Source organism: Macrotis lagotis, chromosome 1, assembly GCF_037893015.1.
Source record: "Macrotis lagotis isolate mMagLag1 chromosome 1, bilby.v1.9.chrom.fasta, whole genome shotgun sequence".
NCBI lineage: Eukaryota > Metazoa > Chordata > Mammalia > Peramelemorphia > Peramelidae > Macrotis > Macrotis lagotis.
Window position 1 is genome coordinate 273,402,360 of NC_133658.1, and position 62,257 is coordinate 273,464,616.

The 62,257-nt window shown below is 39.3% G+C and overlaps 1 protein-coding gene and 1 pseudogene across 2 annotated transcripts; one reads left to right on the forward strand and one right to left on the reverse strand.

The window, feature by feature from the left end:
* Positions 1-14,519: 14,519 nt before the first annotated feature.
* Positions 14,520-15,376, reverse strand: LOC141516232 (diphthine methyl ester synthase pseudogene; annotated as a pseudogene).
* Positions 15,377-26,115: 10,739 nt separating this feature from the next.
* LOC141505005 (DEP domain-containing mTOR-interacting protein-like) lies at positions 26,116-56,250 on the forward strand. Of its 2 annotated transcripts, XM_074210462.1 has the most exons (9): positions 26,117-26,296; positions 37,854-38,032; positions 43,106-43,229; positions 46,689-46,867; positions 47,669-47,851; positions 48,330-48,470; positions 49,504-49,574; positions 52,130-52,234; positions 53,581-56,250. In XM_074210462.1, the coding sequence occupies exons 1-9, from the start codon at positions 26,211-26,213 to the stop codon at positions 53,704-53,706; spliced, it is 1,194 nt and encodes a 397-aa protein (XP_074066563.1). In that variant the 5' UTR covers positions 26,117-26,210; the 3' UTR covers positions 53,707-56,250. The 2 variants fall into 2 exon arrangements, with proteins under 2 accessions (XP_074066564.1, XP_074066563.1); XM_074210463.1 differs by lacking the exon at positions 52,130-52,234 and having other exon boundaries at positions 26,116-26,296.
* The last annotated feature ends 6,007 nt before the right edge of the window (positions 56,251-62,257 follow it).

Sequence of the window (62,257 nt, forward strand, 5' to 3'; positions counted from 1 at the left end):
AGGTAGAGCTGGATAAAAAGATTTGGTAATCATCAGCATATAAATGATAATTGTATCTATAGGAACTGATTTATTTTCACTAAAAAAAATAATATAGAGGAAGAAAAGGGCCCAAGATAGGAAGCCCTTTGGGACACTCTGTGTGTGTGTGTGTGTGTGTGTGTGTGTGTGTGTGAGACCTGGATCAAGGTCCAGTAAAGAAGACTGAACAGTGGTTAGGTGAGTGGGAAGAGAACAAGGATAGCATCATAAAAACGGGAAAGTTTTGTCAAAGACTGAAGAGGTCAAAAGGATGAGGACTAAGAAAAAGTCCCTTACAAGAGAACAATGTTCACATCAACAACACATTGTGAGGTGAACAACCTTGATGGAAGCAGCTCCTCTCAGCAGTCCAGAGAGCTAGGACAACTGTATTAAACTGGCTATGGGCTATATTATCCCCATCCAGAGGAGGAAAAATAAAACAAAATAAAAACAAACACACAAAACCCCAACACTTCAGAATCTGATGAACACTTTATAAAAATTATTTCTTGTATCTCTTTCCCTTAATCCTAATTCTTCATACTGAAAATGACCAATCTGTAAGCATGTGTATCAAAATTTGTATGTACAATGCTAATGTAACTACCACTGAGGGAAGGGGGGTGGGAAGGGAGGGTGGAAGGAAATTTTGTAATTTAAAAATATATATGTGCATATCAATGAAAATAAATGAATTTAATAAAAAAAATTTTCAATAGAGGGATGATTGTTAGTGGCAGATGGCATAATGCATAAGTGCCTGCAGTCAGGACCTGAATTCAAATTTGACCACAGATGCTTGACACTAACTGCATGACCCTGCGCAAGTCACTTAAACTCACTTGTCTTTCCTTACCATGCCTTGCTGAAAGAGAGAGAGTAGCTTTGGAAAGAGCAGTTTCATTTGAATGAACAGTTTGAACACCAAACTGTCTATCAAGTTGAGAGGAAAGGAATTCCTGCTATCCCTGCCAGAATCAGATACTTCTGTATATTTCCATGTGATTTTTATGTATAAGTTAGACAGGATATGTAGTATGAGTTCCTTTATACGTGTGAGAAAGCAGAGTCAGAGAAGTTTAACCACTCACCCAGGGTTGCATCATTTGTAAATGGGATTGAGAATTTTTACCAGTGTTTTTTCCTACAATACCAATATTCTTTTTGTGCATTCTGTTCTATAAGAGCAGAAATGGATCCTGTAGAGAACATGTTTCCATCCCATTAGATATCTCTGGAGATGAAAAATATTACTGAAACCCTATTCTAATCCATTCATTGTAGTATAAAGGGGACCGTAGGGTCATGAAAACTATACCAGTGGAATGTGACCTATAATAAGTCCTATCAAACTAGAAAGACTTCAAATAGGGGCCCAGCTCTGTTTCCTGAGGAGCAACCTAAGTTTGGAGTGGCTATTACAAGATTAGGTTACTAGGGTAATGGGTTTTTTTTTTAATTTTATTTTTTTATTTAATATTTATTCTCATTTTGTACAAATAATGTTTTTTTTAACATTAGTAAAATATTTTTGTTTAAGAGTAAATGAAATACCCCTCCCCCATAAATATAGACTTGCTTGAGTGATAAAGGGGAGAGAAAAAATTAAAATTAAAAAAATAATAATGGTAATAATTGTAGGTATGGCCAGGTGGCACAATGGATGGAGCACCAACCCTGGAGCCACAAGTACCTGAGCCCACATCTGGCCCCATACACCCAACAATCACCCAGCCATGTGACATGCAAGCCACCCAAACCCCATTGCCCTGCAAAAACCAAAAAAAAAAGAAAGACACAAAATAAAATAAAATAGTAACAATAGTAGAGGCAGCTGGGTGGTGGAGCATTGGCCCTTGAGGCAGGAGCACATAGGTCCAAATCTGGCCTCAGACACCCAATGATCACCCTGCTGTGTGGCCCCAGGCAGGCCACCCAGCCCTATTTGCCCTGCACCCCCCAAAATAATAATACAAAATGTGCTTGAGTCTTTATTCCAACACCAACAACTCTGTCACAGGTGGATCACATTCTTTCTGGTAAGTCCATGGCAAAAGTTACTTCCATATTTTTCCACTGTTGCCATTGCTGATTGCAACTCCCTCATTTGTTATTTCTCCACTACCATGTACTATATTTTCTCTCTCCTTTCACTCTGACTCTGCTGTAGGGTAGCTAAGTGGCACAGCAGACAGATCCCTGGCCCTGGGGCCAAGAGGCCCCAAGCCCCCACACCACCCTTTAGGCCCAGCATCCACCTGGCCCTATGGTCCTGGACAAGCCTTCCAATCCCAGCCCCTTGCAAGAAGTTAAAAAGAAAATGTGTTCTATCTGACCACTCTCCCCCCATGGTCCATCCTCTCCTTCATTCACATCCCCACCCCTTTCCCCTGTCCCCCACCTCCTTCTTACTCCAGATGTCTATGCCCCATTGAGTATATGTGCTGTTTCCTCTCCTAACCACCTCTGATGAGAACGAAGTTGCCCTCATTCCCCCTTGCTTTCCCCCACTTCCATATCATTGCAATAGCTCATTGTAATAAAGAAAAATCTTATATGAAATATCTTGGCCTATTCCCCCTCTCCTTTTTCTTTCTTCCATTACATTTCCCTTTTTTCTATTGACTCCATTTTTACACCATATTTTATCTTCAAATTCAGCTTTCTCCTGTGCTTCAACTATAAAAGCTCCCCCTACCTGCTCTATTAACTGAGAAGGTTCATATGAGTATTATTCGTGTCATTTTCCTATGCAGGAATACATGCAGTTCATCATCATTAAGTCCCTCATATTTTCCCCTTCTCCAATCTCTATGCTTCACCCAAGTCCTGTATCTGAAGATCAAACCTTCTGTTCAGCTCTGGCCATTCCAACAGGAACATTTGAAATTCCCCTGGTTCATTGAAAGTCCATCTTTTTCCCTGGAAGAGGACATTCAGCCTTGCTGGGTAGTTAATCCTGGCTGCATTCTAAGCTCTTTTGCCTTCTGGTATATTGTATTCCAAGCCCTACGAGCTTCCAATGTAGTTGCTGCTAAGTCCTGTGTGACCCTGACTGCAGCTCCACGGTATTTGAACTGTGTCCTTCTGGCTGCTTGTAATATTTTCTCTTTGATTTGAGAGTTCTGGAACTTGGCTATAATATTCCTAGGAATTGGTTTCTTGGGATCTCTTTCTCGGGGGATAGGTGGATTCTCTCCATTTCTATATTGCTCTCTGCTTCTAGGATATCAGGGCAATTTTCCTGTAGTAATTCTTTGAAAATGATATCAAGGCTCTTTTCCTGATCATGACTTTCGGGTATTCCAGTAATTTTTAAATTATCTTTCCTAAGTCTGTTTTCTATATCAGTTGTTTTTTCAATGAGATATTTCACATTTTCTTCTAATTTTTATTTTTTTGGTTTTGAAGTATTGATTCCTGATTTCTGGTAAATTCATCAATCTCCCTGAATTCTGTTCTTTGTCTGAAGGATTTGTTCTCCTCAGAGAGTTTTCTTATCTCTTTTTCCATCTGGCCAATTTTTCTTTTTAAGGCATTCTTCTCCTCAATAACTTTTTTGAACTGTTTTACCCATTTGACCTAAGCTGGTTTTTAACATGCTATTTTCTTCAGCATTTTTTTGGATTTCCTTGACTAAGCTGCTGACTTCATTTTCATGTTTTTCCTGCATCTCTCTCATTTCTTTTCCCAGTTTTTCTTCTAACTCCCTATTTGATTTTCAAAGTCTTTTTTGAGCTCTGTCATAGCCTGAGCCAAGTTTCTGTTTTTCTTGGAGTCTTAGATGCAGGAGCTTGTGCTTCCTCATCTTCAGACTGAGTATTTTGATCCTTCTTGGGCTCATATGCAAAATATTTCTCAATGATGTTCCTCTTATTTCTCTGCTTGCTCATTTTCCCAGCCTAAGTCTGTTTTTAGGGTGCTTCCTGAGCTTTTGGGACACTCCTACAAGGGTCTCAGTGTGTGAGGCTCTGTCCTCCCTCCTGGTCTGTGAATGACCATATGCACCCCCCTCTGCCACAGGGCTGAGGTGGAGGGGGCCTGCTGTTCTGTGGGGGGCCTAGACTGTGATCAGGATCGGAATCTGTTCAGAGCTCCAGTCCTGTTCCAGGGGCAGAGGACAGAGCTAGGCATTCTCTCTTCACTCCCCTCTCTAGGTTCAATGGGCTCATGCCCTGGGGGTTCCTGCTTACCGGCTCCACCTGCTTCAGTCCCTGGATCTGGGCTGTGTGCCCTGAGGGCTGGGCTCCACTTTGTCCCTGGTGCTCCCCGGGGGCATAGCTCAGGAAACTCCCCCATGCTGTGAGCTCCCAGCACCCTGGGGCCGCATCCGGGAGGCTGAAGTTCTTTCACTCTGGCAGGCCACCCCTCTGATGGGCTGCCCCTCCAACCCCGGGGAGCAGAGCCTTTCTGCTCTTTTCCAGGTTACCTTGAGTAGGAGAACTGCCTCACTGGGTTCCTCTGTGGGTTCTGTGTCTCGAAAATTTAGTTAGAGTCCTTAGCTTATGAGTTTTATGAGAGAGCGCCTAAGACACAATCCTTTCTTGTTGTCATCTTGGCAACCCGGTAATGGTTTTAAAAAAAAAAATTATTTAAGACGACAGAATTAAGTGACTTGCCCAAAGTCACATAGCTAGGCAATTATTAAGTGTCTGAGGCCACAACTGAACTCAGGTCCTCCTGACTCCAGGGCTAGTGCTCTATCCATTATACCACCTAGCTGCCCTGGTAATGATTTTTGTTTGTTTTTGGCCTTCAGACTACTCATAGGGATTATTATCAAGTTTTCATTGATGTACAGAGTACCCACATGTTAAAATCACATACTTGAAGTATATAAGAACACTCAATCCTAGAGAGGATATGACTTGGCCACTCACTCACATATCTGACTTTCAAAAAATTGAATTATTTTGTGTGGCAGGTAAAGATGAAATGACTGAGGAAACAAAGATTTGAGCTTCTGAGTATATTGGTTTATTAAGTAATACATCCAAATGCTTAAAAATAAGGTCCAGGACTCTCAGCTTGGCACTGGACTCTGAATATAAGAGGAGACAGGTTTTTATGCATTAAAAACAAATAATAATCTGATTTCTAATTGAAGGAAAGCTTAGGGGCGTTCCAAGTTAAGCGGGGAAAATGAACAGATATAATTATCTAAAATCAGAAAAAAGAGATGTCCCACTCCATACCAAGTGTGTATTCAATCAAAAGAACATGGAGAAAATGACTGAAAACTGAGATCAGTTTTTAGATAAGACATGAGATACTTAAGATGTATAATTATAAGAAAACTCTTTGCATTCGTCTTCAGATCTGACTAGGTTTCTGATCAGCATACCCTAGATCCTTACTTTAGAGTCCCTAAGCAATAATTAGAGGTAGTCCCATTTCTCAACCAAAAGAGGCTAAGCTCAAATAATTCAATGAAACTCTCACAATTCCCATATTTGAAAAAAAGTTTTCTCACAAGACAGAAATTGGACTAGACCCATAATTAATAGAAAGAGAACTGAGCTAACTCCAGAAATGAGTCACAAGATGGAGTCAGTGTGATTCATTCAGTCTCATTACCACTTATTCTAGTTCCCTCAGATAAACCCTTAGATTTTTAGTTCCTATTTAAAGGAGTCTAATGGTAGCTTACCCCTTTAGCTTCAACGAATATGAGTCTATTAACTTGCAGAGCATTGTGGTAGGCAGTGAGGGAGATACAAAGATGAAGTCAGACATATTCCTAGTCCTCATTATCCAGTTAAGGGACATATCCCACATACACAACTATAATTCAAACTATGTAATGAACACCAGAAGGAGGGTCTTTATTCACTGAAGGAACCAGGGAAACTTCATGGGAAAATGGCATTTGAACTGAGCTTTAAAAGAATGTGAAGAATTTCCATAAGCAGAGAATGAGAGGGAGGTGTTCCAGATATAGAGATCAACAAAGGGAAATAAAATATGATAGTGGGTAAGCACAATATGGATAGGGTTGAGAAGGTGAATGAAATTAGTTCTGTTTGGAGTTTTTGCTGTGAAGAGGCATAAATAGTAGGTCAGGTTATCTGGAAAGTTAAGGTAATCCAAATGGTGAACCTTGAATGCCCAACAAAGAGGTCTGAACTTTGTTTGAAAGACAATAGGCTTGGGGCAGCTAGGTGGCACTGTGGATAGAGCACTGGCCGTGGAGTCAGGAGTCCCTGAGTTCAAATCCGGCCTCAGACACTTAATAATTACTTAGCTGTGTGGCCTTGGGCTAGCCACTTAACCCTATTGCCTTGCAAAAAAAAAAAAAAAAAAACCCAAAAAAGAAAGACAATAGGCAGCTATTGGTTTTCCCATATAGATTATTTGACTGATCTTTTTGATGAATTATGGACCTTCTTGGTACCCTGTAATGTTCTGTATATTGTTGTAACCAGAACAATTGTTTTACAAGCAGGAACACCTAGAGAGTCTCACCATGATGCAGACTTTTCTGCCAAAGGTCATTTGGATATTTTTAATATTATTTGCAACATTTAATTCAGCCCTTAAAAATTTGCTAGATTTATTAAATTTCAAGTCCCACCTGTGATTGCTTTGGCAACCACCAGACCAATACATTCCCCTGAATGGGGAAATTCATCTTCCCTCAGACCTGTGTAAGAGATCCTCCTTGACAGGCAGTTATATCCGGTTGTATTTATCAAAGAATCTTAACATGTAAATGAAAGTTAACTAGATTGTAATGAATCTTTTAAGGTCTTTTTTTTGTTTTGCATCAAATATGTTTTTTTTTGTTGGTAAACAGCAAACAGTGAAATATGGCATTCTCTGTACCTTTTTGTGGTTACCCAAGAGGAAATTCTAATAATCCATACAGGAAAAAAATGCGTGAAATATGCTTACTGTTCATACTATTGAATTTCTTACGTCCATCCAGTAGAGGCCCTATTCATGGACATTAAACTGAGCATAGACTTTAAAAGGAGAAAGAAAGTGGGCTGGATTGCTTTTGGGAAATTTTGTAGTGTTTTTTAATGATTTTCTAGCTACTCTAAAACAAATTCATCTCCCAGTGATGCTGTATAATTGTTCACCTTGAAACTTCACAGTCTCTGAGGAATTAACATTTCAGAGAACCAAGAAGCAACAGAGAGGTGCATGGCTGGCTTAAAACAGACTATAGAATATTTCCATTGACAACCTGCACTCAGCAAAGGGCATAAATCAGGAAATGTATAACCAGAAAAGGAATTGGACCAGTCATATAGTAGGAGCGAGAGATAACAGATAAATAATTTGAAATGCTGCTCTGATACCTACAAAATTTGAAAGGACCTAGAGAATTTCTGGGAGGTTCTGGGATGTTGCTCAGTTCTGTGAAGAAGATATGATGAAACATGAACAAGAATTGTATTTAAATAAGATATAGGGGTGGCTAGGTGGCGTAGTGGATAAAGCACTGCCTTTGGAGTCAGGAGTACCTGGGTTCAAATCCGGTCTCAGACACTTAATAATTACCTAGTTTTGTGGCCTTGGACAAGCCACTTAACCCCATTTGCCTTGCAAAAAAATGTAAAAAAAGAAAAGAAAAAAAGAAAAAAAAAGAAATAAGATATGGGGGCAGTTAAGTGGTATAGTGGATAGAGCACTACCCCTGGAATCAAGAGTATCTGAGTTCATATCTGACCTCAGAACTTGATATGTCTTAGCTGTATGACCTTGGGGAAGTCATTTAACCCCATTGCCTCACCAAAAAAAAAGAGAGAAATGAAATAAGGTATGAATGAATTTCATTCTGTTTTTGTTTTGTTTTTGTTTTTTTTTGTTTTTTAGCTACAATAAATTTTCAGTGTTCACTTTAACTCTTCCCTCTCTGTTACCTCGTTCAATCAGTTGTCGAGTCTTGTCAATTGTTTCTAAAACTCTCAAAATCATCTTCTTCTTCACTCAGACTACCCTAGTGAAGGGCCCTCATCAGCCTTCTAAAAGGTCATTCTACTCCGATCTCCCCCCCCCCTCCAATTTATCATTCACAATGTTGCCAAATGAATCTTTTGCAAAGTTCTGATCATGACAAAGTTCTCATCTAGCCTCAGACACTTATTCCCTATGAGACCATGGGTAGGTCATTTAATCTCTTTTTCTGCCTCAATTTCTTCAATGTAAAATGGAGTAATAATACCAGGCTTATACGGTTGTCAAGAAGATCAAAGAGATTTTCAGTAACATCATTTAATAGTTACATGACCACATTGATTAGAATATTTCATCTCTTGATACAGAATGAAGTCCGGGGCGGCTAGGTGGCATAGTGGATAAAGCGCCTGCCTTGGAGTCAGGAGTACCTGGGTTCAAATATGGTCTGAGACACTTAATTACCTAGCTGTGTGGACTTGGGCAAGCTACTTAACCCCCATTGTCTTGCAAAAACCAAAAAGAGAGAGAGAGAGAGAGAGAGAGAGAGAGAGAGAGAGAGAGAGAGAGAGAGAGAAATAGGCAGTAAAAGAAAGAAGAAAATGTTAAAAGAGAAGAGAACCAATACAGTGTGATATCATGGAAGTCTTAGATTCTCTTATGAATTAAAAAATGTCTTAAAGTTAAAATAATCCAATCTCCTCCACTTATAAAGAAACTGATGTTTGTCCTTTGTTCTTCAAGAAGACCATACCATCAGTAAGGTGATGCCATGACAAGCACATGAATTGGAATTGAGTGAGGGGTGCTGTGCAATGTCACCAGCCTCACTTTCTCCTCTAGTGACCAGATATGAATTGGGATGACTGGAGAAGGCCTTGGATGTAAGGCGAGCAGGGTTAAGTGACTTACCAAAGGCTATAAAGATAAGTGACATGGAGGCAGCTAGGTAGGGGGACAGCTAGGTGGTGCAGTGGATAGAGCACCAACCCTGGAGTCAGGACTTGAGTTTAAATGCAACCTCACTTAATAATTATCTAGCTGTGTGACCTTGGGCAAGTCACTTAACCGTATTGCTTTGTAAAAAAGAAAAACCCTAAAAGGTAATTGGTTGAGTCTGCATAGTAATAGAATCAGGATTTAGATTCAGATCTATTTATTGCAAATTCTATTCTTTAGGGGAGAAGAATGTATCCAAAAGAGGACCTAGCCATGATTGTCAAAAGTGAAAGGTACATCATAATTTAAAGGAAATTATGAAAGACAATTCCAATTATGTGGGGAAAAAATTTGCACAAAGAAAAGCAGTTCATGGGGCGGCTAGGTGGTGCAGTGGATAAAGCCGTGGCCCTGGAGTCAGGAGTACCTGGGTTCAAATCCAGTGTCAGACACTTGATAATTACCTAGCTGGGTGGCCTTAGGCAAGCTACTTAACCTCATTTGCCTTGCAAAAACCTAAAAAAAAAAAAAAAAAGCAGTTCATACTGAACAATAAGAAAATATATGTTTGGGGAAATCTTTTTATTAAGCATAAAGAAAAATTAGCCATTTCAGGTGAAAGTTTAACATCTTAAATCTAAAAGAAGTTGACACAAATTTATAATAAGAACCCTACTCCAACAGGATTTTTTTGATCAAAGGTTATGAAAAATGTTTTCCAATGGAGAAACACAAACTATCTACAGCTAGTTGAAAAATCATCAGAAACAGAGAAATTAAAGCATCTTTTAGGTGTGCCACCTTAAATATCTGTAAAGTGGTAAAATATGAAAAGAATGTTAATAATGAAGGGAAACATGCTAATTTACTGCCAATAGAGCTGTGGATTGATTTGTTTTTAAAATGAATTTTGGAAACAATGTAGAATAATACAAAAAAAGTTGCAATAATACACTTTGATCCTGCAAATTCATACTTAGTTTTAACCCTAAAGAGATTCATGAAAGAAAAGACCTGTTAAAAAAAAAATTGCACCATGGTACTTAGTAGGGGGAAAAAAGGAAACTGTTCATCGAATTGGGATGAAAAGATAAATTGTGTCATATAAGGGGATATCAGTTTTGTAAAGAATGATAAATATAAAGGAAAAAAATTAGGGGGAAAGTAAAATCTCGCAGAGAGGGAAAAAGCTGGAACAAAAGAACAATATAAACAAAGGCAACAACATATCCTGAGGCAATGTAAATGACCTCAAACCAAAGTAGAACTTAAGTAAAATATAAGGGAGTATATCTACCTTGTTAAAGTTAATGCCTACAGTCTTCATTTCTTTTAAAAATTGGTTTCAATAGGATATATTTTTTGTTTCTCCTCTCTGTTAGTGATTGATTTTTTTATGGTCCTGCTTATGTTGTTTCTTTGATTCTTATTTCTGTGTCTGAACCCTTGTATGTATCAGTGGAAGTTAAAATGTAACCATGAAAAAAAAATCGGATGCAGAATATAGAGGATACAGGAATTCAATTCAGGCTAAGAAAAAGTAAGTTCTGGTAACTCTGGTTCCAATTAGAGCTGGTGTGAGAATTTATCTATCAATCAATATTTATTTACTGCCTTTTATGGATCAGTCTCTAAGCTAAGCTCTGAGGATGTAAATAAGAAAAAGAAGCTAGACCCTGGGCAGGGTCTAAAAGGAAGAAGAAACAATAAAAGAAACTACAAAGAATAGAGGTGGGGTGGGCTTGGGAAAGAGAAGGGAAAGCACTACACTTTTTAGAACTACTAATGAAGTTTGAGGACCACACCTGAAGTGATTTTTCTGTTTGAGGAGATTACTGGAGGCTTGATTTTAAAGTTCAGAGGAGGAGCAGTTAGGTGGAAAATAAAGCGACTTCAAACCTTTCCAAGACATTTTAGTTATTAAAGGGAAAGAGATATGGGAAGTGATAGCTTGAAGAAGCTAATGGATTGTAGAGTTTAGGAGTTGTTTGGTTTGCTTTCCCTGGACTTGGAAGATCTATGAATGTTTGAAAGCAGATGGCAAGGAACCAGTAAAAAGGAAGAGAGGGGATGACTGGTGGAGTAAGGTCTTGAATGGAGTCAAGAACACAGGTAAAGTTTCTAGTCTCATTGAGGAATAAGAACACTTCTTCTGAAGATATTGAAAAGTTCTGAGTTATGGAAAAGGGGTTAAATGCATATCCCATTAGATTTTTTAAAAATATTATTTTTGTAAACTTGACAAACCTAATTAAAGAACATTTTAATGTACAAAGAATAAAAAATTACATTTGAAACTATAACTCATTATTTACAGTATGTTTTTAAATATAAAATTTAACTTGATATAACACAACAGCAAAAAAACCACCTTATTGTCTTTCTGAACTTCCTTCTTTTTTTTTAAATATTACTCACTATTTACCATCTCTTTGCTCACTCCCAAATAGAAATCATCCTTTATAACAAATAAATACAGTCAAACCAATTTCACTACTGACTGTGTCCCATTCTCTGCCCAGAGTTGGGAAGCTTTATCATCAGTATGAAGGCAAGATTAATCATTGATTTAATTCTCTCAAAGTTGTTTTCCTTTACAAAATTGTAGCCATTGTATAAACTATATTAGTGCTGTATTTCAGTTCATGCAAGTTCTCCCAAATTTCTTTGAATCTAACTATTTCATAATATCTTGTCTTATAATAATATTCTTTTAGACTCATGAATAATAGTTCATTGAGCCCTTTTCTAGTAGATGGTTGTTATAAATGGCTCATGAATACTTAGTCCAGAGTGATTAAAATGGTTTTTTATTAAGACATCTTAATAAAAAGATACATGTCTCTCAAGGGGACAGGGGCCCCCAAAAGCCAAAAGGTTAGATGTTATATGCACTTTGAAAGACTTTGTCCCTGCTCCTTCATGTTGATCACTGACTAGAATCACAAATGTAATTGATACATTCACCCCCCCCATACATTTTCCCCACCCTGCTCATTATACTAATGAGCAAGAACAGATACCTCCTTGAGCAGTTGCAAAGGACAATAGCACAGACTCCCATTCAATCCCTGCAAAGTTATTTCACCTTTTCCCTTTATCTTAACTCTCTCCTTCCTGTAAACAAGTTGACATCTCTTGAGTTTCCACAAAGACCAGACACCCTGGTTTTTGTAATGTTTTGTAATCCTCATATATTCTGTGAGACTAGCAATACTCTTTCTCACCCTTGTGAAAGCAAAACACTTGATTCTTTACCACAATTCCTCTTTTTTCTTTTTATCAATCTTGCTTTTTATACCTTCCTAATAATTCCTCCTTCAAATCATAATCCTTATTATTGACATGGCTACTGACTTTTTCTATCAAGATCTTCCTCATTATCAGGCATGGACCCAACTTTCTGATGTCCCTCCTTATTTCTTTACTGCTTGCTATTATCATCTATCTTTAGGCAGCAACTTAATAGATTCAATTTACCTCAAACTCCTCCTTCTCCAATCAACAGATTGTCTAATACAACTCTATGTTGAATAACCCTTTCTCTTGTTTGCTTGGCTTAGCCAGTCAGCAAGTCCAGGGCCCTAGCTGTCTAATTGTTAATTATTTCCACTATACCTTAGAATCTAATCAGGATATAAATTGGGGTTCCATAGCCCTAACTCCCATCGTGTGTCCAGGTAGCAGGACCATAAATCTAAATAACAACTCCATGATCAACTCTTGGCAGATGGGTGTATACAATTTTCTTTACCTTAATACATCCGGACAAGGGATCCAGGTACCATCATTACATCTCACATGAATCTCAATTCATCTAACTCTGTAAATTGCACAGTCCAGAATATGTGTACCCTGCTTCTGGATGTAAGTCCACAGACATTTGCCACTCTCCAGGAAAATATTCTATCCATACTGGTAAAAAGACTAGTCACCCTGAACTGACTGAGTCATATGCCACTGGTGTTTCTCTCCTCTGGACCAGAATCCTGTGCCGTGGTGCACCTCTGACCTAGTAACTGAGAATCTAGGTCAGACCCAGGGGGACTGGCACCCAAAACCAGTTCTCAATTGCTGTGGACCACCATAAGTCCAAGAGTTAACCATACCAAAAGACTGGGCAATGACTTCTGTCAGCTAGGTTTTCCTCCTACCATTACTAATACCTTATTCTCTAAATCAGAGATAGGACACTCCTTGGATAGGATACACAGACTCATATAGGATATAATCATGCCACCCAATAATCTCTCTCCTTTTCTCTCAATGGAGAACATCTTCACCCTGCCTCTTCTCCACCTTTTCATAAGAGGGGCAAAGGTAGGGTTGACAAACTTAGAGAATCAAGGGGAAGTTACAGGTATCGAAAGGAACAGATCCAGGGTGGCCAGGTGGTGCAGTGGATAGCACACTGACCCTGGAGTCAAGAGTACCTGAGTTCAAATCTAGCCTCAGACACTTAATAGTTGTCTAGCTGTGTGACCTTGGGTAAGTCACTTAACCCCACTGCCTGGCAAAAAACAAAAACAAAAAAAAGGGACTGATCCCCTGATTAAAGAATGTACACAAAGGCAAGAGATGGTGGGGATGAATTGATCTATTGTCTCTCCTTCTCCCGGAGTCATCCAATCTCCTTCTGTATCACCTGAATTGGTTCCCAAAAGTCCACTCCAGCTCGGGTGACTTGTTGAGGCCTTATATTCTGGTAAAGAAACTGTTTAACATTTTTCTTAGATCAAAACATACATTTTCACCACAAGACTGGAGCTTATTACAATTTACATTTTTTTTACATAAATGATACAATTTAATGAGTTACATTGAATGATGACTCTTTAAGACTATGATCAAGTCTTAGGTTTTTTAAAAAGTCCTTTCTTTGTAGTTAAAGTCCTTTGTCAGCATGGACAAGAAATATGGTATCCATTTACAATCCAATGGCAACTACATATGGCTGATCCAACATTTCCAGTGCAGTATGTAACCTACATAATGTGGCCAGCCTTGTGCCACACAATTAGGATGTCAGTTTAAATGAGATGAGCCAATTCAGATGAGTGTCACTTGAAGGAGTGTGCTTTTAGGTGGGTGGAACCTGCTGGTGGTTTGTTCTTTTCAAATCTTTTTATGAGCATTATTACCATTAAGTTCAAGCAGAATAATTCATCCTATACTTGCACAGTGACAAGCAAATTATGGTGAATGAAGTGTTACCAATTGGTTTAGTTTTCTTCTAAAAGCTGCCTTTTCCCCTTCAAAAATGGAAGCCGAGTTTAATTCAGGATGATTCACATTGCAACTGTCCCTCTAAATTTTACCCTAAAATTATAGTCAAAGCAGTTGTTAACCCAATTTCTTAAATGAAGGAAAAGTTATTAAAACCACCTTGCCTATGTCTGTGTTACTACTTTCCTGCTTTGTCTGCAGCCTCCTGCAAGCAAAGTTATCTTGGGAAGTGGTCAAGGTGATAGCACCTGTTCTTGACATCAAGAGGACTGACATGGCCTCTAATGAAGGAGGTTTTGTTACATAAATTTATCTTCCTTTTTTATTCACAAAATGAATCCAAGTGTTTGTCCATTTTGTTTTGTATTTGGAAGTTGTACATCTTTGTATATACATCTGACAATGAAATAAAAGTAGAAATGGTGGCTATGGGCAGGACCTATCAACACTCAGGGTTTCAGTCATCTTCTGGCACAGGAAACAATTTCAGCATCTCTACCTCCAAAGGATGCAACTTTCTTGTTATAATTAATGAATGCAAAGGGCTGCCCAAGTCCATGGTACACATTTGCTATAAAGTGCCAGCAGCAATTTTCTGCTGCTCAGATCCTACTCTGGCCAGGCCCACACAGATTGTCTCCTCAGTGATGGCTGGTTCCTCTCCGCACGCTCTTTGGTTTTGAACAATCTCCAGAAGTTGCTGGGCTGCCTGGTTCACAGTCATGAATCGTGGAGGCTCATAGATCTTCCTTCCCTTTATTAGATTTTCCAAAGACCGTTCCCTTATTTGGAGATCCAGTAAGCACAGGGTGTGCAAGCCATTTTGTCTGTCTTCACTCTGTCAAAGAAGCTTTCTGGCTTCCAAGTCCTTGTCCAGAAAACAATGGAAGCTACTTCTCCAAAATTATACAACTGCAAACCACAGCAGCCCACAGCACTCAAGATGGAAGCATTATGAACAATTCGGTATGGGATCCCCATCTTTACTGCTCTTAGAATTAAGATCACTGTGTGTCGTAGCCCCAAATGGATCGCCAACAATAAGGAAGGCAATATCATTGGCATCAGCATCCTTTAAAATTTGTTCTACTTCTTGTTCCACTACCTGTCTGTCAGCAGTAATCAATGGTCTTCCACAAAACTGCTCCAGCCTCTCCTTCTCCACCGTCAGCATGGAGGTGTACGGCTCCAGGTACATGCGGCTGCACTTCTTGACAATCTCCAGGCCTTTGACGGTGATGTCCTCAGCATCGCCCAGGCCCAGGCCCACCAGGTAGGGCATGTTCCGCGCCGGAGGGGGGAGGAGGAGGAGGAGGAGGAGGAGGAGGAGGAGGAGGAGAGGAGCCCCGTGGCTGCTTCTCCGAGGCCGTCCCAACAGGCCCGCCGTGAGCGGGGGAGGGGCGGGCTGCCGGGCTGGGGTCCCTTCCGACCACCCTCGGGCCGCACTGGCCCAGACGTGCCCCCTGGTTACCCGCCACAGGCTCCTCTGCCAGGACCGGGCCTCGTGCCCCGGCACCGCTCCCGACTCTACAATTTACATTTTGCCTTACTCACTGTCATGGTTCACTTCAACCAGAACTTCCATAACTGTCTCATTACATGAGTAAATAAACTTCCATAACTCACTACATGAGTAAACTCCACTAATATTCATCATATTAACATAAGCTTGTGACATATACATTTTTTAAATTTTTATTTCTTTAAGGCAATGCGATTAAGTGACTTGCCCAAGGTCACACACCTAGGCAATTATTAAATGTCTGAGGTTGGATTTGAATTCAGGTCCTCCTGACTCCAGGGCCGGTGCTCTATCCACTTTGCCACCTAGCTGCCCCTGTAATATACATTTAACAATTATCTTAATACAAAGAATACCCAGTATATGGTTTAAAAATAAAAACAGTCTTAACCTTTTGCTCTCATTACAATGACTCAAATATCCTTAATCAAAATGAATTTTTTTTCAAAATATTCCCAAATATACCATAGATTTTCCTTTTTTTTCCTGTTGTACTTATCTGACTCATAGTCCTTTCTTTAAATTAGACCTTGAAACTATAATTATCCTAAAAATTTCCCATTCTTCTTCTTCTTCTTTCCTAAATATCCTCTGTAACATAAAAATTAAGGAATCTTAACTCCTGTCTAAACATGTAGCTGACAGCAGGTGTCAAAGTAACACACCTAATATAAATTAAATATAATATGTAAATTAAATACAATTGACCTAAAACTTCTAACCATAAAGATCCAGGACATCAAAGAAAAATTCCTTTATAGATATAATCATTGAATGTCAGTGTCCAGGCAGAGGTCATGTGGATAGTCAAATGTCTTAGGCCAGATTTATGCAACCAGGTGAGACATTATCCAAATGTCACTTTGGGGAAGTCAAGTCAAAAGGGTCCAACTTCAGGCCTGCACCGAAAAGCCACCCCTTTGATGGTATATCCCTGTCACCTGAAATCAGTCCATTGGCTTCCTTGGCTCCAAGAACAACACATTGACCCAGTAACACTTCCTTTTTGCTGACCATCCTGGTATATGACATAAAAAAGAGAAAATTGATTAAAAGTCTTGTGATCTGAAATATTTGTTTTACCTAATTAGAATTTCAAGTGAGTCCAATTCACTAAATTCCAATTATAAGCTTAATGGGGTCCCAATTAATGAATCTCCTACCTAAAGCTCTGAGTGTCCTTCCTGGGTCCTTGCTAAAACCCTATATGCCTCATCTCCTACCTCTTACTCCAGGCTTCTGATCTCCAAACCCACTCCCTCCATCTGAAATCATATATCTATTTTATCTCTATATAAAGATGTTATATCAAATTCTCCTTGACTAGAGACCCCTCCTAGCCAGTTGTCTTACACAACAAATAAACACTTCCTTTGGTGAGGACATTGCCTATCATCTCCTAAATTCTCACATAATAATCAGCTAAATATTGTCCAGAAAAATATCAAATTAGCTTTCTTGTGTTTATCTTTTTATATTACAGATGCTTTTACTTCAAAGCAAACAACCACAGTTTTGAAATATATATATGTATGTATTCAAAAATATTCCCAATTCACATATATAGCTAGAAACTTCTATACATAAACTTGTTTAGTTACTACCCATCCTTAACATACAAATTATTACTTTCAGAATTCTTTAAAACCATTAGAGCATCTTAGGTGACTTTAAATTTCCAATATGTGTTATTAATTCCAATATAAAAAAACAGCAATACGAATATCACACAAATTACTAGATTGTACAAAACAATCCTTCTATTATTACATTATGCATGAACCCACAGATCTATTCCAAAAGGGATCATAATTTTTTATCTTTCCTTTATTACCCCTTCAAGGTAATCACATTAATTCCAAGCTTTAACATTGTAGTATTCAAATAGCTTATATGTTCATAAGAGATAACTGAATATTGTAAATATAATCTCTTTGCAGTTACAGAAGAATATCACATAACTGACAAATACATCTTACTCATCATTAAGTTACCTTACAGTGGGATCACACAATTACTATTGGTTCAGTCATCTATCAAAGCCCACCACATCAACTGTCCATATTCTTGACTTCTTTAAAATTATGTATACATTATTAATTTACATTAAACATAAGATTCTTATTTAAACATCATTCCCCTTAGAACAAGAGCAAAATGAATATCCTGCTATCTTTATACATTTGTCTTCCAGACCTAGACCTCTTTACCCAGATCCTTCAAGAGTCCAATCCCATGCATATGATACATTTAAAACCCAACTGCAATTCTTATTTATGCTATAAATGCTAGGCACTGTTAAAACATTTTCTTATCTTCAGATAACGGATGTTAAGTAGATTTTACTTTTAGTTACACACACACACACACACACACACACACACACACACACACACACATTCCCTTCAATAAACATGTGATAAGACAACATATTACAAACTTTCTTCCTTTACCAACAAAAGGCCTTATGAGGTTGTTGACAATGTATTATCAATTTCAATTTAACATCAAACAAATCAGATTACAAAATTTAGTACAGTATATCTCTTTCCCAAAAGAAATCAGTAAATATCTCTGATAACATAATTATGTATTTTCCTAATAACACAATACCACTGTTGTTTAACTCAAAAGTGTTTCAAGAGAGTTTAAAATCCCAAACCACTTTAACAATCTGAGTTATTTAATTCCTCCCATTATGTTCAAATTTATCAAAATGTAACAACACTAATTCCCCTTTTTAAAATCCTCAGTATGCTTCCCCAGATTCCTGGTTTTCATCTTTTCTTCCTTTCCCAATTTCATATCACATCTGTGATGGGGACTCTTTCCCTTTAAGGTTAAATTTCCTGTCCCCCTCCCCCCTCCACGGGTGGGTGGAGCACTCCTTCAGCTAGACTCAATGTTTAGAGTTAAAATAGAAATCATCCCTCCTATAATTTCTCAGTCTTAATCATCATCTCCCTTCAAATTCCTTTTGCCTTTCTGAACTCTCCCCTGCACAGCTTTCTCTTTAAGAGCCTCCCCTGCTCTCTGCAATTCAATTCACCAGCTACTGCTACTGCTAGCTCAGATGGGGTAGGACAAAATTCCATGAGGGAGACGCCAGACCCTGCTGATCTTCTTTCCTTCTCCCCTCTACCTTCTGTAACTCCTGGGTTCAACTCCCAGCTCCCCCACAGTTTAAAACTTAAGCTGAGTTCCCCAATCCAGAAATAACTAACCCGGACTTCACTTACACAAGACAAAACACACATGAAACACATACATACACACATGAAACACATACATACATACATTACTCCCCCACCCCCGGGGGCCATACTCACGTTAGATTCAATCTTGGCTTCCTTCCTTCTGCCTTCCAGCTACCAGCTCCTGACTACAGGCCTAGAGGCTACCTGGCCTCTCATGTTCAGCCTGAAACCTTTCCCTTGGTGGGCTTTGGCTTTTGGAGAACTTCCTGAGAGGGACTCCAAATCCCCCTCCCTCCCTTTGGGTCTCTCCTTCTTTGGAGGACTTCTCAACTGATCCAAGGCGTTTCTGGCTACCACCTCACCACCCTTGAGATGGTTCTCTTACTACGGTTCTTATCCCCAGACATTTTAATCACTCTGGGTTCCAAACCTTGGGCCAATCTTCCTAGGAATCGCTGAGATATTTTCCCCACAGAGAACACCAAGAAAATGGGCTTGAAATTTAAGCTTTTTTGCACGCATTATTTTCTTGTGTTCTTTGGGGAAAAATATTGAAGAATAGAGTTATATTATAACATCCCTTATAAGCTCCCAAATTGTTTTAAATGGCTCATGAATACTTAGTCCTGAGTGATTAAAATGGTTTTTTATTAAGGCATCTTAATAAAAAGGCAAACCTCTCCAAGGGAGGGGGATCCTGAAACCCCCAAATGCTAGATGCTATATGTACTTTGAAAGACTTTGTCCCTTCTCCTTTATGTTGATCATTGATTGGGGTCACAAACCTAATTGATACATTTGCCCCACCCACATACATTTTTTTCCTACCCTGCTCATTATCCAATGAGCAAGAATAGCTATCTCCTTGAGCAGTTACAAAGGACAATAGCACGGACTCCTATTCAACCCCTGCAAAGTTATTTCACCTTTGTCTTAACTCTCTCCTTCCTGTAAATAGGTTGGCATCTCTTAAGTTTCCACAAAGACTAGACATTCTGGATTTTGTAATGTATTATCCTCACAGACATGTGTGAGATTCTGGCAATATCCTTTCTCACCCTTGTGAAAGCAAAACACTTGATTCTTCCCCAAAATTGTGTTAATCTTTAAAAGTATAGGAACCTTAAAACATAGGGGTAAGTAATATAACAACAAAAAAATGGATTAGTCATGAAGTTTTATTCTCTGGGATTTACCATTACTGTTAGGTGGAGGTCATTCTTATAATGACCATACTAAGGTTAGGGAGATCACAAAATTTATAGAACAATAAGGGAATATATTCATATCCCTCAAAATATACACAAGAAGAGACAATATCTTAAACTTGCCTGAAGACCGTCCCATTATTTGATATCAAGGAGAAACATTCTTCTATAAGGCTATTTTGTCTGAGAAAGATAACATTTTTTGAGTTTAAGTACCAGGAGGGCAGGACAAGTACTTTTTTTTTTTAAGGACCTAATTCTTTTCTGGACTAAGGAAGGCCGGACAAGTTTTCCTTTCAAAGTCTAAGGAGGACACATTCCATTCCTCACAATAGCTAAGAAACATCAACTCTTGACCAGGAATAGTTGTAAAAACTTATAGAAATCATTATACTTTGACATTTTCCCTCATTTTGATCAAAGATGAAATCATTATGTCAGCTATAGATCAACTAAAGAATAAAAAGCATGAGGGGCTTGTTGGAGGGGAAAATAGCATCTCTAGGATACGTAGGATTGCTAGAAGAATGGTCAGACAACAAACATAAGATCTATCTATGGGGGGGGGAGCATAAGGATGAATGATGCATTCACAGATTCAAGGGCAAGTTACAAAGATGACAGGGGCAGTCCCCTTTGATTGAATAACCCCTACAATAAAGAAGCCCCAGAGGGAGAAAGTAAATAATATAAACTTCTAGTCCATTTCTTCTTTCTTCGGCATACATCTGATGTCTTCTGTATCTCTAGGAGACTATCAATAACCAAGCTTTTTCCAAGTACATTAAGGTTACTTGTATGTTTGTCCATCATTTTTGAAGAAGACCATGACATCAGGGAGATGATGCCATGACAAGCATGAATTAGATTTGAGTGAGGGGATGCAGTGCTAAATCACCAGCTTCATTTTCTCCTCCAGAGTTATCTGGATCCAGTGGCCAGATATGAATGAGGATAACTGGAGATGACCCTGGATGAGAGGCAATCAGGCTGTGACTTGCGCAAGGTCATGCAGCTAGTTTGTTTCAAGTGTCTGAGGCCAGATTCAAACTGATGTCCTGATTCCAAGGCCAGTGAACTATCCACTGTACCACCTAGTTGACTAGCTTACTTGTATGTATCTTCCTTTCTGATAAAAGAAACACAAATTTTAGGTCAAAAACCTCTTTGATTTATCAATTGTCACACAGAAACTTTGGTTTACAAATAGAAATTTTAAAAAATCTAAATTTATACAATCCAGTTTTGACTCATTTTAAAGTACTTGGCATCATTTTATTTCCCCCATTTGGAAGATGCTACTCCACTCCCAAGAATAAGTTCCATAAGAAGAATCATTTTTTTGGAACAATGTGTATCTAGTAGGTGATTTATAAATCAGTTTTAACGTTTTTTGCCTATGGTTTAAAAGAATCAGAAAAATTTTAAAAATTAACAAAAATTAACCAAAAAATAATTTAAAAAAACAGTCCACACATCAACCTTCTTTGAGTATATTTTAGTTGACTTAAAAATCTCCATTTTGAAAAACTAAAGGATCTTAATTCTCACAGGAGTATGTAGCTGAGAACAAATGCCAAAGTTAGCCTATTTGGATATTAGAATTAGGTAGTTACAGTAGTAGGCTTGCCTTATTCCAGGGAAAATCCTAATTAGGGAGGGGAAAGTTACTTTACTAATAATTTACTGATCTCATCTAAAGAACATGAAAACTGGGATGGGGGTAGGTACCCATATTGCTTTGAACACTGTAAACTATATGGTCAGTATAGAGGGAACAATTTATGATAAAACATATTTCCCTTTTCAAAATGTTTCATCTACTACATGCCTCAATAATTCAAATTAACAAATTCACAATTTTCATACTAAACAGCCTTAAGTCAAATTCCTTTATTAAATCTTTAATTTTTTTTTAACCCAGGGGAATTCTCCTTTCAAAGAGTTCCAGGTCTCTCATTTTCCCATTTGCAATAACTATGACAAATACCACTTTCCTTTTTAGACATTATTTTAAAATCTGATGGGCATGAAATGGAATCTAGGTGCAGATTTAATCTGTATTTTTATTTTTAGTGATTTGGAGTATTTTACATGGTTGTTGATTTACTTGCATTTAACCTTTAGAACTGCCTAGAGAATCACTTTTATTCTTATATATTTATATCAGTTCCTTATTCATCTTGGATATCAAATCTTTATCAGAGAAATTTGTTGTAGATTTGCTCTACTTATTCCTCACCTGATTTTAATTGCATTGATTTTGTTTGTCCTAAAGTATTTCAGTTTTATGTAATGAAAATTGACCATTTTATATTTTCTGATCTTTAGCCTCCATTCAGTGAAGTAAGTGCAATTGGAAGCTTGAACTGGAAAGGTTTAAAATATTTGATTTGGCTAACAGGATAAAGATCTTATGATGCAAAAATTCACTACCATTCTCTTTTTGTAAATGTAGGTTTTTACACACACACACACACAAACTATATCAATATCTATCTATCTATCTATCTATCTATTATTCTTGAAAAGAAGTAAGAGGGTAGGAATGTTGACTGGTATTTTACTGGAGATAATTCTTCCTCCCCAGGGGCCTTTGAGTTATATGCAATCCAGAAAGGTATTCACTTCAAACTGGGGGGGGGGGGGCGGTAATTGAGTAAGAAACAGTGTAAAACTAAAAGTGAAGCTCAAAGAAGGGGATTTTCATAATCATAGGAATTCACATGTAAATGAGATCTCTCATTTTATAAAGCACTTTCCTTACTATATAGTTCAAGCACTATTATTCCCATTTTACAGATAAGGAAAAGAGTTTTATATCGATCAACTGAGTTAGATATGATCAAACAACTATTAAGTGTCATAACCAGGACTGCTAATTTTAGCAATTATCTAACTTTGACTCCAAACCCCAGCACTCTTACCAATACATCATGCTGTTGTATGAATTTAGGTGTCTACTTCCAAATCACTTTGGTTAAACTGAAGGAGAGGTACAAAACTTCCAAACCACAGGGTAGGAATGCCCAGATTTTAGGAAGCAAATTTAGTAGTCAGGCAAGTCCCAGTTCATTTTACCCTATAAGCACATCTAATGTACTAGGAGCATGAAGACCACAGTTGGGATTTAGTCTGAGCAGGTGTGATTTCTCTAAACTCACCAAGTGTGAGTTCTTTAAATTGCATTACAGACTAAATCTCTCTGCTAAGGGAAACACCAAAACTGGGATCCTTTTGTAGCCATAAAGCATAGTGTGTTCATTTCCTGGAATTAAAATGGCATGATTGAGTTGATCTGAAATGATTAGTCACTAAACAATTAGAAATTAGTGAAATAACATAATTGGTTCCTGTTGATTGTCCAGAGTCACTGTTAATTAAAACCTCTATTTAGGGTTCAGATGACTCTATTTAGGTCAATTATTTATTGGTTTCTGGTGTTAGCATGGAGGCTCTGCTCGATCTCCCTCTCTGTGGTCAGATTAAGGTCTATAATCCTCCAGTCACTATTTACTGAGAACATTCTATGTGCTTTATTGATTTGGGGTGTTGTTGTGCTATGTCACCAGTCTCACTTTCTCCTCCAGAGCCATCTGAGTTCAGTGGTCAGATATGAATCAGGACTATTGGAGATAGCCCTGGATTCGAGGCAATCAGAGTTAAGTGATTAGCTTGAAACAGTGAATAAATGGATAGATTTCAGTGAGGGCTGGTTTTAGAGTCAGGAAAATCAGGGTTCAAATCTCACTTCTGCTGGTTCCTTTACTATGCCAGGAAGGGCAAGTCATTAGTTCATTTTGAGTCCCAGGTAATCCTCCAAAACTCTTTTAAGTTGCTTATTTGCATTCATAAGTGTTCCCTAGTTTAAAAAAATCACAGAAGGAAGGAAGGAAGGGAGGGAGGGGGAAAAATAGACATTGTATAGACTGCTGAGGGGACTCACAAGAGGGAAATTTTGGGGGAACTGGAGCAATTAAGGGAGAAAGATGAAAGTTTGCTTGAAGAAATGAGACTTTGTACTGGGCATGATAGGATAAGGTATATGTAAAGAAATCCTAGGATCATAGATTTAGAGTTAGAAGGAATTTTAGCAATTATCTATTTATTTTACAGATAGAAAACCGAGACTAAGAAAACAAGTAATTTGCCTAATTATCACAATCATGATTGGATTGGTGCCTAGGGTCATCTATGTAATGTGTCAGAGGGAATATTCAAATCCAAGTCCTTATGCTCTAGAAGAGTGACTGTATTTCTTGCACTTTTCTATTTCATCATTATCATCATCATCATCTCAACATCCATTTACTTATAGCATACTACAGAGAACTATTTCCAATTCGGATCAATAAATCAATATTGATATTAAATGCCTACTTTATGTCAGGTGCTATGCTAGATTTTGGAGACACAAAGACAAAAGTGGTGGGGTAAATGAAATGAGCATGGAGAGGAGAGAGAGAGAGAGAGAGAGAGAGAGAGAGAGAGAGAAACTTGTAGATAGATGGTGCTATTTACTGTCTTATGTGATTTTAGTTTCTGTGGATTTGTTTGTGAAAAGTGAATTGGAAATGGGAAACAAATTTTGGACTATATGATTTCAAAGGTACATCTCTATATTTGTGATCCTATCATAAAATAACCAAGTCATATAGGGTCAAATTATATACCCAAAACTCCCTACTAGAATCAGGATGGGGAGTATTTAAACTGTTTAATCCATCTAGGGCAAGTTAACTCGTCATCAAGGACCCCATTTTCTCTACTATAAAATGTCTGGGTTGGGTTTTTATATATGGTTTTATTCCCCTTCCCTTTCACTTCATAAGAGAGAAAAGGAGGCATTTTTCCTGAGCCAGTTTCCCTTCCAGGTCTAGCTCTTTCTCTGACCAATTAGTAACTAATTGCATACTCTCCAAACAATGGCATTGGCCAATGTCATCTGTTCCTATTCAGATTTTTTTCTGGAGCCAACTTTAACCTCAGGTCACATGTTTTTTTTTTTTTTATGCCCAACAGTAAATAGGCTCTTGAGACTGTCTACAGGACTGAGCAAGAAAGCTTTGTTCTCTAAGCATAGACACTTGCACATACTATGTTAGTAAGAGAACAGCAACTATGTTATGTGTATGTGTGTGTTTGAAGCTAACAATTTAATCTAAATATTTCTTAAGCACTGACAAAAGTTCGGAATGAGCAAATTTTTGTCTTTCCTCAATATAGACCTCCTCTGCAATGTTTTTCTATCCTCTCCTCCTTCACACTTCCCCCAATTCCTTTATCTACCCTTAGGTGTCAATGAATGACAATAGGTTTGAGTTCATTCTTTCCAGGGAGGCTGAGCAGCTCCGTAGGTCCCCTGGTCATTAAATTAAAGAGATGACGCTGAGCCATGAGAGGGGAAGACTTTGTAACATCTACACCTATTTGCAAGCCTACACGGGTCTGAAATACGAGCATACACATGAGTGAATGTGTGGATTAGTCATGGAATCTGACGTTCAAGTGGGAAGGGACTCTAGAAACCAAGAGGTGAGAGCTCCTCGTTTTATAAAAGAGAAGCCCAGAGAGTGACTCCCCCAAGGTCTCTGGACTCGAACTCACTTCAAGAGATCACGCTAATTTGCTATTATCTGTGGGAACTTCGACGTATAAACTACATTTACTGAGTCCCTGTTTCCTTCTCCTCATCAAGAGGTGGTCGGATTAGAATCCTTTCCAGCTCCCTTAACCGTTGACTTCTTTCTCACTCTCAGCGCCCTTTCTTTCCATTTTAACGCGTTTCGGGGAGGTAAGAGAGGTGCAGGAAGGCTCTAGGGGCGGAGTCCAGGTAGGATGGGGAGAGGGCGGGGCCCCATCTCCGGAGTTTGCAAATCAGAGGGCGGAGGCCTCGGGGCCCCTCCTCAGCCCTGCCCCCTGGAGGAAAAGCTGGAGCGGCCACTCGTCCGGGCACCTGTCCTTGAGGAGTGGCTCGGCGGAACGGTCCTCTTCTGGCCCGGTCCGGGGCTCCCAGCCACCACGGGAGCCGCTCCTGGCCCCGACCAGCCAGATCCAGGAGGGTCTGGGGCGGTGGGACGGAGGGGGGAGTGAGGAGGGGCGAGGGAAGGGCGCCCAGTTCCTTCAAGGTGGCCGCATCGAAGGGGTCCAGGAGGGGCTCAGCCCGAGGGTCTGAGTGGATCCGGGAATATGGAGGGCGGGCCCAGTAACCTTCGGAAGAAGGCAGCGGAGCGGCAGCACCGGGCCGAGGTGATGCTGGCCGGGGAGCAGCTGAGGTGGGTACCATCCCGGGACGCCAGGGCCCGAAAGGCACGAAACTCAGCCCTTCCTTCCAGAGGACTCCTAGGACTTGAGCTGGAAGAGACCTTAAACTCTAGTCCAACTCATCCTTTTTCTACCTCCGTCCCCCATTTTACATATGAGAAAACTGAGGCTCTGATGGCGAAATGTCTTGTTAGGATAGGTTGCAAAACTAGTTTTTAAGTTGAATCAAACTGATTCCAGCTACTGCTTTCTCAACACTGTGAAGGAAAAAGTAAACCTGGATGAAAGAAAGGCGGCTAAAGAATGCTTGGGCAGACTGTGGTCTGGAGCCTGGAAACAGACTGGGAAGAAAGGGTTCCGCGGCTGAACTGGGTCACAGCCGAGCGGCCGGAGTTGGACGCGGGTGTGGGGCGGGGAGGCGGCGCGAGAGGAGAGGGATGTGCTTGGAACCAGAGTCAAACGAAAGGAATCTTTTTCTCTTAGTAGGGTGTTTCTGATCGCCTGTGTCCTGGGAGTTTCTAAGCATAGAGGAATACTATACTAGTAGTCTAGGAAAAAGGCAAGTGACAAATTGTTTCTCTAGCTGTCTCTATCTCTCAAGCTGCTCACTGTCTCTTATTTCCCTTTCTCCCTTCTTCCCTCTCCTTCTCTTTCCCCCTTCCCCTCTTTCTTCCTTTTCTCGCTCACCCCCTCATTCCTTCTCCCTCTTGCTGTTATCGCCCTCTCTTCCCTTCTCCCTCCGCCTCCCTTTCCATCCCTTTTTTTTTCTTCCCATATCTCTTGGACCCTACGGAGCCAGACCTTTCCATTTCTCTTCCCTCCAATACACTGCTACAAATTACAATTCCGTTTACCTCCTTTTCCAGCCTGAACTCGAAATTCTTTCCTTCTAAGGCCTCCTGACATTTTTTTCCATAGTGGAGAAATAAATCTGTAGGTAAATTTTTATCAAGCAGAACACTTTGAAGTTTAATTTGTGTAATTAACGTGGCTTCAACATTTTCTTAAGTCGGGGCAACCAACAAACAACAAATCAGCCCCTGATTTGTAGCAGTTGCTAATTTTCTAGGTGTAAATATATGCAACTCAACATTTTAACAATTGGACTGGAGCCAACACACTTCTGAAAAATCTTAAAAGCAAGTTTGGTTGAGAGATCTTGAAAACTTGAATTTGAATATTGAGAGAAAGCTTTCTTCCAGGCCAATGTTTCCAGCTCTTTCCTTTTCTTCCTCTTGCACTCGGAATTGGGAGGATGTCCCTCCTTTCTCTCCCTTTGCTTACTAGTCATGAACAGTCCAGTACTGTGGAGAGAACTGATCTGTTCCCCCTCCCTTGAGAACTTCCAGTCCTGTGAGCTTTTTAATTTTTACCCTTGAATTTGTCCTTGGCTTTTCCCCATAACATTGGCTTCATGCCTACACCACAGGCCCAACACACACACACACACACACACACACACACACACACACACACACACACCCTTTCCTTTCATAGCACACACATGAAGAATGAGAAATTCTGTGGCTTGAAGTCAGTTAGTAAACATTATTAAGGGTCTACTATGTAGAAACTCCGTGCTAAACTAGAAGAGAGTATAAGAAGTCAAAGTCTGGGTCTGGTGGGACACATAAAAGAGGAAACCCTTTCTGTGCTTTCAGTAGCACCCAAAGTGGTCAAGTGAGGGAAAACACCAGAACTAGAGTGCCTCAGAGGAAAAAATAAACTATCTATAGTAGGGAAACGAAGAAGAGGAGGAGGAGAGAGACCTGATGGAAGTCTGAAGTCAAGGAGGGGATTAAGAGGAGGAACTTGTCCAGTCAATCAGGAGATGAGGAGAGGAACCCACCCTTTGGGAGAACTCTAGGTTAAGTCAGAGGTCATGCATACTTCTCTCAACAGAGTAAACTTAGAAGATTGTTAGTGGAGATGCAGGATAGGAATATACATTTAAGACAAAAGCAGCCAAGAAAGCTGATTTGAATTGAGGCTGCATTAAGAGAAGCTTAGAACAAAGAAAATAAGATACTCCAGGTGCTTTACTTGAGTCAGACCACATCCGAATTATTGAGTTCAGTTTTAGATGCCTCATTTTAAGAAAGACATTGATAAGATAGATGATAAAATGGTTCGAGAGAAGGATGACCATATATAGATCAGTGAAGAGTTCTGGGTGAGTTTAGCCTGGAGAAGTAAAGATCTATGGGATGAAGGAACAGGAAATCTTATAGTTGTTTTCAAGTACTGGAAGTACTATGATTTGAATGAAGTTTTAGCCTTGTTCTTTTTGGCCCTAGAAGCAAATCTGGGAGCAAAGGGTGAACATTATAGAGGGATAGATTTCAGCTCCATATAGAATTTTCAGTCTTCTTGACTTTAAGTAAATCTCCTATTCAATGTGAAAGTAATTGTATTCTTGAATTCACCATGCATATTCATGTTAGAGAAAAAGTAGATTAATTTTTCATAAAGAAAAGTAAGATTGAATATGCTTTTTGTGCTTACACCAAAAAAATTGTAAATTCATGGATTAGAAATCAATTCCTGGGGGTGGCTAGGTGGTGAAGTAGATAAAGCACTGGCCCTGGAGTCAGGAGTACCTGGGTTCAAATCCGGTCTCAGACAATAATTACCTAGCTGTGTGGCCTTGGGCAAAAACCTAAAAAAACAAATCAATTCCCCAAAATAAAATAAAAAATATTCTTGATATCCCCTTAACAGACCTACTTCTCATAACCCAGACTGGGAATCTCTAGATCTATAATCTGTGAGATCTCTTCCAACTCTGAGATTATACAAGTAGAGTAGCACAGAGTACCTGTAGTTATATCTCAACTCTGCCATTTACTACATATTGCCTTGGAAAAAATCACCTTATTTCCCTGATACAGTGGAAGGAGGACTGAATTTGGAGTCTGAAAAACCTAGGTTAAAAATCTTAGTCATGCTCTTTGCTACCTGTGTGATCTGCACATTCATCTGAGAAATGAGCAAGTTATGTCACATGTCTGTGGTCAGAGTCTAATTCTAGAATCCTAAGATCTGAACTCTAGAAGGTTGTCATCCTCTCTTCCAACCAATTCCCAATATTATGTCTTTAGGGGCTCAGGGTCTGATCCTAGTATCAATTCTGAAATTGTTTTGGTTAGATATGACCCTTTGATACTTGTTCTTTGTCTTCAAATATTTGAAGGAATGTCATGTGAAAGAATGTGTAACCTGTCTAGCCCCAGAAAACAGAGCCAGAAGCAAATGAGAAGAATTTTTCAAAAACATAAAATTAGGCTTAAAGTTTTGGAAAGACTTCCTAAAAATAAGAGCTATCAAGAATGGAATGGTTTATCTTGGGAGGTGCTATGTTGTCCCTCCTAGGAGGTCTTCATCCAAAGTCTGGGTGAATATTTATCAGATTTATTATTCTGAAGATTTCCTTTTGAATATGAGCTATAGTTAATGGTAGCTGAAAGATCCCTTCCAGTTCTCAAATTGTGATTTCTCATTGGTTTATATAAGGATTTTGGGGAATATGTTAAATTGGATAAATTAGTTTGATATCTGAGAGGGAAGAATTTCCTTGGGGGATGGTGAGAAAACTGAGCAATCGGTGTAAGATGTCAGGAGACTGACTTCTTAGTCCATTGGGACACATACGGTCAGTTGGCTCTGGAAATACCTGAAAATTCAAAGCATGAGAGCTTTCTTTGAGTGAGTGACTACTTGGAAGGCCTGTGTTGCTCCACATCTGAGTCTTCCCAGTTTCCCTTTAGCTCACTGACATTCCTCTAGGTGATTTCGCCAAATACCTGAAGGCAGTGGAGGTGAAGGTTTGGGCACCCAACCCTGAATGCAGGTCCTTGAGGTGGTGCTTCAGAATAAATACCCAGATCACCTATGTACCTTACTTAGAGGCTCAGCCCCAAGAAGATCCTATTCTCAGAAATTTTACAGGATAATACTGTTACCTTATTCCTGCATTGGTCTAGGAGCAAGGAGACCTAGGTTCTAAGTGGGCCACTAACTAGCTGTTTGACCTTGGGAGAGTAATTTCTCTCTCTGGACCTCACTTTGTTTGCAAAGTAAAGTAGATCAGATTCTGCCTAAGTAGAAAGTTAAGTTAAAGAGAGAAGGTTTACAGCCCCCTAAATCCTACAATTCTCTGTACTAGGCTCTGGTTAAGAAACTCCTGAAGATTTGGAGGGTGAAACCCCAGGTGGAGATGGGGGCAGAAACTGGAATTGTTCTATCCAGAAATGCCCAGGGGACCAGAAGTCTGAAGTAATCTGAGACACATTCAGATGCTCTTGGTGCTAGAAATGCTAGCTAAGAGACAGGAATAAAATTACTGGGGGAATGGGCATAGACAAAGGAGAATCAGAATTATTGCTCCTTGTAAACGATAGAATGATCTTAGAAAATTTTTGCAGTTCAATTAAAAATTATTTGCAGCAATTAATAAAGTAGTAGGACATAAAAATAAACCCACACAAATCACCAAACTTTCCATAAATGTATGGAAATATAGAAATAATCTGGAAGAGTTTAAAAGTAAAATTCCATTCAGATTGAATACATAACATAAAAGATTTGGGAATCTTAAATACAAGGACTTTATGAATACAACTACAGAACGCTTTTTTTATAGAACTAAAATTGAACAAATAATTGAAGAGATATGAATTGCTCATGACTGGGTCATGCCAATATAATACAGAGAGCTGTTAGATTCAGATGCCTCTGAATCTTCTCTGCCTCCTCAGTCCAGAGACAGGCAGATTTTCCAGTTTGTTCCCTGGCTTTTTCTGGCTTCCTAGGTTTGGACATTCCATAGACTTATTGACTTAATTTTTGTATGATTCTAGTCCAGAAGAAAGGACTTACTATACCTTCTCTTTGGATTTCTTGATTGCTATTCAGTCTGCAATTTAAAATTTTTTTTCTGGATACATGTGGGAGACTTGGGTTCTTATGTGACCTTTCAGGCATCCAGTGGAAAAACAATACCACATAAATTTATTTATTCAGTGCCATACCAACCAAAATGCCAAAATAGGTTACTTTAGAGAACTAGAAAAAAATAACAAAATTCATCTGGAAGGAAGAAGTTAAGAATTTTAGAGAAATAATGAAAAAAAATGGGAAGGGGGCCTGGTAGTATATCAGACAATACTACAAAGCAGCAATTATAAAAACTACTCGATACTGGTTAAAAAATAAAAAGTTGATTAGTGAAACACCAGGCTCATAAGAGCCAAAAGCAAATAATAGAAAACAGAGCATCTGATAAACAAAAAATATCCAGTTACTAATGATAAAAACCCACTATTCTATTAAAACTTATTGGAAAATTTGACAAGTTAGGTTTAGGATGATCATTCACTCCAAGTGTACAATAACTTCCAAATTGGTGCATGCCTTAGATATAAAAGTCACATTATAAACAAAATGGAGGTGCAAGAAGAGATACCTTTCACAATTATTGATGAAGAGTTCCTAACTGAATGAGGGTGGTGCAGTAGATAGAGCACTGGTTGTGGACTCAAGAGGACAGGAGTTTGAATTCAGCCTCAGACACTTGACACTTACTGTGTCAAGCTGTGTGATCTTGGGCAAATCACTTAACCCTGACTGCCTCGCATCCAGGACCATCTTCAGTTGTTCTGATTCATATTTGGCCACTAGACCCAGATGGCTCTGTAGGAGCACTTTTAGTTATAGCAAAGCTCTAGAAAGCCATGAGCCACAATGATAACTAGGTGGCACAGTTGAGTCAGGGCCTGGAGTCAGGAAGACTCCTCTTTTTCAGTTCAAATTCGGCTTCAGATATGTGCTAGCCTGGGCAATTCACTTAACACGGTTTACCTCAGTTTCTTTATCTGTAAAATGAGCTGGAGAAGGAAATATGCCAAGAAAACCCAAATGAGGTCAAGGAGAGTTAAAAATGACTGAAAAACAACTTAACATGACAAAAGAGATAGAGTCAGAGAAACTTGAAGACATAAATGAATGCTAAGTGAAGAAAGCAGAATCAGAATAATTCATACAATGATTACAAGATTGCAAAAGAAAACAACCTGTAAAGACTTAAGACCTCTTATCATTTCAATAAATTACCAATCCCAGATTCATAGGAACGATAATAAAACTTTACCATTCACCTCTTAGCAGAAAATTAGTGCTCAAAGTATGCAGAACAAGACATATTTTCAGATGTGGCCAAGGTGTGAATTTATTTAGCTTGGCTTCATTTATTTGATATAGAGGAGGGATTTTTTATTTTTTTGGTAGAATGAGGGAATTGTGGAGGGAAAGGGAGCTAATGATGCCTCCTAAAAAAATGAAGAGAAAAATGTGTCCTCAAAGACTTTTTAAAAAATACACAGGAGGGGCAGCTAGGTGGCGCAGTGGATAAAGCACTGGCCCTGGAGTCAGGAGTACCTGGGTTCAAGAGTACCTGGGTTCAAATCTGGTCTGAGACACTTAATAATTACCTAGCTGTGTGTCCTTGGGCAAGCCACTTAACCCCATTTGCCTTGCAAAAAACTAAAAAAAAATACAAGTTGCTCATAGAGATTTGCTTTTTATATATAAAATCTCTTTCTACTCTTTGTATATGAGTGCCCATGTTTGTTGGTATTTGTCAATGTAAAAAAGTATGATATATATTTATAGATATCTATATGTAGATATATATTTTAATAAGATAAGCTAGTTAGATTAGATGATCTGTCTCTAAGTCTCTATGATTACATTAATTGACAGTCCAGAATGTGACTAAGAGAGGTTGAAGGTAAAGTGGACACTGAACACCATTTCCAGGGGTTCATTCACATGTCCAGTACTGTCCTTCAAAAGTCACTGAATGCTTTCTTTACAACTTGCCAAGTGACACAATCCCCTTCCCCAAAACAGCTATAACCTCCTGACTATGAGTCAGCCTGAATGATCACATTTAATGGTTAGGGAGCTTTGGAACGAACAATCAATCAATTCATAAGGAAGGAAATTACAGAAGGACCTCAGATGAACCAGGCTTAAGAGCCTTCCTTAGTTTTTATTTTAGCTTCCATAGGAGCTGATTCCACAATAGAAAGAGATTTATATTTAGTCAGAAGATCTGGGTTCTAATCCTACCCCTGTTAATTAGAATGTGTGATTTCATCCATAAAATAAGATGCTTAGACTCATAATCTCTGAAATCTCATGTAACTCTAAATCTATGATGCTATGATACAATCTTAAGGGCTTCAATAATTTCTGTCCCTCAGTTTTCTCCTCTATCTCTCCCCTATTTCCTTGACCCTACTTCCCTTCTGTTTCCTCCTCCTTCTCTGGCTTGCATTTTTCTCGTTGGTTTCTCTCTTTTTCACTTTTGCTTTTTGTCTTTCTTTCTTCCCCCAATTCTTTCTTCTCTTTTTCCCAGTCTTCTCCCTCTCATCTTTCTCTGTCCTTTATATCTCCTTTTTTTGTCTATTTTCCCTTTATCCTTTTTAAAAAAATTTTGTAAGTTTTTAATTTTTTTCCAATTATATGTAAAGATAGTTTTCAACATGTATTTTTTGTAAAATTTTGAGTTGCACGTTTTTCTTCCCTCTTTCCCTCCCTTCCCTCCCCCCTTCCCTAAGACAACAGGTAATCTGATATGGGCTATACATGTACAATCATATTAAATGTATTTTCCTATTAGTTATGCTATAAAAGAAGAATCAGAACTAAATTCCCTTTCCCATTTCTCTATTCTCCTTGTTTCTTACTCATTTGTTATCATTATTTGTTATCTTCTCCTTCCTTTTCTCTTCCTCTACTTCCTTCCTGTTTCTTTTTCCTCTTCTTACTTCTCCAATCTTCCTTCTTCTTCACTCCCTAAAAAAAAAAAATCACTGTTTCTAATTCTATTGACACCTTCTCACCTTGAATGATAGATTCAGAAGTCTGAGGATGGTCTGTTGTAGTGGGTAATCACCATCCCAGGAAGTCAAGTGGTCATGCATTGTCAGAGATTCCCTCTGAGCCTTGTGGAAGTTGGAATGGAGTGTACATATTTTATTTCACATTGAGCTAAGTTGCTTAGGATCAAGGTGAAGGGCCTTATTGTCCCAGAACTTAAGGGCACAGAAGAGATCCATAATTCCCCTGGAGAAATTCAAAGCAGACATTGGTACAGTGTTTACATGTACTGATGTTCCTTAGGATTCTCTTGGGAGCTAGGGAAGAATTTTTTTCTTTCAATCAGTGCAATTCTAGCTCTTATTCCTTAGGACTAATTACAAAGACAACTTTGAAGCAAAACTGGGAACATTTTAGATAGCTTTGAAGTTAATTCAGATCTGCTATATTGAGTGTGTTTGTGTATGTGTGTGTTTGTGTGTGTGTGTGTGTGTGTGTGACAGAGACAGACAGAAACAGACAACAGAGTGGTATCTTTTCAGTTTTGATTGCTTTTCAACTGTTTTTGTTGCTTCCCTATCCAAGGTCAAGACTAAAATGTATTTCATTCTCTCCACCTCCCCCATTTGGCACTGAAAAATACTCCATTCCCAGCCATCTCCCCAGACTGAGCACTTACTCCTGTTACCAAAGTCTCAGATCAAGTCTTAGAGTTGACTTATTGCCCCAAGACTGAGGTTACATCAACCATATGTCTGACTCTTAGACCCAACAGTTATACCTAATTTTAAGATTAGTTTAAAATCTTGCCACATTGAATTAGAGGGAACTGGGAAGCGTGTGTAGATTGGTCAAGTTTCTGAAGAGAGGTGTTGTGCACACTTGTGGTGAAGCTTCTTATTTAACTTCTTCTTTGAGACATCTTTTAATACTACCTCCTCCCAGCTTCAAATAACTCTTGGATGACAGAATTCACTTATATGTCTGTAATAATCCCCCCCCCCCACTCCTCAGTTTTGCCTATAGCAGTATCCCATTCATGGTAAAAGGTAACCGCAAATTGTCAGGAATTCAACTTTAAAGAATTGGAACCAGTTAATGTTTGAGTCCTTCTTCCACCAGACCTGCTTAATCTAACCTCCCTTCTTTCACTACAATTTGCTACAAATAAAGGCTTCTTATGAAACAGCTGGTGGATATCCTGAGTATTGTGATGGTATTCAGGAAATAGTAAAAGAGCTAGAAGAAAGTGTCCAGTATAGCAGAGATCCTCTATAAAGTTTTAACAGAGGGTAAAAATGCAGAATTGTACAAGAGTAGAATGCATGGATGGACTGGAAGCTACCCCAAGGGAGAGGGTACATCGCACAGTCACAGGGGGCTTCCTGTGGTTTTGTAGCTCTAGTACTCATTAGAATACCTTACATATATTCTAGCATAGTACTCTTAGGGGTGCTAATAATGGTCCAAAGAAGTTCCAAATTACTGGGAGTTTAGGGTCCTAGGGATAGCAATGAATGGATAGTGTTTTTTGGTTCACCCAAAGGATAGGTTTTGGATCTTCCCGGGTCCTGTCATTGGTCAGAGGGACCCTTATCCTTCTACTCATCTGCATTACCCTCACTGCAGGTCATATATCTTACACTTCTGAGGTTGGAAGAGAAGTATTATGGAAAGGAGCAGATCTCTGAATGAGACTAGAGGAACCCTCTGATGTCTGAGACAATAGGGACTTCCCACATGTCCACTGGATAGTGGTGAGGTATTTGGGGTGAACAATAGCCGGGGCCCCTACAGCAGGGAGGAAGGGAAGTCTCTGCAAAAACATCCGGGTATTTTTTCCTCTCTCTTCCCCACTCTCCATATGCTGGGGGTGGGGAAATTCCCCCTGCAGTTGAGGATTGTGGAATTTAAATGTGACTTCCGACCACAAGGCAAGTTGGTAGATGTCAGAATTATGGAGGTAATGATTTTCCTTCCTATCCTGATGATTTAATTTGTGTCCTAGTCTTATAGGGACTAGACCTTTTACCCTTTGACTAACTGATAGTTTGTTTCACAATCTTCCCAAACCCCCAAATACGAAGAGGTACAACTTCTTTCAGATTCCTTAGAGACAATGTTAGTGCTGGAAAGTCAAAAAGACCTGAGTTCTAATCCTCTATAACTGTGTGACCCTGATTTTAAATCACTTAACCTCTGGGTACCAGAAGCAGTGCCTGAAGACTTACATAGATGTATCAATGAGGGAGGGGAGGCTTTGGAATTCTCCTTGCTGATGAAATTATAGTTCCTTTGCATTAATCAAAATACAGGGCAAAATTATATTTGGCCTTGGTTGGGACTGAGCTGGGAGACCCTCCAAGATTTGAGGGAAGACAAAGATTCCCTGTGTGAAGCAGTGAGACTTCTGTGGCCAGTGTTATTGGCCAGAAACCTGTCTAAGCTGCCTCAGGAGAGGCAGACAGTGTTGGCTGGACTGGGCAAGTGATTGCAGAGTCTTATTCCAAGCCAACTGAAAACTCCAGAGATCTCACCTGAGGATGGGGAGCTAGTCAGCTAGAAATAAGTCAAGGGTGTGGACTGTGTGGCAATAGCCATAACTCCTGTATGTATCTTTTTTGTGCTTCTGTGTGTTTGTGTGTATGCTATGGATGTTATGTTGTAGTATGGGGTGGAAGAGTATTGACTGCATATACACAATTTGGGAGGTTGCCTTTAAAATGAGGACATGACTTTGTGTTTTTTTTCTGTAAGCAGGTAAGAGTCTAAGGCCCTGGGAGAGTTGGGAGTTCTTAATGAAAAGATGAATGAGGTTCATTAAGATGTGGAGAAGTCAACAGAGATGAGGAAAGATGGGAGGGAGAACCTGAAGTAGCTGAATTCTCGGACCTTGTACGTTACTTGTCAGGTCCCAGGATGAAGTTAGTCATGGTCACAAGACACTGCAGGGTTGTAAGACATTGGAAAAGTGTCTTCCTTCATTTCTATGACCTGAGAATTAGGTGGGGGGCATCTTCAGCAAGTTGGAACACTTTCTTCCAGTCTTGTCAAAAATTGAGAATTCTTTTTTCCCGTCCTGTCTCCTACCATATATGGAGCAAACTTTGTAGGAATTTCAGGGAGAGTGTGACTTATTTTTAGATGTACCTAAGTGCTGAATGAGTGAATAAATGTGTGAATTGTAGATTTATAATTAGTTAATTGCAAACTTTAATTGCAATTAATACAATTAATCAAGCATTTACCTAGCACCTATAATGTGCTGTATATACTGGGAAGGTTATTGTTGTATTACTCCTAGAAATGCTTGCTTAAGGCTAGTACCCTCTTTGTGTTGTTAGTAGATGAGGACTCAGGGTAATACCACCTTGCACAAAGTATCTGTAGGAAGGCAAGTGTGACTTTAATATGCCACTTACAATGTATTCCATAGTCAAATTCTCTGTTGTATTTTCCCTTGTGTTTGGAAATTATCTGGGTTTTTAAAAGCATGCATTCTTTTGGATTAACTGATGTTAAGTAGTTATTTTTACCTGCTTTTTGATTATCCAAACTGATCCTCCTCTGTATATCACTGGCGATACATGTGGTCTAACTTTCTGCAAAGGGTGTGGGAGGAGAAAATACATGTCTTCTCAGAGCTTTCCTAGCTCTTCCTCTGCCCTCTTTCACCTATTTTAGACTTCGACTTCATGATGGGAAGCTCATCAAGGATCGACGTTATCATCTTCGAACATATCCCAACTGTTTTGTCGCTAAGGAGCTGACAGATTGGCTGATAGACCACAAGGAGGCACCAGACAGAGAAACAGGCATTAGACTGATGCAAAAACTGATGGACCACTACATTATTCATCATGGTATGTGGTCTCTCCTCCCACTTTCCTCACCCCCCCCCCCAATTTTCTTGTCCCATCTGTAGAGTTCAATAGCTTCACTTCTGAAGGACAGAGGGTCAACCTTACATGTGGTCAGAGTAGTTAGGGACTTATGTGGATTGGGTAATGGTTAGAACATTGTATAGAACCTCTTCTTCCCTCATAAAGTTCTCCCAAGCTTCTTATATTTGCCTGACCTTCTCTTCAATATCCATAGCTTTATTTAATAATCTCTCCTGTTCCTCTCTCATTTTCAACTGTATCTGGCTTATATTTCTCCTACTATGGTGGAATCTCTTTGGATTTAAGATGTGGAGAGGACTTTGCTATAGTTTTTTTCTTTTCTTTCTTTTTTTTTTAAAGGTCATGGCATTTTAAAAATTCCTTCCTTTCTATTTAGACTTTAAAAAAAAATTTCTTTTGCCTCCATAACCAAAAATTTCTCCCACCCCCGTGTAGAAAAAGACAATGGTTCAGTGTCATTATGTGTGTGGCATTAGTCCTTGTAGCATGACCCAAAGATAAATAGCTACTATTTTCTTTTCCCTAGTGGTCTGAATCATCAATGGATTCCAGTTGTGTTTGAAGTTGCAAGAGAGAAAGAATGTTTTGTTAACAATGCCTTTTCCTGCAGGTGCCCTCTAGTGCTCTGCTCTATTTCTCACCTGAGCTCTCTAAAAAATTGACCCCTCCTGACTCAGCCCCATGCTTAGGATCTGCCCAGGGAAGTTGCCCTTCTGAGAATTCATCTTGGAATCCATATGATAATTTCACTCATGTTGAGGCGCTGCTAGTTAATGATGAAAAGGGCAATACTTAAGCCAGAAGGATGAATCTGGAAAAGATCATGGAGCTTTAGAGCTTAGAGAGATGAGGCCATTTAATTTAAGCCAATCTTTCCCTAACTTTATAGATAAGAAAACAGGGACCCTTGGAAATTAAATGACTTGGTCAAGATCACATAGTAAGCATCAGAGGCAGTATTTGAACAACTGATTATTTGGATGAAGGAATAATGTTACATTTGTAGGCAACATAAAATTTGAGAGGGAGGAATACAAGGTCTTTGGTAGACTAAAATTATGAGACAAGTCAAATTTTAATAATTTAATAGGGAGATATCTATATCTATATATATATAGATATATACACATATATAATTATACACTTGGAATCAAAGAATATATTTAATGAATCTAGAGTGGGGACAGGTATGACCTAGACTGTAGATTCCACAAAAAGATCTGAGTTTTTCATCATATAGTATGAATCTTCTGACTTTAGAGAAAATTCATGCATCATACTGTACTGCCATGTTGTTGATTTTGGTCCTGAGCATGGGGATATTTAGGAATAGGGGAACTTCTTGACCCCCCCCCCCCCCATTGGTATCATAGAAGTCAGATAGACCTTATGGTCTCCAATTTTTTTTTTTTTTTAGGTTTTTGCAAGGCAAATGGGGTTAAGTGGCTTGCCCAAGGCCACACGGCTAGGTAATTATTAAGTGTCTGAGACCGAATTTGAACCCAGGAACTCCTGACTCCAGGGCCGGTGCTTTATCCACTGCGCCACCTAGCTGCCCCTATGGTCTCCAGTTTGGACCAGGGAGATATGTCTTTTCTTTGCTAAGTCATAACTGGGGTTTGGGATGGAAACACTACACCGTTGTTTAGTTTATAAAAATCATCTGGAGAATTCCATACTGGAGGTGGAGATGAGAGGGAAGGAGTGAGGAAGGGAGGGAGCATGGTAGGGAGGGGGAACAAGTGAAAGAGAGGGAGACAGACCAAGAGACAAATAGAGACAGGGAGTGAGAGAGAGTTAAGGGGGGGGGGAGAGAGAGAGAGAGAGAGAGAGAGAGAGAGAGAGAGAGAGAGAGAGAGAGAGAGAGATATCTTTAGATATATATGTATATAGGGGTGTGTGTGTGTGTGTGTGTGTGTGTGTGTGTGTGTGTGTGTGTAGAGGCCTACACAGTTTCACAAGTTTTTCTTCCTGGAGGTCTCCTGGGTGGTTCTCCTAAACTCAACTGTGGGGCCAGGCCATAATTATGGATGAATGATGAACAGAGTCATTTGGATGGAACAAGAACTAGCTTTGACCCTTACCCAGGCTTTGCTTGAACAGTGGTCCAGTAAGCCAAAGCCACAGAGGAATGAGGCTTGGTTTCTCATTCCTGTATCTTGGACTCTTTCATATCCCTCACTCTCCACATGTGAACAGCACAAGACTTAGGAACCTGGCTGTTTTAATTTACTCCTTGCTCCTCATTCCTGGCAATGAAAATTATGCCTTTAAAAAATACTGAAGTTCTTTTCAAAAACATTATTATTATATCCCCAATACTCCCTAGCTCACCCCTTCCTCTGCTTAAATACTCCCATGTGACAAAGTTCAGTTTATCAAAACAAACATATTATCCAAATCTGTCAAAGTTTGTCTGATTTAGCACCTGTATTCCATCATCTTTCTTCTAAGAGACTGCAGGCTTGCTTTACTAGTAATCCTTTCAAGTTAAGATATGGCACTGCTGTGACCATATTTCTAAAGTCTCATTGTTGCTTTATTTATATTAATGTGGTCATCCAGCCAATTGTTCTGGTTCTACAGCCATTCTTATTTATTTTTATTTAAGGCAATGGGGTTAAGTGACTTGCCCAAGGTCATACAGGTAGGTAATCATTAAGTGTCTGAGGTTGGATTTGAACTCAGGTCCTACTGACTCCAGGGCCGGTGCTCTGTCCACTGTGCCACCTAGCTGCCCTGGTCCACTATTTCTTGCCCCACCCACTCCCTCTATCCTTTTTCTTCTGTTCTGACCAGTCCTTCCTGGAAAACATAGAAGTCTTATGTGGATATGTGGGTAAGTGAATGGATGGATGGATGGATGAATATCTAGATAGATTAAATCCTCTTTCAGGCAACAAATATTTATTGAGATCCTATTGTATATCCAGACTACCATGAACAGTTACCTAATGGAACTAAAGAAAGGAAAACAATGACAAGAACAACAAAAACTGGTTTCTGGCCTGAAGAAGCTCACATTCTAAAGGGCTGGGGCAGGGAGGCAGGGAAGACAACTTTAGAAACAACTCAAGTATAAAAAATATATATATACAGTGTTAACTGGAGAGTATCTTGGAAGCATTAGCAGTGATGGGGGTGGGGAGGGGGGAATGACCAGGAGAGGATTGCAGAAGATGAGTCTTGAACGGAGTCTGAAAGGAAGCCAGGGAAACCATTTTTGGAAATGTCAGGAAATAGCATGTTTGAAGGTAGCTATTGCTAGATTGCAAAGTACATATTGGTAAGTAAAGTATAGAAGACTGTAAATGTAGGAAGGACAAAGTTATTAATGACTTTAAAACCAAAAAGATGATTTTAGATTTAACTAGGTAAGTAAAGAGGGATTCATGGAAGTTTTATTGAGTAAGAATTGGCACAGTCAATTCTGGAGAGCTTTAGGAAGATTAATTACTTTTGTACCTGAGTGGAGAATGGGATTGAAATGGGGAGAAAACTGAGAAAGGGAGATTACTTAAAAGACATGAGTGATGAGGGCTTCATTTAGGAGGTGACTGTAAATGGTGAGAACATTTGAGATATTGTGAAGATGAAATGAAATGATTTGGTATTAGAATAAATATGTGGACTGAATGTGAAAGAAAAATTGATAATATCACTAAGATTGTGTGGGTGGGGGTGACTGGGAGGATGATAGTATCCTCAATGGAAATGGGGAAGGACAGAAAAGGCAAGAGTTTTTGGGGAAAGATAATGAGTTCTGTTTTAGATATGGTAATTCTGATATGTCCAAAAGACAGTTCACAACATTAGACTGAAGCTTTGCAAAGACATTTGGGAGTCATATGCATAGAGGTTAATTGAACACCTTAATATAAAGGGAGAAGAGAAGAATAGAATACAAATGTACACACCCATGGTTAGAAGACTTGGGCAGGATGAGGATCCAGCAAAGGAGATGGAAGAGGAATGGTGAATTAGAGAGGAGAAAGACCTAGATTCTCTAGGCACAAACATAGAGAGGTGAGGACATACAGAAAAGACTGATCAGTGCCAGAGGCTTCAGAGAAGTCAAGAGGGATGAAGTTTGAGAAAGAGCCATTCTATTTGTCAATTAAGAGATTATTTATGACCTAGGAGAGAGCAGTTTTAAGTTGAATGATGAATCTGGAAGCCAGATTGCTGAGAATTAAGAGTACAAGAGGACAGGAAGTAGAAGCACCAAGGATAGCCTGTTTTCTCAAGGAGTTTAGGGGAGAAGGGGTTGAGAGAAGGGAAAAATAAAGGATAATAGGGGATAGTCAGATGATATGAGGATTCTTAAAGAATGGGTGCATTTGTGGGCGGCTAGGTGGCACAGTGGATAAAGCACCAGCCCTGGAGTCAGGAGTACCTGGGTTCAAATCCGGTCTCAGACACTTAATAATTACCTAGCTGTGTGGCCTTGGGCAAGCCACTTAACCCCATTGCCTAGCAAAAACCTAAAAAAAAAATGGGTGCATTTGTAAGTAGCAGGGCATATTAATAAGAATAGAAATGATAGGAAGAGACAGGATCAAGGATACATGTAGAGGGATTTGCTTTGGCAAGCACAAGAATCCTTCTTCATAAGAGAAAGCAATGAAAAAGAGAGTGGGGGAAGACATCAGCCCGGAGTTTTAGTCATATTTCTACCACTCACTTTTCGACTTTTGGCTTTTAAATTGTTTTCTTTGAAATTCCTCCCCTGCCAGTTGGCTCCTGGGGGTAAGGGTTGTCCAAATGAGATCAATACTTTCCCTGAAAGAAGTGTATTCTCTTATGTACCAAGGCCAGATTGTGGCCATGAAAGACCAGGGATTGAAAACTAGTGAGCAGTTGATCAGGGTGATTTGTCCAACTGTTTACTTGCCTGTCTGTCAGTGACTCTGGTGATCTTTTGGTCCTGTTTGGCAAGATACTATGCAGATTCTATTCTGAGTGAAAGGGTGTTTCTTGGTTCTCATGGGTGTAGAATAATTTGAATGATGCCATTCCTTACCTCCACAGTGTGTGATGAGCACTCAGACTACAAAGATGCCAAGTTGCTTTATCGTTTCCGCAAGGATGATGGGACTTTCCCTTTAAATAAGGATGTCAAAGTGTTTCTTCGAGGCCAGAGTCTGTATGAAGCGTATGTAGTGGGGTGGGAGAGGGGGCTGGGGAAAAAGGGAATGTTTTGGGAGGAGGATTTGAGATTGGAATTAATTTTAGCTGCCATTTTCTCAGAGTAGCGCTGGAACCCTCCTTGACATCAAAAGACTCCATTAACTTTTGTTCTCCTTTCTATACCAACCCCTCCCCCCATTTCCAGAAATATTTTCCCACATGTGAGCACATTTTCCTGCATATTTGAGCATGCCTGTTTTTAGTGTATATGTCTATATGCTTGTTGACACATGAGAGAACCTATGTGCAGTGTCCATATGAATGTATCAGTATCCTTTTGTATGTCTGCCTTCAGAATCCATGGGAATATGTACATATATATGTATACATATATATCAATCTACATGTGACTATGTCTTTTTCTTCTGTTTACATGAGTATATTTATGCTTAGTGTATAGGAGGGCATTACCTAGACCAGCACCTGCTTGTGCCTTCTCTTATTTCCCCTCCTTTCTTTTCTGGGAAGTTGCCACTTCTTGTAGCTCTGTCTGTTAATTTTATATACTACCTCCTTTGTTGATTTCTACAAACATGCCCCGATTTTTCCCATTTTCAAAAAACTTGACCATGCTAACCTTTGAAAATAAAGTTTATATCTCTCTTTCCTTCCACAGACAAATTCTAGAAAACAATTTTTAGACTCATTGTTTTAGTTTTCCCATCTTCTACTCACTTGCTTGTGACTTCCTTGGTTCAACTATCACTTCTAAAAAGATGACTCTCAGATTTATATATCCAGCCCAGTCTCTCTTTTGAACTCCTGTACTGTCTCACTAACTATTGGATTTTTCTAAATGGATTACTTAGGCACCTCAAACTCAAAATCTTGTCTAAAATCAATTAATTTTTTAATCAGTCTTGAAACAGGCTTTTCTTCTGAGTTCCATATTTCAGTGGAGGGTTATATAATCTTTTTAGTCACAAAAATTCTGAAACTAGATTTCATTCTTGATTTTAACTTTCACCCTACATGTCCAATCAGTTGCAAAGTGATTTTGAAATAGTCCACAGTACAGTTAACTTTTGGAACTGGGTTGGACCAGCTTTATTTATTTATGTATGTATGTATGTATGTTTTTGTGAGGCAAATGGGGTTAAGTGGCTTGCCCAAGGCCACAAAGCTAGGTAATTATTAAGTGTCTGATGCCAGATTTGAACTCGGGTACTCCTGACTCCAGGGACGGTGCTCTATCCACTGTGCCACCTAGCTGCCCCTGCAAAGTGATTTAAATTCCATTTCCATTCTCTCTTTTATATACCTTTCTCTGTTCACATGACCAATCACCCCAGTTTGTGTCTATCTTGCTTAAGCTCTGGCAATAGCCTCCTAATTAGCATTTACCATTTCCTCCTTTTTCAATCCATCTTCCACACAACTGTCAATGTAATATTCTAAAAGTACTCATCTGGTCATGTCAGTCCCCCTTTTAAAAAGTTCTAGTGACTCCTCTTGCCTCTAGAATAATATATAACCTTCCTTTGGCATTTCAAACCCATCTCAGCCTGTCTCTACTCTTCTATTCCTGGGTTATAACACTTTACTTGTTTTTACACAGTTCACCTTTCAGACAAACAGACCTTTTGAAGTTTGTCATATACAACAAGTCATTTCTTGTATCCATGGCTTTGCACATGATGACACATTGTGCCTGAAATCCTGTTCTTCCTTATGTCTGCCTTGTAGAACCCTATACTCTCTTCAAGATGTATCTCAAATTTAGACATTTTCTATAATAGGTGTTTCTTGATTTCTCTAGTTAGAGCTTCCTATAACCCAAACTGTCATAGTAATCCTACTTATTTTGTATATTTTTCTATTTATCTGAATATGTTGTTTTCTCTAAGTAGATATAAGCTCTTTGATGCCTGAGATGTTTCATTTTTTTCTTTATATTCTGACATAAAAATGCTCAATTGATTCTTATCCAGTTTAATTGAATATTGAGGATGAAGCAACTCTGGTAGATTTGGAGTCAGTGAACCTGGGTTCAAATACAGCTCTGTCACTTACTACATACTAGACCTCAAATATGTCATGGCTTCTCTCTGGGCCTTTTTCCTGATCTATAAAGTGAGAATAACTAGACTAGTTAGTCTCCAAAGTCCTTTCTAACTCCAAATTCATGGTCCCATGATCTGTAAAATGAAGTTTTAGTTCTGAATCTATGACCCCATAGCTGCCTACAAAGTGACCATGTGAGTAAATGGGCAGTATACACGTGTGTCTGTATTATCTGAGGGAACATCTCTTCGGACAGCTGAGCATTGAGTATGTATGCCTCATGCATGTGAGTGTGAGATCTACCTTTCTTTAGTGTCCATGTGAGCTGTGCCCATGTGCATTGTGCATGTGATCATCTCTGTGTGTATGTGTGTGACCCTGTCTTTTTTTTTTTGTTTGTTTTTGCAAGGCTTGCCCAAGGCCACACAGCTAGGTAATTATTAAGTGTCTGAGGCTGGATTTGAACTCAAGTACTCCTGACTCCAAGGCCAGTGCTCTAATCCGCTGCGCCACCTGGCTGCCCCGACCCTGTCTTTCTTTACTCCAATTTTCTGAGTTCATTTTTAGAAGAACCAGAGGATCCACAGACCAGGGGCTCCCTCTGCTGACCATCTCTAAGAATGCAAGTAGCTGTAATTAATCTTGCTCCATCACTTTCCTGGGGATGCTAAAGATCAACCCCTCTGATGGCTGGTCCTAGAGGCAAGTGCCCCAAGATATTCACCTTGGCAGGATTGGGAGAGAGTCATCAGCTGGACAGCGAGACCAATCCTTCTTCTTTGAGGTGCCTAGGTCTTTAAGCTATATTGCTTACAAGAGTGTTTGACAGAGTAGTCTTCTACTTATTTCTGTCCAGCTGAAAACACATTTATACATGCTTGGATGCATGTACACACACACACACACACACACAAATAACAAACAAAAAGTGACATTCCACACTTTTTTATTAAAGAACTTTGTATTTTTCATAAGCATTAGTATCATTTTCATCCCAGAATATCTCTATGAAGTAGACAGGGCATGTATTTTTATCCCTATTTTATAATTACAGAAACTGAGTATCATTTTTCTCAGTCACAAAATATAGTGGTAGAGCTGATACTGCAGGTCAAGTCAGCAGACTCCTAATATTTTTGCTTTAGCACATGATCTTCCCTGAACCCTGATCCCAGCTCTATTACAAATTTATTGTGTGATTTTGGGCACTAATCATTCCCCCTCTTTTGTAGAATGAGGATTAGAATAGCTGTTACCATGTCCAACTCACAGTGGATCTCCAAAATTACACTGAATATCCAAGAAGCTAGTAGATTTAAAAGCAGCATATTTATTATAAAGTACTGTAAGAAAAACTATTGAATGGTTGGGAGATAGAGGGTGGGAGGTATACTCATTTCAGTGTGACCTCTCTGTTTAGGCTGGTGAGTGCAGATGACTCAATCCTTAAGGTTCGTGAGGAAAAATCTGTCAGGTACCAGCGGGCTTTCCTGGGCTGTGAGATGGTGGATTGGCTCGCTCAGGAAGGAGAAGCAGCTAGCAGGAAGGAAGCTGTGGAGCTGTGCCGAACTCTTCTGGAACATGGGATCATTCAACATGGTGAGGGAGAAGAGAGGATGAAGTACAAGGAGACTGGTGTGAAGGGACAATTTAACAGTTAGACAAGTATAGCTTCCTTGCCCTGTACCCTCACTGAAGTTCTTATACAATGTGTCATGACTCCTACATTGAAAGAGTTGCAGTGAATATCTTCAAGGAATGCCACACTAAAGGAGAATTTCAGTCACTAGAAAATAATAAATGCTTTAGTAAATCTTCACAGCTAGTTCCTGTAGGACTGGTCCTATGAAGACAAAGGAAAAGTCCCAAGCCTTACCTTCAAGGAACTTCTTTTGGTTGGGAAGACCAAGCTTTTACACATGGAATAAGTCAAGACAAGAGAATTTTGGTCCAGGGATATTGTATTAGAAACCAGTGATCAGAACTGTGGGAAGCTAAAGAAAAGAAAGGGGATGCCAGTGAGGTCAGGAAGTAGCATTCTAGTTAAATCAAGCATAGGATGAAAAATATAAAGATTGGAAGAGATTTTTGAGGCCCATTCCCTCATTTTCTAAAACAGAGTGTGTAGTGGCTTGCCCAAAACCACATAGTGAGTTTAAGAGTTTGAGATGGAATGTAACTCAGGCTTTCCTGACTCTGAAGAACAGTCTCCTTCACAAGTGAGGAGAACTGTTTGGAGGAAAGGTTGTTTTGGGAACTAGAGACTCTCCAGTGCCCTAATCACATTTCAGAGGTGATCATGGAAGAGGCTAAGTCTGAAAGGGAGGGAGAAAGAGGGAACAGGGAGGAGAATCAGGGACTATCTCTAGCCTTTGTGACCTCTCCTCTCTCTTTGTCCAGTTTCAACCAAACACCACTTCTTTGACAGCAATCTCCTCTACCAGTTCCGGATCAACTTCCGTAGGCGGAGGCGACTGACAGAGATTCTGACTGACAACCTCCGAACTCTCCCTGAGAGTCCTGATAGCCCCTTCTGTCTTCGAAAGCTCAACCCTGACCAGGGCAATACCAGCTTCCTCTCAGGTGACTGGTCAGGAGCATCCAATCCCTCAGGGGAGGGATGTTAATTGGCACATTGCTACCCATTCTTAATTTTTTCACATAATGATCTTATCTTTTTCCCTATCTAGCTGAGTTCCTTGCTTCTGAAAATAGAGCCATGACACATGGGTCTCAGAGATAGGTAGAGATGCTTTATTTATATGTTTTTCAACATGAATACTGTACATGTTGCATAGAAGCCAATGGAATTTTGAATTATCTATGAATCTAATTTATTCAATATAAAACACCAGGAATCCTCTACCCTTAATCTCTGCTGCCAGGTTCCAAGTATCTCATCCAGAGAAAGTTTTGGATTGAACTCTTGTCAGGATACCATGTCTCATGAAAAATGGGGTGCAAAATGTGCCTGGTTGGGAGAAGGCAGACCTCTCTGAGCTTAACTACTTTCTTTTATCACCCCCTCCCCTAACCAAGGCCTTATTTTTTTTTCTTCCAGTTCAGCCCAACAAGGAAATCAAAGTGGTCTCAGCTGTCAGGAGAAGCAGTGTCACTAGCATAGCGGGGGGCGCTGGTCCCTACTACAACAGTCCACCTCTTCTGGGACTCCCACCAGGCTCTGAATGCAACCCCAAGTCAGGTGAGTCCCTGTCCATCTTTTGGTGGCAATTTAGTGGTGAGGTAGAGGAGAAAGAGTCCTAAAGTCCACATTAGAAATATTGAGGTCTATTTCTTTGTCTGCCACCCACTTGCTTTGTGATCTTGGGCAAGTTGAACACAACTCTACTAGTTAGCATTATTGTTGTGATTCTTTCAAAGGGGATTTCCTAAGTTCTTCATCAAGAACTTAGTTCTTCAAAATGTCACTAGATGGCATGACTAGAGAGGCAGAGTTCCAGGCCTGGGGTTGAGATAGTGTCCATCCTCTGTTCATAAGATGCTATCACTGGGGTGAGGTAGATATGACCTTGACTAACCCATGCATTCATACAGACACAGTTATAAAGAGATAAACAAATAGTAATCACAGACTCCCAAAGGTAAACATACCCACACACTTACCTGCAAAATCATACATGTTCATACAAATATCCAATTGTAGAATATATTTATAGTACCCAATTGTCAGGGACCATTTGTATCTTTCTTTGAATCACCCAGAGGAACCTGGCATTTTGGGCAGGAGTGAGTGAATGAATGACTCACTCCTTGTGCCATGATTGGAGGTAATGTGCTATAGGCACAGGTTTTGCTGAAACCTGCAGCTTTATTTTTCTTAAAATGCAGATCTCTAGTTCTTTGGGTCAGTATTTCCCTCCAAGTCTTCATAAGTACCTGAATGTAATAGTTAGGCCACTTTCTTAGTAGGTAAGGAAATGTTTCCCTTGAGAAAAATGTTGAGAATAAATTAAAAGACATGACCAGATTGGTGGGCTTCCCAAAACAAAAGGGTGGCATCATTCCTTATTTGTTTCTATGGGCATCTTTTTTTTTTTTTGCAAGGCTTAAGTGATTTGTATAAGGTCGCACAGCTAGATAATTATTAAGTGTGTCAGGCCAGATTTGAATTCAGGTCCTCCTGATTCCAGGACTGGTGCTCTATCCACTGCATCACTTAGCTGCCCCTATATGGGAATTCTTAAACTCTAACTAAACTACTTCTTCCACATTAGTGCTGAAGAGACAGGTAACCAGTGAGGAACTGTTGTCCCCAGGAGCCCCTTATGTAAAGAAGACTCTCACAGTAAGTGGATAGTTGTAATTAGAAATTGTGATACCTAGAGAAAGTTTTGGTTGCAGTGGTTGCTCTGACCATGGATGTAATTATGCCAGGAGAGGGAGTGATCTCTCCAGGAGGAAATCTGATTCATGCCTTAGAGGTTTGGGGATCAAGAGGTTTTGGGAATCTATTGTTTTAGAACAGTCGAACCTTAGAAAGGGAATGCTGGAGATGGTAGTCTGAGGGCAGTCATGCTATGGATGGGTTTGTAAAGAGGGAAAGAAGTCATTGGGGAAAAACAACAACCCCTTCCCAAATCATTACCCCTATCAGCTGCCATGTTGGTGCTGTGGCACAAAATCTGAGTTTCCCAACATTAGATTTGAGAATAGGTCCATGAAGCCTGGAAGGACAGGAAGCTGAAAAAGAATCTAGAATGGACCTTTGTGAAGCCATTCTGTTATATTTGCTTTCTCTCTTCCCTTTCCCTTCTCTACCTGCCCTGCTATCCTTAAATTTTTTTTTAGGTTTTTGCAAGGCAAATGGGGTTAAGTGGCTTGCCCAAGGCCACACATCTGAGTAATTATTAAGTGTCTGAGACCAGATTTGAACCCAGGTACTCCTGACTCCAGGGCCGGTGCATTATCCACTATGCCACCTAGCCACCCCATCCTTAATTTTTTTTTAAAAAACTTCTCACTTTATTGTAGGCAAGTAGGAAGCTGAATAATATAATGGAAAGAACATTGAATCAAGTAGAAAAACTGAACTCCAGTGTCAACCATCCACTATGTGACCTTGAGGAAGTCATTTCTCAATTTCTAGAACTCAGGTTTCTTCATCTGTAAAATGAAGGAATTGGATTTGATGACTGATTTCTGAGCTCAGTTTGAGCTCTAAAATTTTACATTTCTAAAACTTGGGTCAATTTGATTGAACAGGTTGCTGACACCCCTCTTCCATCCCCTCACCCCCACCTCCATGTTGATGTCAGCTTTGGAGGGCTATGGCCAAGGGGTTCAAGGGGATATTGCATGATAGCTCACTGGAGTTGGAGTTAGCAGGCTTGAATTTAAATTCTATGTTTTAACACCTCTTAGCTTCAGGACAATGAATAAGTTACTTAGCCTATCTGAACTTCAGTTTCCTCATCCATAGAAGGGTAGATTGTGCTACTTCTTTCAAAGAATTGTTGTAAATAAATCATTAGGCAAATGTGAGTTTTCCTATTGCATATCCTTAGTTCTGTTAGTCATGATTTCTATCAACTACTTGGATGAAGGCATTGATGGTACATTTGTCAAAATATTTGAAGACATGAAGTTTGGGAAAGTGGCTTAACAAAAGACTTTGATAGGCTAAAAAGAGAAGCAGAAGGAAATAAGATAAAATATCATAGGAATGAAAATAAACCTACCCTTGGGTTCAAAAAATGAATTTTCCAAATTTAGGATGAGGAAGACATGGCTAGGCAATCTTTTTTTTATTATTATTATTATTTTTTTTACAAGGCAAATGGGGTTAAGTGGCTTGCCCAAGGCCACACAGCTAGGTAATTATTAAGTGTCTGAGACCGGTTTTGAACCCAGGTACTCCTGACTCCAAGGCTGGTGCTTTATCCACTGCACCACCTAGCCGCCCTTTTTTTTATTATTCTTTGAAAAGCTCAGTATGAGTCAATAGTAAAACATTGCAACCAAAAAGCCAATGCTATATATTAAATGAAGGATTGTATCTGATATTCTATGCCCTGGTCACCTGTATCTAGTGGATTGTATTCAATTCTGGTGACACTTTTTTAGGAAAGACATAAATAATTTGAATAGTGCCCAGAAGGGGACAATCAGGATAATGAATGGGCTAGAAAACACCAGACAAGGATCAACTAAAGGAACCAAGGGTATTTGGGTAGGAGAAGAGAAGAAACTGCAATCACTGTTAAGTAATTGAAGGGCTATCATGTATAAGGAATAACCTTGTTCTGCTTGGTCCCATAGGACAGAGCTAGGAGCATTAGGTGGAAATTTTACCCATAGGCAGATTAAGGTTTGATGTTAAGGAAAGCTATGTTTTAAAAAAAATAACATACTTAAGAAAAAATTTTCTTTTAGATCTCTGTGCCAAATCTCAGGTTAAGAGCGATGGCCCCTGCCATTAGGAAACTTCTAAACTATTTTGAAAGGGACAGGATCCACAATCTAGTAGAGGAGTGTTGACCTTAACTGTTCCCACATAGTCTCTTGGTTCCATTCTGCCTTTCCTCTTTGTATTTTTGGTAATGCGGTCTACCATCTTGATACTCTGTACTGATCCAAGGATTCTGCGACTGGTAAGCACCTCATATTGTATCATAGTCACCAGTCCAAAAATTTAGACCTGCATGAGGTCCTTATTGGCCATCTGGTTCAACCCTCATCTTAAAGTTGAAGAAAAAAGGCCTAAAATGACTTATTTGAGATCCATCAGATAAGATAGTAAGTGGCAGATTCAAGATTTGAACCCAGGGCCTCTGATTCCAAATCCTGCCTTCTTTCAATTGCACCGTTATATGGCATTAATCTTTTGCCTTCTCCTTTCAGATTGTAGGGGATGCTGTGGGTTGGGGTTTTGTAGTTCGAGGAGGAAGACCCTGTCATATCCAGGCTGTGGATCCTGGAGGCCCAGCTGCTGCTGCAGGCATGAAGGTACATCAAGAATGGGCTTGTAGGGGTGGCTAGGTGGCACAGTGGATAGAGCACCAGCCCTGGAGTCAGGAGTACCTGAGTTCAAATCTGGCCTCAGACACTTGATAATTGCCTAGCTGTGTGACCTTGGGCAAGTCACTGAATCCCATTGCCTTGCAAAAAAAAAAACAAAAAACAAAAAAAGAATGGGTTTGTAGGGGAGACTTGAGTTTTTCCTGTGCATTTTTTCTGTAATCTGTTTCCATGGGCTATAGGAGGTTGAGCTCAAGAATGGGTATTGTGAGCATAGGATTATACTTGAGTCTAGTTTACTGTCAGTTATGAAAGTGATTCATGACAAACTGAGATTCTCCCAAGGAAAAGCTTGGAGTCATGGAGTGCTATTCTAGACTTTTCCCCCCTTTTTGTCTCTTTTGTTTTACTCACCTCTTTCCCTTCTTTCTCTTCTCTTTCCTTCTCTTCTCTCAAATCTTCTGTTTTCCCTTTTGTTCCTCCCCTTTCTTTTCCTTCCCTTCCTCTCCCATCATATCCTCTTCTCTCTTTTCTCCTTTCTTTTCTTTTTTCCCTATTTTTTCCCTTTCCACTCTTCTGAGTTGAGTAAGAAAAGGAAAACACAGTCAGGTGGAACAAGACAAGTTGCCCTTTGGACCAAATGACCACTGGTTCAATATAAATAGAAAAAAATTAGACTAAAAATAAAAACATTGGTTTCTTGGAATTGGATAGAAGATGGAATCCACCTTTTTCATAGCCAACTGGGTCCATTCCTGATAGGTCAGGCCAAGTGTCTTATCAAATGAAAGGCAGTATTTCTTAGTGGAAAGGACATAGGTCTAGAAACCAGAACAACAGTATCCTTGTTGTGGGTCTATGACCCAAAGCCACTCCTCTTCTAAGAATAAATATATCCTGTTAATCCTTAACCCTGGGAAAGGATCCACAAGGCAGGTTCATCCTAGGTCTTTTCCAAAATTCTATTGAGCACATGGCCCAGGATCCTGTAGGAGAGAGAGTAAGCTTTCTGGGAGAGAAGGTATATAGAATCTCTTGTCTCAGTACAATATATCTGAGCTGAGGGTCTACTTGATGGGAGAGGAAACAGCCACCTAAAGAAGAGGTTTAAATGAAATTATTTTGGAGCTAAAGTCTTTACCACATCATGTTTAAACCAAATGAACAATCATGACCTCTTCCTCCTGTAGACCTGTTCTGACCTTAGCAAATACTCCATGGGTACTCATCAGAAGAGCCAAATGGCTTTGAGACCCAGACTTGTTTCCAGTAGACATCATGGCCCATTTCCCCCAACTTCAGTGTGCCCCAGGTCCTTTTTCTCTTCGATCCAGGTATGCCAGTTTGTGATCTCAGTGAATGGAATTTTGGTACTACATCTGGACTACCAGACAGTCAGCAGCCTCATTGTGACGGGGCCACGAACACTGATTATGGAAATTATGGAAGACATAGAATGAAGGGTGCCTGAGAACAACCTTCCTCTGCTCCCTCCTTTGCCACCCAGGATGAACTCTAAGACCATCAAAAATGCTAGATTAAAATGTATGTGAAGTTGTAGATGTAACTTTAGAGAGAATTTCCAAAGATCTGAGAATGATCGAGTTGCTTATTATATAAACATCTATTGAGTTATCTATTACATGCAAAGCTCTCTTTTGGTATTATTGTGGACACAGAAATGGGTAAGACATGCTCCTGTCCAGTACGGATGATATTGTGTATGAATGTGTGCATGCATATGTGTATGTAAAAATACATGTCTACATACATACATATACATTCATATGGATACATGTGAAATGTATGTATTATATGTACTACATGTGACTGTATAGATATAGTAGAAGGCAGGATGTAATTAAAGATTATAAGAGAGAATCAAATATACAGTTTGAAGGAATCAGAAAAGATAGAAATCACTTCAGTTTAAAGAGATTGATCCAGGAGGCATTATAGGCAAGGTGACCTTTTTTTTTTTAGGTTTTTTTTGCAAGGCAAATGGGGTTAAGTGGCTTGCCCAAGGCCACACAGCTAGGTAATTATTAAGTGTCTGAGACCGGATTTGAACCCAAGTACTCCTGACTCCAGGGCTGGTGTTTTATCCACTGCACCACTGAGCCGCCCCAACTGCGCCACCTAGCCGCCCCATGCAAGGTGACCTTTTTACAGGAACTTTCCAAAGAGTTCCAGAGCTGCCTCTTGCTTTGTCCAGAGATGTGTCCAGAGATGAACCAATTTACATAAGAGAACGTGGGACTAAAAATCTGACCACCAGGATCCCAGTTCTGACTCATACTTCTAGGAATTTCCCTCCTGAGTCTGTGGAATAGGGATGTTAATTCCCACTCTGGTCCTTTCTCACTGAGTTCTTGTGAGGCTCAAATGAGAAAGTATTTGGAAATGTGAATTGTGGAGTTAAAAGAGCTATAAGAAGATAAGGCCCATAGAATTGAAGAAAAATGGAGCAGGTGCTGTGCCCTGCCCCAAATCCTGGAGGTGACTGTCCCACTTCCTAAAACAACAGTCAAAGATAGAACTTGGACCCTCTGACCATTTGACCATGACCTTAATCTGGCATGCCACCAAAGGAGGAAGATTCTGGGTCATGAAGTCTTCATGATGTTCTTTGGCTTCTAATCCTCAGAGCTGATGACTTTCAGAGTTCTTAACACATATTGGGGAGAACTCTAATGGCAAGGGGTCTTGTTTAGTGGCTGCCTTCATATTTTGGCTCTGGATGACCCAGGAGCGTTCTGCAGTGATATTTCCTCACATTCTACCCAAGCACAATCAAATTAAGAACCTAGAGAAGTAATAGGAAAAAGATTTTTTTTTTACAGTAATAGAACCAGGCCAAGGGTGGCTGAGTGCCAGCAAGATAAGTGCTCTAAGAGATGGCTGGAGGGGCGGCTAGGTAGTGCAGTGGATAGAGCACTAGCCCTGGAGTCAGGAGTACCTGAGTTCAAATCTGGCCTCAGAAACTTAATAATTACCTAGCTGTGTGGCCTTGGGCAAGCCACTTAACCCCATTTGCCTTGCAAAATCCAAAAAAAAAAAAAAAAAAAAAGGAGAGATGGCTGGAGACCATGAGTTTAGGTCTAACCAATATTTACTATTGATGCTTTTTGTTTTGCTTGTTACTTTGGGATCATTTTCTTATATACCCTATGTCTCCCAACACATTGAATCTTCCCTTGTCACAAAGGAAATCAGTTAAGTGAAACCAAGCTGCTAAATAGTGTTGTCTGATAATATCTGATAGTGTCTGATAGTTGCTGGTAGTCCTCCACCTCTCTTCTAAAAGAAGTCAAGCATGTTTCATCCCCTGATCTCAGATGGTTCACTGAAATCAATCTGAATTCAGAATGTCATTTTTATTTGCACTTTGGTAGTTGTATTTTGTTTCCGTAGTGCTGCTTCCTTTATTCTGCATCACTTCACCCTAGTTTTCCCATGTTTTCTGGAATTATATTCACTTACTTATTTCCTCCATTCCTTCTTTTTCTCTTTTTTTCCTTTCTCTTTCCATTTCTATTTTCTCTTTTTTCCTTTTTATTTCTCTTTCCCATTTTTCCCTTTCTTTATTTTCTTCTTTCTTCCTTCCTTCATTCTTTTATTTCTTTTTCCCTTCCTTTCCTTCTTTCATTTCTTTGTTTCTTTGCCTTTTTTCCCTCCTCTTCATTTTGTTTTGTTTTTTTTTGGATCAAATTTGTGACTTCTTCAGGATAAGAAGTTCTTAATAATGAAACTACCTATGTTGACTTTCACCTGTTCACCTGCATATAGTCCTGAAGCATTGCCTGGAATAGGGGGTGGAGTGCTAGCAAGTTAATTAACTTGCTTAGGGCCATCATTCCAAGAGGAAAGGCTTGAATTCAAATCTTCTCTTGTTCTTTATTATGTACTATTATTCTATTGCATTCATACATCACAGTTTGGTTGATTATTAAACAATTGAAAATCACTCATTTGCATCTTTTTTTGTTATTATTGAATAAAGTTATGACTATTTAACAATATATGGCACCTTTTTCTTTTCCTTTCATTATTCTTTGTGTGTGTGTGTGTGTGTGTGTGTGTGTGTGTGTGTGTATTAGAGAGAATGTGTATTAGTCCAATATTTTGGTTTGACTGAATCAAAAGAGTATGAACAGTTGAGTAATTTCAGATAGTGTTTTGTAGACTTTGTTCTGTGTGTGTGTGTGTGTGTGTTGGATGGGGGTGGGAAGCAGAATCAGCAGTAAAGCAGTTCAGTGTGAGAGCACCTGTTCTCCCATCCCCTCTTTACTCCCAACTTCTTTAATTTTTTTTTAGGTTTTTGTAAGGCAAATGGGGTTAAGTGGCTTGCCCAAGGCCACACAGATAGGTAATTATTAAGTGTCTGAGACCTGATTTGAAAGCAGGTACTCCTGACTCCAAGGCCGGTGCTTTATCCACTATGCCACCTAGCTGCCCCTTTACTCCCAACTTCTTGATGCTCAGAATAGGGAGCTCCAACTCCACTTAAAATTTTGACTCTAGTCACTGGGGGAAGTGGGAAGAGCACTGGACTGGAAGTAAGGAGATCTGAGGGGCCCACCTCTTAGCTCTGCCAATTAGCTATTGAACACATGATTGAGCCTCAGTATTTTCCATCTATAAAATGGAGGAAATATCTGCTGTCTAGTTTTACAGGGTACTAGTAGAAGAGTGGTTATGAAAAAAAGAATGTGAACCTACTGTGTACTAGCCACAATGGACATTCCTTTAGTCCTTGATAAAGTATTTTTTTAGAAACCTTTATTACAAATATCCTTATTTTATAAATGAGGAAACAGACTCAGAAAGGTTAAATGACTTTCTGAACTCAGTTAAGAGTCAGAACTGGGATTTAAAAGCAGATCTGTCTTAAGACCATTGTTTTTCACTATAACACACTGTCTCTACTCAAATGTAAGGTGTTATTATTATCTAGGCAACTCAGTGATGCAGTGGATAGAGCAGGGAACCTAAAATCAGGAAGATCTGAGTTCAAGTCCAACATCAGACACTGTCTATAAGATCTTAGGCAAGTCACTTAACTTATATTTGTCTCAGTTTCATCAACTATAAAATGGAGATAATAATAACACTTTACCTCCAAGGGTTGTTGTGAGGATCAATTGAGATTTGTAAAACCCTTAGTATAATGCCTGGCACACAGGAGGCACTTTATAAATGCTTTTTCCCTCCTACATTGTTCTCAATTTCTTCAAATATAAATTTTTTAATTGATATTTTATTTTTCCAATTACATGTATGAAAGTTTTTCAACATAATTTTCTTCCACTCCCCCATTGGTGAATAGTCTAGTGTATATTTGTGCTTAACATGTTTACATATTAGTTATTTTCTGTATGAGGGATTAGGACAAAAGGAAAAAAAAAAGAAAACCATGGGATAGGCAGGAAAAACATAAGAGAATTTTTAAAAAAGTAAACATAGTGTTCCTTCAGATTCTGTAGTTTGTACTAACTTTCTGATCTGCTGAAAGGAATGGCATTCTTCAGAGTTGATCACAATATTGTTAAAGTGTACATTGTTCTCTTGGTTCTGCTCCCTTGACTCAATATCATTTCTTCCTAGAGTCCAACCATTTATGATTTCTTACTCCATAACATTCATATAACCATAGCTTGTTCAGCCATTCCCCAACTGATGAATATCTCCTCAATTTCCAATTCTTTCCAACTATGAAAAGAGATGCTTTGAATATTTTGAAACATGGGATTTTCCCCATTTTTATGGTTTCTTCTGCATATAGGTCTAGTATTGGTATTTCTGGGTCAAAGGGTATGATCAGTTTTATCGCTCTTGGGCATAGTTCCATATTGCTCTCCAGAATGGTTAGATCAGTTCACTACTCTACCAACAGAGCATTAATAGCCTAATTCTCCTACAACCTTTCTAACACTGACCATTCCCCCCCCCCCTTTTTATTTTAGCCAATCTGATAAGTGTGAGATGGTACCTCATAGTTGTTTTAATTTGCATTTCTATAATCAGTAATGATTTGGAACATTTTTACATATGGTTATATATAACTTTAATTTCTTTGTTTGAAAAGTACCTGTTCATGTCTTTTGACTGTTTATCAATTGGAGAATGACATATCAATTTGATTTAATTCTCTATCTTTTTTTGAAATGAGACCTTTATCAGAACTCCTAGCTGTGAAAATGGTTTCCCAGCTTTTTGTTTCCCTTCTAATCTTGGCAGCATCGGTTTTATTAGTGCAAAACCCCTTTTTAATTTAATATAATTTGGGGCAGCTAGGTGGTGCAGTGCATAGAGCACCAGCCCTGGAGTCAGGAGTACCTGAGTTCAAATTCGGCCTCAGACACTTAATAATTACCTAGCTGTGTGGCCTTGGGCAAGCCACTTAACCCCATTGCCTTGCAAAAACTAAAAAAAAATTAATATAATCAAAGTCATCCATTTTTCAATTTATAATGAACTCTATTTCTTGTCTGGGCATAAATTTCTCCCCCTCTATAGATCTGACAGAGAATATTACTTGTTAGGTGGTACAGTGGATAGAACACTGGCCTTGGAATCAGGAAGACCAAAGTTCGAATCTGACCTCATACAACTGATACCAACTAGCTGTGTGACCATGGACAAGTCACTTAACCCTGATTGCCTTGAATCCAGTGCCAACTCCAGTAGTCCCGATTCCATATCTGACCACTGGATCCTGATGATTCTGGAGGAGAAAGTGAGGCTGGCGACATAGCATAGCACCCCCCTCACTCAAATTCAATCCATGTCTTGTCTTATTACCTCCCTGATGTCATGGTCTTCTTCGAGAATAAAGGACAAGCATTTGACTTGGTCTATGATATCACCCTTTATGTCTAAATCCTGTACCAATTTTGACCACATTTTGATACTAGCCATACTATTTTCCAGTTTTCCCAACAATTTTTGTCAAATGTTGAATTCTTATCCCAGGAGCTTATGTCTTTGGGTTTTTCAAGTAATAGATCACTGTAGTCATTTACTTATGTTTCTATTGTACCTGTCCTAATCCCTTGGTCCACTATTCTATTTCTTAATCAGTGCCAGGCAGTTTTGATGACTGTTGCTTTATAGTATAGCTTTAGATTTGATGGAGCTAGGCCATCTTCCTTTACATTTTTTTTCCATCAGATCCATTGATAGTCTCTCTCTCTCTCTCTCATAGTCTCTCTCTCTCTCTCTCTCTCTCTCTCTTTTTTGTTTTTGCAAGGCAATGGGGTTAAGTGACTTGCCCAAGATCAGACAGCTAAGTGAGAATTAAATGTCTGAGACAAGATTTGAACTCAGGTCCTCCTGACTCCAGGGCTGCTGCTCTATCCACTGTACCACCTAGTTGCCCCTCCCTTGATATATTTTTTTTAGGGTTTTTTTTTGCAAGGCAAATGAGGTTAAGTGGTGTTTGCCTAAGGCCACACAGTGTCTGAGGCTGGGCCTGTGCTCTATCAACTGTGGGGCCTAGCTGTCCCCTCCTTGATATTTTTTTTTCAGGTTTTTGCAAGGCAAATGGGGTTAAGTGGCTTGCCCAAGGCCACACAGCTAGGTAATTATTAAGTGTCTGAGACCTGATTTGAACCCAGGTGCTCCTGACTTCAAGGCTGGTGCTTTATCCACTGCACCACCTAGTCACCCCAACCCCTTGATATTCTTAACCTTTTGGTGTTCCAGATGAATTTTGTTACTATTTTTCCTAGCTCTGTAAAAGTTATTTGGTAGTTTGATTGATATGACACTAAATAAGTAATTTAATTTGGGATAGAATTGTCATTTTTAGTATATTGACTTGACCTAACCATGAGTAATTGATATTTTTCCAATTGTTTTAATCTGCCTTTATTTATTTATTTTGTAATTATGTTCATACAGTTTCTGCACTTGTCTTGGGAGGTGGATTACCAAAATTTTATGTTGTCTCAAGTTAGTTTGAATGGAATTTCTCTTTTTATCTCTTGCCCTTGGATTTTGTTGTTCATATATTGAAATGTTGATGATGTATGTATTTTATATCCTGCCACTTTGCTGAATTTGTTAATTATTTCAGATATTTTTTTTAGATGATTTTCTTGGGTTCTCTAAGTACACATCATATCATTTACATAGAGTAAGAGTTTTGCTTCCTCATTGCCAATTCTAATTCCTTCAATTTCTTTTTTTCTCTTATCACTAAAGCTAACATTTCTAATTGTATACTAAGTAATGGTGTGATAATGGGCATCCTTGCTTTATCGTTGACCTTATTGGAGATGTTTCTAGTTTATCCCCATTACATATAATATTTATTGATAGCTTTATTTATTTATTTTTTATAATATTTATTTTTATTTTTTATATAAATGATATTTTTTATACATTACTAAAATGTTCTTGTTTAAGAGTAAACATAATACCCCTCCCCCCCAAATATAGACCCTCATGAGCAAAAAAGTAAAGAAAAAAATTAAAATTAAAATAAAAAATAATAATAGGGGAAGGTAGGTGGCGCAGTGGACAGAGCGCTGGCCCTGGAGTCAGGAGCACCCGAGCCCAAATCTGGCCCCAGACACCCAACAATCACCCAGCTGTGTGACCCTGGGCAAGCCACCCCAACCCCATTGCCCTGCAAAAACCAAAAAAAACCTAACCCCCCCAAAATAATGATGATGATGATGATGATGATGATAATGGTGGCTAGGTGGTGCAGTGGGCAGAGCACTGTCCCCAGATCCCAAGGCACCCAGGCTCAAATCTGGCCTCAGACACCCAACAACTACCCAGCTGTGTGGCCCTGGGCAGGCCACCCAACCCCATTTGCCCTGAAACCCCTCCCCCTAAAATAATAATAATAATAATAATAATAATAATAATAATAATAATAATAATAATGTGCTTCAGACTGTGTTCCAAAACCACTAGCTCTGTCGTGGGTGGATCACATTCTTTATGATAAGTCCATCACAAAAGCTACTTCCATATTTTTCCAGTGTTACTATTGCTGATTGCAACTCCCTCCATTCGTACTTCCCCACTACCATATACTATATTTTCTCTCTCCTTTCACTCTGTCCCTCTTCTTAAATGTGCTGTAGGATAGCTGAGTGGTGCAGCAGACTGATCACTGGCCCTGGGGCCAAGAAGCCCTGAGCCTACATACCACCCCTAAGGCTCAGCAACCACCACCCCTAAGGCTCAGCAACCACCACCCCAAGGCTCAGCAACCACCTGACCCTGTGGTCCTGGACAGGCTGTCCAATCTCAGCCCCTTATAAGAAGTAAAAAATAAAATGTGTTATATCTGATCACTCTCCCCCATGGTCCACCCTTTCCTTCATCACTCACTTCCCCCCTTTCCCCCATCCCTCTTCTCTCCTTTTTACTCTAGATGTCTATACCCCATTGAGTATATATGCTGTTTCCTCCCTGAGCCACCTCTGATGAGAGTGAAGTTTCCCTCATTCCCCCTCACCTTCCCCCTTCCATATCATTGCAATAGCTCATTGTAATAAAAATCTTATTATATGAAATATCTTAGCCTATTCAACCTCTCCTTTCACTCCCATTACATTTCCCTTTTAGCCATTGACTCCATTTTTACAGTATATTATATCTTCAAATTCAGCTCTCTCCTGTGCTTCATTTATAAAATCTTCTACCTGCTCTATTAAATGAGAAGTTTCTTATGAGTATTATCATTATCATTTTTCTATGCAGGGATACATGCAGTTTATCATCATTAAGTCCCTCATATTTTACCCTTCTTCTCCACTCTCTATGCTTCACCTGAGTCCTGTATTTGAAGATTAAACTTTCTGTTCAGCTCTTTAACAGGAACATTTGAAATTCCCCTGGTTCATTGAAAGTCCATCTTTTTCCCTGGAAGAGGATGCTCAGTTTTTCTGGGTAGTTGATTCTTGGTTGCATTCCAAGCTTTTTTGCCTTCCAGAATATTATGTTCCAAGCCTAGGAGCCTTTAATGTAGTTGTTGCTAAGTCCTGT

Excerpts from the sequence above, each read along its gene's own strand:
- LOC141505005 (XM_074210462.1), top strand. The coding sequence starts at position 26,211 with ATGGAGGGCGGGCCCAGTAACCTTCGGAAGAAGGCAGCGGAGCGGCAG. Across the intron at positions 38,033-43,105 it reads CCACTACATTATTCATCATG|TGTGTGATGAGCACTCAGAC; the intron begins GTATGTGGTCTC and ends TTACCTCCACAG. Across the intron at positions 47,852-48,329 it reads CAATACCAGCTTCCTCTCAG|TTCAGCCCAACAAGGAAATC; the intron begins GTGACTGGTCAG and ends TTTTTCTTCCAG.